This window comes from Lepisosteus platostomus, chromosome 28, assembly GCF_059453375.1.
Source record: "Lepisosteus platostomus isolate fLepPlt1 chromosome 28, fLepPlt1.hap1, whole genome shotgun sequence".
Lineage (NCBI taxonomy): Eukaryota > Metazoa > Chordata > Actinopteri > Semionotiformes > Lepisosteidae > Lepisosteus > Lepisosteus platostomus.
In genome coordinates this window covers 10,478,494-10,538,322 of record NC_142638.1, presented here as the reverse complement: position 1 = coordinate 10,538,322, position 59,829 = coordinate 10,478,494, and the positions used below count along the sequence as shown (strand labels likewise).

Here is a 59,829-nt window from a genome sequence, read left to right as displayed (position 1 = left end):
TGCTTGGAACTCTCCTTATTTCTGAAGTTCAGAGATGAGGGGGTTAATCTCTAACTGTTTGATGGTCAGGAAGAAGCTCTCTTGTGTATCAGTGTCATTCGGTCTGAGGTGCAGCTTCAGCAGCTTTGAGCTCTTTATTTCTCGCTCCTGTGTTTTTTTTATTTATAAGTCACGTTTTTCTCACGCTTGATGTAAAACCTGCTCGCTTGCACCCCACCCCGCCCGCTGCCCGAGTCCCAGGCGCACCGTCGCGCTGAGTCTCGGGCGATCAGAGCCGTGAGCAGGCGAGGCGGCCTAGTTACAGCGGGACTCTCGGGCCGTCCGAGCAGAGCGGGTTCAGAGCACAGTCCAGCTAAACTCAGGCTCGCCCATCACTGTCGCAGCGACTCTGGCGCTGGGCAGCGAGGAAGGGCCCTTCTGGGGGAATCCCTGCGCTCACGGTGCCCGCGCTCGGCCACTAGAGGGCGCTGTACTCCCCTCCACCTCCGCCGCTTGAGGGGGCGCTCGAGCTCCGTCTCCGCCCGCCGCCATCTTGGAGACCCCGAGTCTGGTAACAACAGCCGGCGAGAAGGGACGCGTCAATATGGAATTTAAATATCAGGAATAAACATCTTTTCTTCCACGCTCGCTCGTTTCCCTGTCCGTGAGCCGATATCGAAGCAGCGGGGAGCCGTGGGTGTTCCGGGACGAGTCGCCCCGTTACAGACGGAGGCCGGAGGGAGCGAGAGACCGAGCACCGAGCCCCGGGACCGGAGGAGCGGCTCACGGCGCAACATGCAAGCCCGCTGAATTACTAAAATTTCGTCGCCTTTTCTCTTTCGCACTGAAGATCTACGGCGGCGGCGGCGGAGGAGCCTGGTGTTCGCTGTACAAAAAAAGGAGTTTCCTTTTCGGATTCCTGCTCTCCCCCTTCTGCAAATCGCATCAGTAATAACCAAGAGAAGCGATAATAACGCGTTTGAAACATGTCTTCGAATTGCACCAGCGCTGCGCCGGTGAGCGCCAGCAAAACCAAAACAAAAAAGAAACATTTCATAGGCCAGAAAGTGAAATTATTCCGTGCCAGCGAGCCCATCCTCAGCGTTTTAATGTGGGGGGTCAATCACACGGTAAATCATCTCTCATTCTGCAGCCCGGGGCAGGAGGGGGCTCGTTGTGCGCCCCGCCGGGAGTGGGGCGGGGCGGCTGGGGTGTCTGTCCGTGTCCCCTCGGCCGAGTCAGTGTGGTGCCGGGCTGTGGTAATGAACACGCCTCTCCCCCGGGGGAGGGGGCGGTGTGAACCCGCAGCCGGGCCAGCCGGGGTGGGTGGGTCACTCGGGTCGGGCTGCATGTGTCTGCAGCTCGGAGGAAAGCGCTTTTCTGCATCGTTTTGTGTTGCGTCTGCAGTAGGAAACAGCAGCTCGTTCAGGACGGGGCTGACAGCAGTGCGCAGGGGCTCTGGCTGGACTGGGGATTGGGTCTGTCCAGCCGTACCTGGTTGCTTTGTTTTCGGTTTGTCCCTTTAAGGATGGTGAAACTTTTCCGAAGTTGTGTGGCTGCAGACTGCTGTTCTAAAACTTCACCAGTGAAAGGGGGTTGATTGATGAACCCCAAGGGCATCAGGGGTTCGGGGGCGGTACAGAGCCCCCTGTCAACGGGGGTGAAGGTGGGCATCAGAGGGACAGGCAGGCAGCTCTGTCTGTTCCTCGGTCTGTGGAGGTGCTGTCCGTGCTGGCCTGCCTTGCTTGAACCCGCGCCGGTGGGAGGGATTATTCTCCTGCTTTCGGCCTCCATTGCCAGAGGATTCCAGGGGAGGTGAAGGACCACAGTCCGCAGCCCAGCGGAGCTGTATTTCCGAGCGGCACCTGGCTGTGTAACGGTCAGGGATTTGCATGGAAGCGAATGGAGAAGCAGGTTTTGCATCCCTGCCCTCAGCTGCCTTCCTGCAGCCTGTATGTGACAGCAGCGCTGGCCAGTCATTATTCCAGGCAACCTAGGCCACCTTATACTGGTAGCTTCATTGGTTGTTGAGAAGACTGGTGTGAGTGTGCCCTGTGGTGGTCGGGCGTTCGGTCCACCCTGCCTTTCGCCTGTTGCCTGCTGGGATAGGCTCCCGCTCCCCAGCGACCCTGAATTGGGTGGAAGAGGTTGGAAACTGCGCGGGCGTGTTCGCTGGCGTCCAGCTGCGTGATTCCGTTGCTGTACTGAGGAGGCTCTCACTGCTGCTGCCCTGCCGTCCGTCATGCCAGCTCCGAGCTGCAGCAGTGAGACGGGAGGAGCAGGGTTTATTACAGGGCTGTTGCAGGTTCAAGGTCCAGTGCTGTCCAGGGTGAATTCTGTCAGCTGCACCTCCTGCTGACCTCCAAAGCCACTTCTTGGGTGTTAGGCATCAGTGATTTCTGCTGCAGACTAGCTTGTAGTGACAGAGCTGTGGGGTCAGAGGTCAGCGCCCCCTGCTGCTTTGCTGCTGTGTAGAGCTCCTGTGCAGACAGAACTCCGTGCGGAGTCGCTCACTGAGAGCTGCTGCCTTGGCTGCTCCTTGCCACTGGTCTGGACACAGCAGAACCCAGAGATCTCTCAGCTTCTGCTCTCGTGCCCCTCCCTCCATCTCCCCTGCTGTTTCTCTGTCCATGTCTTGCTCTGTTGGCGGATTTTTAGTATCCCAGCATGGGTGTGTCCCCAAAAAAAGGAAGGGGAAGGAAGTAGCGTAGCCCGTTGCCCGCAAAGAGAGGGCAGAGTGGCCGCACAGAGGCGGCCTGGTGTCGCCCCTCTGCTGCGTCCCCGGAGATCCGCCGGATGACAGACAGCGAATCTGCAAGGAAGGCCACATGAGGAGTTCTGTGTGACTTTGAGTCCCGATCACTGGTATGAGGGCGGAGCGGTGGCTCTGTGGGTCAGGATCTGCGCCTGTGGCTGGAAGGTTGCCGGTTCAAATCCCACAGCCAGCAGAGGAATCCTACTCCGTTGGGCCCCTGAGCAAGGCCCTTAACCCCAACTGCTCCAGGGGCGCTGTACAATGGCTGTACAATCACAATGGCTGCGCTCTGACCCCCGGCTTCTCTCCCTGTCTGTGTGTCTCATGGAGAGCAAGCTGGGGTATGCGAAAAGACAAATTCCTAATGCAAGAAGTGCAAATGCAAGAATAAAGCAACATTATTATTATTATTATTATTATTATTGGCAGAGTTTAGGTTTGCAGTTGTCGTTGGTCTTCACCTGTTCAGTTTCAGATCCCCGGCCTCAGGGGATTAGAGCTGCACACCCTGAGGTCCTGCACTGGGCCTGTCCCAGGGGCAGAGAACAGAGCAGGGCGGAGGGAAGAAAAATATTCGCTTTTTTATCTTTATGCTTTATGTTTATGTGCTTTATGAGGGCCCAACAGAGTCTACCTCAGTGATGTGGCCGGGCGGCTTGTTCAGACATCCAGCACTTTTTGTGTAAAGACCTCATTCCTGCTCTCATGTCTAAATGCGCTGTTTGTATGTGTGTGTCGGTCCTGGCTGTGAGGGAGTTCTTTAGAACTGACAAGGGTTAACTTGCAGGATTTGTGATGCTTGTCTTCTGCCATTGACCTGCACTCACTTAAACAAGAATGTAGGGGTGATTTCCAGAACTTTATCAGACAGCAGGGGCTCCTGGTCTCAGGTGTCCTGGGTCAAATCGGTGCTGCTAGAGGTTGCTTCTCCCTTTCTGCCACCAGCAGGAAGTTCTGTTGTGGGGGTTAAGTTCACCAGGAATGGAAGTTAGCAATTCGGATTCTGGTGTTGTTACTGCAGGATGCAGCAGAGCAAAGTCAAGGATATGCACAAATGTTCAGTTTGTATGTCTCTCTGCCGTGTGCATGTTTAAATTGTTTAACTGTGGAGAAATCCAGTGGGGCGGAAAAAATCATAATCATGTAAAAAAGCTGTACGTTCTGTATAAAGAGTTTCATCTGTGCTGATTTGTAGTCCTTTCCTTCCAGATCAATGAGTTGAGCAACGTGCCTGTCCCAGTCATGCTGATGCCTGATGATTTTAAAGCCTACAGCAAGATCAAAGTGGACAACCACCTATTCAACAAGTGAGTGCTGTTTAATTAGTGACCTCAGACTCCTTTTTGCAGAAATGCATTAGCGTGTGGCTCGAGTTCATTTCAGAAACTGGGTACCTTGACCTGCAGTGAATTAAGCACCTGATGTGCAGGATCATTCTTCTTGATGTAGTTTTTCTTTGTGCGATAAAGTGTATTGAAGCTCATCATCATCATCAGCCTTCAGGGCAGGCAGGCAGTGCACAGCCTCTCTGGGCTGGAGGAGAGTGAGTGTCTGACTGCAGTGCCCCCGCAGCACGGTGCTGTTTCAGCCATGGGTCCTTCCCTGTCCTGTGGCAAGTGCAGGTGCAGCACAGAGCTGTGAAACTGGGATTCCCTTTCCTTCATTGTGGGAGGGTGTGGCAGTGGTGCAGGGGTGGGCGTGGCGGAGCATGGTGGTTGTGGCAGGTGAGCATGGGTGGGCGTGGCAGAAGAACAAGGTTTCTCCTGCGGCCTCTCTGTAGAGTACAGTGGACTCAGAAAGATCCCATAGAGTTTAAACGTGAGCTGAAGCCAACTGTGTTTTCTGCCCCTCAGAGAGAACCTGCCCAGCCGGTTCAAGTTTAAGGAGTACTGTCCCATGGTGTTTCGCAACCTGAGAGAGAGGTTCGGGATCGATGACCAGGACTACCAGGTACGACTACGGCACCACCTGTGTGTGTCTGTCCGGCGTTGTGGCTGAAGCCAGGGCTCTGGATACTTGTAGACTTTGACCTAGTCGTTGCTGTCAGCTCCTCTGCTCACAAGTGTCTTTCATACCCACGTCATCTCTGTTTCTTGGTACATTTGCACCTATTAACATAAGGCTAAACAGTCTAGTGGTTCTCTATTACTCACAGAGACGAGCTCTAAAAAAAGCTCACTCGGTGCTCTTGCTAGGAGGATCTTGGTTCAAGTCCCCAGGCTGTGCCACTGACTCACCTTGCGTCCTTGTGACTGGACCTCTTGTGCTTCTTCTTGCAAGGAGATTTACAAACTCAGATCCTGTTGGTCCCCCACCCCGGTCCATGAGTTGCTTTTAGCAGATTACTAGCCTTACTTTCTGGAGGAACAGTCAGCATTGTTACTGTGCTGGGGGTGGAGGTGATCTTGGTTCCTGTGAAACTGCCGAAACCACTTCAGCAGCCCCCCCCCCATGCAGGAAGAGTTTGAATCATTTCTGCTTTTCCATGTGGTGCAGAATAGGAAATACTCTCTTGCGTGTGATTGGCTGAGCTCATAGCAAGCTGGGAAGTTTTCAGGCTTTTTAGGGCAACTGTGACAGGCAGCTGCTGCCCTTTTCTATAGGATTTATTTCTATAAGGAGGTGCTACTGCGCCTGTTTTCTGCTGACGGTTGTGTTTGTGAAGAGGAGCCCTGGGATCGAAGGGGGGCTCTGGTTTTCCTGCTGGGGTTGTGACAACAGGATGTAGGTCTCAGAGTTCTGTGCTGATCTCCCAGGTGAACAGGAAGCATTAACATGGGCCTGTCTGCGGCCTTTGTGTACTGTTACTGAGTTTGTGGCTCTAATGTCATTCCTGTTTGCCTCGAAGCTCATAGATGCCTTTTACAGGCAAGAGCTGCGGTTCTGCTACTCTCAGACATTCTCTTTTCACACCTGTCGAACTTGAAAAGCTTCCCACTCACCTCATGCAGTCCCCCTGTGAGCTGTCTGCTGTCTCTAGTTCAAACACTGAATGTGTAACACGACATGCTATATATAAAACAATAATGTATTAATTTTATTGTTATCCTACATTACTTTTTCAAAAGTACGTAGCACAGCAGTTAAAGTCCAAAGGCCCAGTTGCCGAAAAGCTCTTATTTCAGAAGACCTGCGCACCTGTGCCATGGGTGGAACCGTGAGATGGTTATATTCTGTTGACAAAGCTTTAATTTTCTGACTGAGCGGGCACGCTGCTGTTCTGCAGGATTTACCGCAGTAGTTGTTTGTATCTGTGGCAAGTGTGGATCTTGAAATGATCCCTTGAGGTCCTTTGTTGTTAGAAAATTAAGCAGATAGTGGCAGCAGTCTAGTCTACCTGTGGGATCATGGAGAAGCACAGGAAGTGTTCTTACACAGTAGTGCGGTGCAGTGCTGTGCAGTGTGGTGCTGTGGTGCTGTGCAGTGCGGTACTGCTGTGCTGTTCTGTGCAGTGCGGTGCGGTACTGCTGTGCAGTTCTGTGCAGTACTATTGTGCTGTGCTGTTCTGTGCAGTGCGGTACTGTTGTTCCTATGCTGTGTTGTGCTGCTCTGTGCAGTGCGGTGTTGTTGTGCTGTGCTGTGCTGTGCTCCTCTGTGCAGTGCGGTGCTGTTGTGCTGTGCATGAGGGTTGAGGGGTGTAGACTCTTGGTGAGCCTGGGCTCTGCCTTCACTCCGGACGCACTGGTAGCTCTGTGCTGGTGGTCAGGCAGGCAGCAAGGCTGTGCGAAGCGCCCATGAGGGATTTCCTTTCCTTGTGGTGCCTCCTGTCCGGCCACACAATTACACATACAGCTTCAGAATCAGACACAGGGTGCCACTCGGACAGGCAGAGTGGATTGTAAACAACGGGGCTGCAGTTTCTTCGGATTTATACCAGAGAATCAGTGCTGCTGGCCGAGAGCTCTGCAGGTGTCTGATCTCTACCAGCTGAGCTCTGCTCGGCAAAGGGCACCAGTGTCATTCTCATCTTCTGCGTCTGTGGAGACTGGAGTCTCCGAAAGTGCTCGCCTCTCAGTTAAAGAAGCGGTTCTGTGCTGTACTGTACTGTGCTATACTTTGCAGTACAGTCCGGTGCAGTTTTATTCTGTGCAGATCTGTGTGGTAGGGTACTGTACTGTATGGTGTGTGGTACGGTGCTGTACTGTGCTGTGTGGTGCTGAACGCCAGTCTGTCTGCCACGCGGGTCTCTACGGCTGCATGCTGCAGGCCAACCAGACTGCAGCGGCGACAATGCTCTTCCTTTTTCGAGCGTCTCTTGTTTTGTTCGTCTTTTTGTTTTGTCCCATTTTCCAACCTCTGCTTATTGAAGGCATTTCCACTTGTTTTGCGGTTTCACAGCAGGCCCTGTCCAAGCTGTGGTCCCTGCAGCTCAGCTTGTGCGGCCAGGTCAGTCCAGGTTTGGCGAAGGGCCATGGGCGGTCCGGGAGTGTATGTGTGGCTCTGCTGATGTCTCCTCTGCACCTGCGCTTTGTGCCCAATGGCACTCTCGAGGCTGTTGTGCCATCTTTACTGTACGGAGAAGCCTGTCTCCTGCTCGTCTGCATTGCGAAGTATTTATGAGGGGGGTGCCCATGGTGAATCTGCTGTTGTGTCTTGATTAACACAGCATCTTAACTGAAAAAAAACAGTTTGTGCTTTGATGTTTAACAGCCCGCGTGTGGTTGCAGGCTGATTCAGGGCCTTGCAGGACCCTGCTGGGAGGTCTGGCTTGTGTTTCTGTATAACTCGGGACTGTTGGATTCTGTTGCATGCAGAAGCCTGGTGCTCAGTGAGGACCAGCAGTCAGGCAGTGAGTCCACCTGGCTCTGTGTGTCCACCCAGTGAGAGAGCACCCCCCACCCCCAGCTGCTCAGGTCCACCCTGCAGAGCGATTTGCCAGTGAAATCAGAGTTTTCATGCTCGTGCTTTTTAACTAGAAAGCAAACAAGAACTTTGCCCTTCTTCGTCTTCCTTGACTGCGTCAACAATTAAATCACTTGAAGCAGCTTTCAACGTAAATCGAAAAACAGAAGTCTGCATCCCAGCCAGGATGGCTTGCCTGGCAGTGGTCTTTTTCCTGTTGCACGTGAGCGTGGTGCACTGCGTTGTGGTTTTGCTGTACCAGTCCTTGCTGAGCTGTGAGAATCCAGCTGTTGAGGGCGAACAGCACCATCGCGGTTGTTTCCCTGGCAACGGCGCTGTGGTGACAGATGCAGCAGGGAGCGCCGATGGTGTTCTGGATGTGAAGGCGTTTGTGCGTCAGCAGTGTCCTGCTGCACACTCTCCCCTGGAATAGCAGCCGGCGCTGTACAGGCTGTGTGTTCTCATCAGAAGTGTTCCTTGTAGAAATCTTTATTTCACTTTTTTCTTTGAAAATCTGTTTTCCTTATCTTTGCTTTCCAACCTGTGGCCCGAGCAGGAAAGTTGATTTCTTTCCCTTGAAAGACAGCAGGACGCCTGTGCTGCACTTCAGACAGGACAGGGAATCTCGTGGGGGTCCCTCTTGCAGCGCTGCTGTCCTGCAGGTTTGGGAATGGCGAAGATGCGCTACTCTCTGTCTGCTCACCCCCCTGTGTTTGCCTCTCTTGGACAGAACTCCCTCACGAGGAGCGCCCCGATAAACAGCGATTCCCAGGGGCGCTTCGGCACCCGCTTCCTCACCACCTACGACCGCCGCTTCATCATCAAGACCGTGTCCAGCGAAGACATCGCCGAGATGCACAACATCCTTAAGAAGTACCATCAGGTACAGCACGCCAGGAGGGTCACAGCACTGCTTCCTGAGGGGAAGAGAGATGGCTCAGTTTGTGAAGAAATACCTCTGTGTTTTAGGTTCAGAGCTCTTTGTGTGTGCTGCCTCAGTGCAGGCTCTCCCAGGTCCTGCTGAGAACTGCTTTCCGGGGGCCAGGGCATGAGAACGTGCAGGCAGTCAGCTCCCAGTGATGGCGCCACGGAGAGAAAGCACAGGGTCACTTGAGACCCTCAGAGGATTCTAAGTTTAGTGTTGGTTCCAAATGAAGATGGCAGCAGTACTGTTCTTGTCTGCCGCTGAAACAGCAGCTGTGTGAGCCAGCCAGGTGGCTGCGGGGGGTTTCTGAGCTGAGGTTTGGGTGGGACGCTTGGTCTGAAGCCTGCAGGTGGCGCTGTAGTGGGGCGGAGCTGGTCTCGGGTAGTCTGCTGCAGCTTCTCGCTCTTCTGTATGTCTCGGCAGAAGTACGAGTGGCTGCTCTCATGATTGTGGCCTCACTGACTGTAAAGAAATAACGGCAGTGTTTCGTTTCTCTGTGCTTCTGTCTCCGGTACCTCTCCCTCTCCACCTGCTCTTCCTGTCCTCCCCCGTGACCCCTGACCCCTCACCTCAGTTCATCGTCGAGTGCCACGGCAACACGCTGCTGCCTCAGTTCCTGGGGATGTACCGGCTGACCGTGGACGGGGTGGAGACCTACATGGTGGTGACGAGGAACGTGTTCAGCCACAGGCTCAGTGTTCACCGCAAGTATGACCTGAAGGTAACGATCAGGCAGGACAACACAGGACTGTGACTGGCCAGGAGTCAGGAGGAGAGCCATTACCTCATTAACTATTCAGTAATTAAGAGAGTCATTCTTTAAAATTATTTCTTATTCCAAAACTGCGAGGTCATATAATACCGAAGCTCAAGTCCTTGCTGAACCAACCTTGTCACTAGTGTGTGTCACGGGTGGCTTGTTTTTATTTTAGAATAGCCTGTTTTAGACACACTCCCGGCTTGGAATTTGTGGTTGTGTTTAGAGCCCCTGTGCCCCCATGGGGAGACTGAGTAGGTGCCTCTTTGCTCAAGTGTGGTACAGAAATACTGAGAAATGTGGTGAATGTATTGTATTAACATGGTAACAAGTGCAGAATGGGGCAGATAAACTACAAATTCCTAAGGGCTATTTATGGATAGTCCAGTTCAAAGAATGTCGAATTCCAGTGCAATGAAAATGTTTTTTGCTTTTAATCCTGCAGGGCTCAACGGTGTCGAGGGAAGCCAGCGATAAGGAGAAGGTGAGTTGTGCGCCATCCCCAATGTGTCTGAATTTCTTTCTTGGTGCACGTCTGTCTCATCCGCCCGTCCCTCTCCTCACAAACAGGCCAAGGACCTGCCCACCTTCAAAGATAACGACTTCCTGAACGAGGGACAGAAGCTGCACATTGGGGACGACAACAAGAAGATCTTCCTGGAGAAGCTGAAACGAGATGTGGAGGTGGGTCAAACGGAGGGCGGGGCTAAATGGTACTTGGGGCCGGGGCTAGGTCATGTTGGGTGTGGATTAGGATTAACAAAGGGGGTGTGGGGCTTGGTGTGCCTGTGGGTGGGGCTAGGTCAAGGCAAGGGTGGGGTGGGGCTAGGCTGGACGGGGGCGGGGTTTGGTGTGTTTGTGGGTGGGGCTAGGCCAAGGCAGGGGTGGGGTGGGGCTAAGGTGGACAGGTGTGGGCTTGGTGTGCTTGTGGGTGGGACTAGGGTGGACAGGGGGGGGCTTGGTGTGCTTGTGGGTGGGACTAGGGTGGACAGGGGGGGGCTTGGTGTGCTTGTGGGTGGGACTAGGGTGGACAGGGGGGGGCTTGGTGTGCTTGTGGGTGGGACTAGGGTGGACAGGGGGGGGCTTGGTGTGCTTGTGGGTGGGACTAGGGTGGACAGGGGGGGGCTTGGTGTGCTTGTGGGTGGGACTAGGGTGGACAGGGGGGGGCTTGGTGTGCTTGTGGGTGGGACTAGGGTGGACGGGGGGGGGCTTGGTGTGCTTGTGGGTGGGGCCTGGTCAGGGTAGGGCCTGGGGTTGCTGTGCTTGATTAGAGATTAACAAAGAGCAGTCGGTGGTTTTGACGTTTTGTGTAGCTCTGTGTCTCGGAATAAGACTAGGTTTTAAAATGCGTTAATTCACAGTTTTTAGCCCTTATGTCTTGAGTTATTTGAGGTAATCTGAAGGTTCTTTTCTATAAAAGAAGTTGTTTACTATAAAACTGGATTCTTCCTCTCTTCTCTTCCCCAGTTCCTAGCCACCCTGAAGATCATGGACTACAGTCTCCTGGTGGGAATCCACGACGTAGAGCGTGCGGAGCAGGAGGAGATGGAGGTGGAGGAACGAGGGGAGGAGGAGGAGTACGAGAACGATGGGATGGGGGGTGCACTGGGCACCGGCTCCTTCGGGACTCCGCCTGACAGTCCTGGAAACCCACTCAACTTCCCAGGTTTCTTCGGGCCGGGAGAGTTTGACCCATCAGTGGATGTTTACGCCATTAAGAGCCATGAGAGTAAGACCATCCTCCGCAAATCCCTGGTTTAGTATTTGATTAATTGAGCCGTGTTCATATAATTCTTAAATTCATTGTGATGTGTACGTGCACGCAAGACTACATAATTAGCAGGAGCGAAGATGTGAATCAGACTCCCATCATTCAGTCCACCCTCCAGTACTAACAGTCACAACAATGCAGAAGAGGCAGATTTGCACACTTGTTCTCCAGCAGCTCTGTGAAAGCCCTTGTTTTCAGCCCCAGTTGAGCCCTATGGTCCAGATGTTTCAGGTTCAAACCGGGGTCATGACAGAACCAGGACTTCCTGAGCACCAACACAGCTGAGCTGGCAGAGCACAGCTGGGTTCCTGATTAACAACTGTCATTTTCCCTCATTGATAAACAGTGACTGTTTCCAGTCCATAGTTTTTCACCTCTGAAGTAAGATGAGCTTTATACGTCCAGCGTCTTCTGAGCTGCAGGCCTCCTGGGCACATAGCAGCCTGCAGCTGGGAGGAGCTCTGGCCGTAGAGGAGGCCCTGTCTGTGCTCGCTGGAGCAGAGTGCCCGGGACCCCAGGCTGCCCTTCTCCTTTCTCTCAGTCCTGTGATGTTGTACTTGTATCAAGACCATTAGTGGGGTTGGTGACTCAGATTGTCAGTCCTCCATCCTGTAGAATTAGAACCTGTGCAGCTGGAATCAGGATCCGGTGTGAAGCTCTGGTGGGCAGCTCCTTACAGTCTCCCCATCTCATCCTGGTACTACCAGGGATGAAGGAGAATGTAGTGCCTTTTGTCCCAGGGGTTCCCAGGTCTCACTGTCACTGTCCCTCCCTCCCTCCACAGACTCCCAGAAGAAAGAGGTGTACTTCATGGCCATCATCGACATCCTCACGCACTATGACGCCAGGAAGAAAGCCGCCCACGCTGCCAAAACTGTCAAACACGGGGTACGTGCGCCGGGCTGTGCAGCAGTTCGTTAGCATGCGATTATCTGGGAGTGTTAACACCTCAGCTAGCTGTTCACTCCTGGTTTTCTGTTGACTGGGAAGGGGGCTGGTGGTGGAGTTGCTCCTGACTGAACCTCCATCCTGGATTTTGTCAGCTCTATTCTTCTCTGGCTGCAGAAGGAGCAGAGTCACAAGTCTCCCCTTGGTGCTCGCTTGTGCCCCCAGAGGGTCAGGGGCACTGGGGGGTCAGGAGGACAGAGGAACTGTGGGACAGAGGGTCAGGGGCAGTGGGGGGTCAGGGGGACAGAGGGACTGCGGGACCGAGAATCAGGGGTACTGGGGGGTCAGGAGGACTTGAGGGTCAGGAGGACAGAGGGACTACGGGACAGGTGGTCAGGGGCACTGGGGCACTGGGGGGTTAGGAGGACTGGAGGGTCAGGGGGACAGAGGGAAATGCAGGACAGAGAACCAGGGGTACTGGGGGTCAGGAGGACCATTGGTGGTGGTGGAGGGGAGACCCCATTACCTGTAAAGTGCTTTGAGTGGAGTGTCCAGAAAAGCACTATATAAGTGTAAGCAATTATTATTATTATTATTATTATTATTATTATGTAATAAACCTATTACTTGTTCCTTTGCAGCCTACGCATGCAGACGCAGCTACGTACCTGAACTCATATATCTGTGTTGTTTTTGTGTTCGATCCGGACAGGCCGGAGCTGAGATTTCCACAGTGAACCCTGAGCAGTACTCCAAACGATTCTTCGAGTTCATGTCCAACATTCTGTCGTAGTACCACCGACCCCCCCACCCGCCCGCTCCACAGACACGCCCCCCACCCGCCTCCCCTGTCCCCCTTGCTGGTGTCCCGCCTCCCGAAGACGCACGACATTCGGAGACCGGAGCGGCAGGAGACCGCCACGAGGAATAAAGGAAAGAGAGGATTTCGTCGCAGCGCCTGGGACCCTGAGGCAGCACGCGCATGCGTAAGCAGTGTGGCGCCATGGCGCCTCCTTCAGGGCCAGGTGAGGAGGGCAGGAGAGGCATCAGCCCTGAACTCTTGTCACCGATGCCTTGGGGTGTCTGATCACGGTCGCTTCAGCAGTAAGAGTCCGGTCTTGTTATTTTGGGGTTTTGTTGTATTTTTTTTCACATTGCTTTCTTTCATGTTCTTTTTAATGTGTTTTAACACTCGCGCCAAGAGCATGGTGTCCTTACAGCCCCTTTGACAAAGAGGAAAAAGCCCTTGTTCATCCACAGTAACAATTAAAGCCACTGGAACCCTATGAGAACTGCAGCTAGTTTAAAAAGAAAAGTAAAAAATATATAAATATATAAATAAATGTATAAAATATTAACTGAGTGAAGCATGTCTGATGTGTAAACAGTGTAACTGTCATTCTAATTCCACCTCCCAGCTGAAGGTCTAAGCACTGATCTTAGGTTCCTAAATATCCTTAAACTTGTTTCATTGTCGTTGCTCAAAACATTGAGTTGCCATATGTTTTTAAAAGCTCAGAACAGCTGCATCTTTTATCAATAAAAATAAAAGTTAACCAGAGGGGAAAAACAGCAATTTAAACAAAAGAATGAGTTTTATTACAGAGTATGAATCAATGTTTTATATATTGTTTACATTAAAATATGTAGCATTTTTTGTGTTTGTATACAGTATTGTTTTACCAGCGAATGTTAGAATGGTTACTTGAAATTTATGCATTGCATAGTAAAGGGAGTTTCTGTTTCTTTTCTGTTTTTGAGCGCAGGGCTCTTGGCTGTCCCAGCGGGAGGTCCTCGCTGTGTTACTTTGCAAAATAAAGTTTGTGGAAGAATTTTACCTCAGCAGATAGCTGATGCCCCGAGCTCTATTATTCCTTCTGCTCTGGTTTACAAGAGCACCAGAATAGAAAGGTTGTGAAGTGAAATCTGTGAGCCCAGGCGTGTCCTGGAGCGCTGTGCATCCTTGCGGAATGCACTGGGAGACAGAAATGAAGTGGGAATTCCACAGGGAGGCAGACTACACACTTGACAAAATGACAACCACAGAGCATCTGGGCAACAGAGAGTCCATAGACTTCCAGAGTCTAGGGATAAAGGGACACAGGCTGTCCCTCTACCCTGAGTCTCCTCTACCCTGAGGACAGCGCTGGTCCACAGTCTCCTCTACCCTGAGGACAGCGCTGGTCCACAGTCTCCTCTACCCTGAGGACAGCGCTGGTCCTGTCCTTTCCAGCCTGTGCAGTGATCCAGCTCTCTGCTCGTCCCTCTTCATATTCATGGGTACAATAGGATTTAACCACCTGTGAGGGTTGTGAGTTCCAAGCACACTGCTCTATTTAAGGTGCTCCTAAAGTGAGTCAGAAGGATGAGTTTTTAGCCTCCCTGCTTTCCCATGAGCATCTCTGCTGGGCCTCAGGGAGTCGTTTGGCAAGCTACACATTTCCTCTTGTTGAGTCAATGTAGATCGTGCAGTTTTGCCACCCTAGTGTTGCTAAGCGTAGTGCAGTCTTGGGACAGAAATTTTGCTCAGCATTGAGAAGGCAAATTCTTAGTAAAAATGTTTCAACGACGGCATGGGTTTTGCATGGACGGCCAGTATCATGTGGCACATTGCTGGAGGTAGGAGCTGAAGAATTTGTGGGTGGGGCTTGATTTGTAAAGACCGATACAGTCTCAATTAGGATCGAAGCTTTAAAGCACAATCGGCATTTTCCAGGAGTCTGTTACCAAAAACACTGTAAAAGTGATGTAACTTCAGGTTCATGTGCTAATTCTCTATGAGATGTCGCTCTTCTGTCACAGTGCCTCTGACCTGGAACTGCTTGCTTGACAAGTTACCCTTCTGCTCCACAGCAAGCTGTTCTTTCACACCATGCTGGCTGGTTTGTAATCCACTCTTGTTAGACGATCTTACAGGTTTACAGTCGGACAGACTTCAGGAAGCTCTTGTCACCCCCTCACACAGTTCCTGGAAGCTGGTTTTAAAGTGTTTCTATTGTCTGTAAATGAGTGTTTTTGTTTTTATTCCCTCCCCTGTCCCCAGCCCTTTCTTTACTACGGGATGTTGAAAATAAAATGAACAGTCAGAACATCTATGAACCAGGCAAGCCTTCTGTGGTTTTGTATTTCTTAGCATTTTGGGGTTTAGAAGACAATGGGGGGGGGGCTTGAGTTTGGAAACAGGTCTGTTAGCATCATTAATCACCATTAAAATGAAAGCTGCAGGAGAGGAGTCGATGCCCCTGGTTTCACGCTGCAGCTGCACTGTTGAAACTCTGGATCTGCTGTGTGTGTGCAGCCCTCAAACCCAGAGCAGAGCAACTCTCGCTGGAGCTTGCAAAACCAAAGACAACAGCTCTTCCAAGGGGCTTGTGGACAGCTGTACCAGAAATAAGCTCTCATTTCTGCAGGGCAGCACAGTGTTTAACTGTTTAACTGGGGCCCTGGGTTCAATTCTGGATAAGTGGTACAGTCTGTATGTTGCACCTATATTCAGGTGGGTTTCTTCCCACAGCCAAATGATGTACAGGTAGGTGAAGTGACGTCTGGGAAAACTGGTCCTGCTGTCAGTGTGTGTGTGGACCGTACAGCATGCATATTGTATGCTGGGATAGGCTTTGGCTGCCTGGTAACCATGAATTGAAGCAGTAAGAAAATGTGTTTCTGCAGGAGTTAGAACCCCTCTGGCTCTTAGCTGGAGATGCCAGGGAATGGTCTGCTGTCCCTGCCTTACAGGACCCTCGCTGTGCAGTGCACTGGGAGAATGTGGCCGATGTCCTGCAGCACAACCACTCAAAACCCACTGGGCCTGTGCACAAGCCTGTAAGCTCCTGTCTGGCTCAGTAGCCAATGCGTTCTGGGTTTTTCAAAAGCTGCACTGAAAGGGTAAAAACGTAGCATGAGACGAAGTAGATGTGAAAAAGAAAAAAAAAAGTGTTGCTCTGAAACAATAAGATGTGATGGCCTTCTAATGGCACAAATTCCTATATTTTAAATGCTACAATAGCCTCTAGTTACAGTACACTCACAGTGGGTTGTTGCTGACAACGTGTCTTAGTGTCAGCAGAGCACTGGAAAATGATGTTTTACAAATCACCAAGTGCCGAATTTTTACAATACAGCCCAACAGAGGTGGATGCAATGACTTAGCTCTCTGCGAATGAAAACCACTGCCGAACCTCACCAGAGAAAATAAATGTAAAACGACATGGGGAATCATCTCACAAAAAAAAACTCTGAATTGTTTAGTGAGTATTTAATCACTGACAATACAAACAAAAGGGTTTAGAAAATGCAGCAGGTATTTCGTATGGACTTGGGGTCATCCAGAGGAGAAAGTGGGTTTAATCCATGCGGGCTTTGAGTGTCCTGGTTGTGATCTTGTCCTTCTCACTAGAAACAGAAGTAAACAATGTGCATTATGGGCGGCATTAATTTACTATGGTGCACAGACACAGCTTCCCAGTTTCATCTGAAGTTCCCTAAACAATTTCTACATGCTCTAATTACCAGAATTAGATCAGCAGGAGAACCATCCTCCAGGAATCAAAACTGTCAGCATTCGAATTTCATTAATATCCTTTGTGCCCCGTCAGGATCTCCCTGGTCTGTTTTTCCTAATTGAACAGTTTTCTCCCAAGTTAACAGACACACACCTCTACAGAGAGCACAGCCTGTGTGCCATCAAGAGTGTCGCACAATGCTTGTTCAGTCTGTTTGCAAAATCACTTTCCAAAACTGATTTATAGTCTTTATCACCCATTACCAGGCTACTGGAGGACAACTAAAGGAGAATATCCTAGTTAGGGATATAAACTTGAGTGGTGATAAAAAAAAACACAGTTTTGTACTTACATGACATGAACTACGACTCCCATCCCAGACACGGCATCTCTGTCGACTGCGTTCAGCATGGCTTGTGAAATGGTCTCAAACAGGTCCTCTGGCTCCTGGTGGTCAGAGACCTCAGATTAAAAGGGAGCATCTTTCTGCTCATATTATCTCCAACTCCACAAACTACAGGAAATTCACATTCAACCAAAAAAACTGCCTGGACTCCAAGGAATGTGACAGACAAGTTAGCTTGTGGATCAGTGGAGAAGTCAGTATATAATTCATAAACAGCCAAACTCACAGCTTTTTAACAATGTATTTAAAAGCAGTAGATTTGGGGAAAAAGCTATAAAACAATGAAATGTAGCCACTAGTGGCAGGTGTATTTTGGACTGACTGGAGGAGGTGTTTTACAAAAAGACACATGGAGGCATGAGAACAGGCTACACAGCTATCCTGTAGGAGCTGACGAGACAGCTGGATGAGACTCTGAGGCCTCACAGCTGACGGAACAGCAGACACGCTCCTCCACTCTGCAGCTCTGCGAGCGCGTCTTGTCCGTTCGGAGCGTTCGGACATTGGGCTCCGGGAGGCTTTAGGAACTGACCATGTCCGGCTCCCAGAGGGACTCGCACATGCCGTACATCTGCTCCGAGCAGGTGCCGCTGACCACAAAGTCCTCCGTCACCATGGGGCAGCCAATCAGGTCCAGGGAGCAGATGAAAGGCTGGAAGGTTTTGGGATCCAAGCCAGCGATCACAGGCTCAATGTAATACGGCCCGAACCTGGAGAGAGGGGAAGAGTAGGACATACCAGGCCAGGAGAAAAACAGGAAAAGTTAAAATAAAAGGACACTCAGCTGCTCTCGCCAGAGAGACAATAATGATTTTAGTAAAACACTGCAGTGACTGTAAAGCTTTAGGGATTCCTCCAGATTAAACTGTCCTCATCAACAAGGGCCCCAGCCCTAACCCCATGTAAACAGCAAGTGAATGATGGGTGTTGGATTCAAAAATTAGTCTAAAAAAAACATCACCCCACATCTGAAAATGGGTAAATCACTTGAGCATTACTTGAACATTACCACAGACGCTGGGCTGAGCAAGTTTCCAACAGATTTACAAGACTTGCTGACAAATTAGTATAGTTTAACAATTTCAGTGACATTTGATAATTGACCCAGTAAACTTGATACAGACAGAACATTAACACTCACGTCTACATCTGTATGCTTTTTACCACAAAGGCCACATAAAGACAAAGCACCGCGTCCTACAGACTTGGAGCAAGGCAAGCAGCCAAAGGGGCTGCAATGCAGGAGACTGAAGACGAACGCCTGCATCATTCTGCAGAGTGGGAGCTGGACATCACGCTTGCCCCTGCCCTCTCTGAGGGTTACTGAGTGCCCTTGGCTGCAGTCTGTCAGGCGAAGCAGACACTGCAGAGCTCCAAGCCAGAAAGCCAGAACTATGGCCAATCTGGACCGGATATGAACCTGTAGAGACGATATGGTGGCACAGTCCAGTGGACACGCCTCTAGACAGGTGGCCCCGCACAGGGTGAAGAGGGAGAGCTGCTTCTCCCTCCCACACAGACCCTCTGCCCTAAACCCACCATGCAGAGGCACACTGAAACTGGATGCAGATCTGCAGCACCCAGCTAGCACTATGATCTTCTTGAAATTCACATCACACTGCCCACAGCTATGCTCTTATAGCCTGGTGCAAATAAAGAAAACAATCTGGCCTGTTCAGAAAAAGCCTAGCTTTGAAAGTGCTTAAGGGAAATCTTGGTGGAAGCAAAAATAAAACATTACAGCAGACTGCAGTTCAGAACGCACTACATGAGTGTATAATCAATGTACGCTTCAAGACAGCTCTGTAAGACCTCACTCTCAAGCTCAATGTTTTTATCTTCATCTTTAATCTTTATTTTGAGCACATGTCAACACTGAGACTCGAGTTCACAGCAGCCAAGTTGTGCGAAACCTGGAACGCCCATCAGTGCCCAACTCACCGTCTCTCATACAGCAGGTTGGACACCATACTCATGAAGGTCTTGGGTTTGATCTGTCTTCCCTCCTTCAGCTCGTACAGGTTGAGCCTGAATTTCAAACGCTGGGCCCTGCAGGGAGAACGGCAAGAGGTCACAGACAGATCCTGGACAGCTTGACCCCAAGTCCACCCGTATAAATACCCTCCCAGCACAGATAGTCAGGGCTGCTGTCTCAACGTCTCACAGGGTAACAAACCCCAGCACGAGATACAGGATATTAAATAATTTGAAAATTTAAAAACCCCCACTGGGCATTCAGTAAGAGGTTCATAGTGTGCAAGTATGGTCTGGACAGGTGCTCTACAAAAGGACTTAAAGAAGTGTGAATTATTTAACAGTTGGCAATAAGAAACAGTTCATTTACTTAAAAGGCTCCTCATTTCTATCACGATGTAGACGCAGAAGAGTGGCAGAGTAGCATGATAGAGACTGCTACTGCCTCACAGCTCAAGATCCTGGGTTTGATCCTGGGCTGGGGTGCCTTCTGTGGAATTTATATGTTCCACATGTTTTGAGTAACACTGTGCGTCAACACAAAAGGGCACAAAACACAGATGTCAGCTGGAAATCTCACGCTTCGTACACATAAGGCATCGAGGAGGCACTTGGCATTGATAGCATACAGCAACACACAGAGCTCAGGAATGAAGACGTGTCCAGTCCCAGCTAACATGCCCTCTGCTCGCCCTTTACTCACACTGTCTGTATGTCTGTGTCCAGCCCTGCTCGCTCTTTACTCACACTGTCTGTATGTCTGTGTCCAGCTCTGCTCGCTCTTTACTCACACTGTCTGTATGTCTGTGTCCAGCCCTGCTCGCTCTTTACTCACACTGTCTGTATGTCTGTGTCCAGCCCTGCTCGCTCTTTACTCACACTGTCCGTACGTCTGTGTCCAGCCCTGCTCGCCCTTTACTCACACTGTCCGTACGTCTGTGTCCAGCCCTGCTCGCTCTTTACTCACACTGTCTGTATGTCTGTGTCCAGCTCTGCTCGCTCTTTACTCACACTGTCCGTACGTCTGTGTCCAGCCCTGCTCGCCCTTTACTCACACTGTCCGTACGCATATGGCCAGCCCTGCTCGCTCTTTACTCACACTGTCTGTATGTCTGTGTCCAGCTCTGCTCGCTCTTTACTCACACTGTCCGTACGCATATGGCCAGCCCTGCTCGCTCTTTACTCACACTGTCCGTACGTCTGTGTCCAGCCCTGCTCGCCCTGTACTCACACTGTCCGTACGCTTGTGGCCAGCCCTGCTCGCTCTTTACTCACACTGTCTGTATGTCTGTGTCCAGCTCTGCTCGCTCTTTACTCACACTGTCTGTATGTCTGTGTCCAGTCCTGCTCGCTCTTTACTCACACTGTCCGTACGTCTGTGTCCAGCCCTGCTCGCCCTTTACGCACACAGTCTGAAAATCTGTGTCCAGCCCTGCTCGCTCTTTACTCACACTGTCTGTATGTCTGTGTCCAGCTCTGCTCGCTCTTTACTCACACTGTCCGTACGTCTGTGTCCAGCCCTGCTCGCTCTTTACTCACACTATCTGTACGTCTGTGCCCAGCCCTGCTCGCCCTTTACTCACACTGTCTGTATGTCTGTGTCCAGCCCTGCTCGCTCTTTACTCACACTGTCTGTATGTCTGTGTCCAGCTCTGCTCGCTCTTTACTCACACTGTCTGTATGTCTGTGTCCAGCCCTGCTCGCTCTTTACTCACACTGTCTGTATGTCTGTGTCCAGCCCTGCTCGCTCTTTACTCACACTGTCCGTACGTCTGTGTCCAGCCCTGCTCGCCCTTTACTCACACTGTCCGTACGTCTGTGTCCAGCCCTGCTCGCTCTTTACTCACACTGTCCGTACGTCTGTGTCCAGCCCTGCTCGCCCTTTACTCACACTGTCTGAACATCTGTGTCCAGCCCTGCTCGCCCTTTACGCACACAGTCTGAAAATCTGTGTCCAGCCCTGCTCGCTCTTTACTCACACTGTCTGTATGTCTGTGTCCAGCCCTGCTTGCTCTTTACTCACACTGTCTGTATGTCTGTGTCCAGCCCTGCTTGCTCTTTACTCACACTGTCAGTATGTCTGTGTCCAGCTCTGCTCGCTCTTTACTCACACTGTCCGTACGCATATGGCCAGCCCTGCTCGCTCTTTACTCACACTGTCCGTACGTCTGTGTCCAGCCCTGCTCGCCCTGTACTCACACTGTCCGTACGCTTGTGGCCAGCCCTGCTCGCTCTTTACTCACACTGTCTGTATGTCTGTGTCCAGCTCTGCTCGCTCTTTACTCACACTGTCTGTATGTCTGTGTCCAGTCCTGCTCGCTCTTTACTCACACTGTCCGTACGTCTGTGTCCAGCCCTGCTCGCCCTTTACGCACACAGTCTGAAAATCTGTGTCCAGCCCTGCTCGCTCTTTACTCACACTGTCTGTATGTCTGTGTCCAGCTCTGCTCGCTCTTTACTCACACTGTCCGTACGTCTGTGTCCAGCCCTGCTCGCTCTTTACTCACACTGTCCGTACGTCTGTGTCCAGCCCTGCTCGCTCTTTACTCACACTATCTGTACGTCTGTGCCCAGCCCTGCTCGCCCTTTACTCACACTGTCTGTACGTCTGTGGCCAGCCCTGCTCGCCCTTTACTCACACTGTCCGTACACATGTGGCCAGCCCTGCTCGCTCTTTACTCACACTGTCTGTACGTCTGTGTCCAGCCCTGCTCGCCCTGTACTCACACTGTCCGTACGCTTGTGGCCAGCCCTGCTCGCCCTGTACTCACACTGTCTGTACGTCTGTGTCCAGCCCTGCTCGCTCTTTACTCACAGTCTGTACGTCTGTGTCCAGCCCTGCTCGCCCTTTACTCACACTTTCGGTACGTCTGTCTCCAGCCCTGCTCGCTCTTTACTCACACTGTCTGTACGTCTGTGGACAGCCCTGCTCGCTCTTTACTCACACTGTCTGTACGTCTGTGGCCAGCCCTGCCAGGCCGATGAAGAGCCGGTCTCCCATGGGGAAGATCTTCTGGAAGTCTGTGGTGACCATCTGGGCCTGGACCCCGAAGCGCCGGTCAGCAGCGATCGCAACGCAGTCCTTCCCCCGCATGGCCATGACCGCCCCGCCGTTATAGGACATGATCGACTGCGCCGGAGACACAAGCCACAGGAGAGAGCGACTGAGAGCAGCCCTGGCCACCTTGACCCACATGCACTCACCTGGGCCACGTACTCGCCGCCCTCAGCCCGGAGGCGCGCAGTCTGCACATTTCAGCTCCACCGCCAGCTCTTTAATGCTTAACTGACACAATGAATCAATCTGCCTAAGTTACCTTTGTTTTCAAGCATACACTGTGAAACCAAAGGTAAGACCCCATCTTTTATGGATCTAAGGCAGGGAGGAAACTCACTCCGATGATCATAAGAGGTTCTGGATTTTTATATCATTTCGGATATTAGTTAATCGTTACTATTTCGTGGAAGTCGCTTCAAATTTTAAAAAAAGTCACAAATTATCAAATGAACTGTAGCCCTCCGGGTACTGATATGTTATCACTTAGGAGGGGAGAGAAGGGGCCTGTGTTAAATACCCGCGGCAGAAGAGCATCTCTACACGAAACTGAAAGTCAAGAGTCGCAGCTACAGAACCTGATGCGTCAACCATGATGCGCCTTATCTAGAAACCTTCGTATGCAGAGGTATCACATTTTTAATCTGCTATTACATTTTCAACAGTCTGAAATCTACACTGAGAGCTCAGACAGTTTTGCAAAAAAGACGGGGTACCGGGGTCCCGCACGCGCACTGAATGTGCGGTGTCACCGCGGCGACAGAGCAGACCGGCCTCACACTTCACCACCGCTGCACTTCATTCCCCGGGGTACTCACCATTTTGATTAATGTTTGGGATCGCCTTCGGTTCCACAAAATCTAGAAATATCGATACGGTTTTCCACAGGAGGTATCCTGTTAATAAACGAACAGGAAAACAAAACCCCGAAGTCACAGTTGCAGCCCCCTTAACTTAACAGACGGCTTCCTGTAGGGACTTTTTTTTGCTGATTAACGTGAATGGTGATTGGTCAGAACAGAGCCTTTTCGGGCGAATTGAGCCTTACTATTGGTGACAACAGGAACACTCCGCCCCGTAGGCGGGACTCTGTGTAGTTCGGTTGAAGAGCAGAGCCAGTGTGTGTGGAATTATGGGATATTGGAGGATTTGGGTATGTGAGGTAAAAATTGAAACTATTTCGTTTTCATGTCAGTGTAAACCTAACACCAACAGTCCTGTTTTGGCAACTGGAAAAAAAAAACATATGTTGCAGGTAGTATTATAAATTATATGTTTTATACATGTTTTTTTTAATAAAATAAAACGTAGCAGCTGCTTATATCAACCTCACAATTCTCTCCATGCATTATTTCTCTGGACAGTTGCTTGGGGTTTTGTATGAAGTAAAGATAGATTATTTAAATCATTAACACTTAAAAGGAGAAACGAAAACTGCGTCTTGGGTTAGAGCACTGTTGTCCAGACGGTCTCTTCTGATTTATTTATTTCATTGCGTGTTTTTTATTTCTTTTAAATACACATTGCATTAACAAAAAGCTTCCTCTTCGGTATTGTATTGGTAATGTGAGTAACACTCATGTGTCACAACAATTTAATTCAACATTGTGATTTTTCAAGTTCTGTGTAACAGAAAACAGACTTGTTATAAAGCGTAGCTCCATCTGTGTGTGTTGGTTCGACACAGACGCCCTCTGTGAGGCCGATCCAGTCCGGGTCGAGTCCGGAAGGTTCGGTTCTCTCCGCTCCTCGCGGGTCCCGGACCGCTGGCTTGGTGGGGCTGGTTTCCAGAGCGGCGAAGTGTTTTATTATGAGAAGGTAAGTTCGCCCTCTGTCTCCACCTGTGAGTCTCTGTGCTGGAAGACGATCAAACTTCAAAACTTCGTCGTTTTCCGATACCGGTCCGCAGAAGGATCCCGCCATGAGGTCAGCTGAGTACCGGACACCGGGCCGGTTCCCGAGTTTCGGTGCAGCCTATGGCTTCACTGTGAGGGCTGTAAACCCGCAGATCCCCCGACAAATAAAGAAACAACGACATACTCGTAAACCTATTCTATAATTAACCGAATATCGAGTCACTTTACTGCGTTTCTTTTTTATATTCTAATGGTTTTAGAAAACGTCTGGGAAACGAATTTGTGTTTAACACTGAGTAGAGCCCAGAGTCTCTCCGTTTTTAGACTCCTTTTAGCCCGTAATTAACAAAATAAACTTCATCGTGGAAAACGTGTTGGAATATACAGACGAAGTCTGTGAAGACCGTTCGAATTCATATTGCAGCTCGTTTTGATGGGATTACAAGCCTCTGGCACAGAGAGTGCGGGTCGGTACGGTGGGGTTCGGATGGGAAAACCAGTTCTGAACTGTGGTTACAAAAAATGCTACTGAGCCAAGTTATTTAAAAGATAGCAATACATAACCTTGTTTGCAATGCGAATTATTGAAAAAGAACGGTATTCAAAGCTTTTGTGGAAAGTAAAAAAAAAATGTTCCTCAGATCGAAGCCTTTTCAGGATGATTAAAGAGCCCAGTAAAAACGTTTCTGCGTTCATTTCAGTATCTATGGTTTTAAATAGTAACTTCTAGAGCCTGAGCACCATCGTTTCTCTGGAGAATAACTTACGAAAATACCTTTGTTTCTATTGGGGAACTACAATTAACGGCGTGTGTTCTGTGCATGAGCGTGGCTCGTGTGTCAGTCGTCTGTACGCGAAGGTCGGTCAGTAAATTCGCTGCGGAATCGTTTCTGTCCGTGCAGTGGTTGCTTAGTCATTGATCAAACTGGACTCGCTCTGACGTCGGACGCTCGGTCTGGGGTGAGTCAGCTAAGGTGTTTATTTTGACGTTTATGTTGTAGAGAGAGTGATGAAAACACAAACACCCCGTGACGCTTTGTTCTTGAGTAAACTTAAAACACAGGGAAAAACAGAACTTGTTTACTAAAAAAATAGTCAGGAATATCTTTCCATTTGAGTCACTGTTTTTATGACAGCGAGCGTTCTGGGGGAGAGTAGTAATTCACAGTGACATCACAGCCTTCATACAAACACGTCACTGGTGCAGGTCTGTCTCGTTGTGACTCTTAATGACAACATGATGACCGATAAGACCCTGCACTGGCCCGTCGATTTGCTGTATGGAGTGAGTCTGCTGAGTTTTTGCGAGTGACGCGGGACGTTCGGACCCGGCTAAAACGTCTGAGCAGGGCGTCGCAGTCTGAACTGTGTGCGTGGGTTGATCGCCCGCACGGCCAGAGATACCCGAGTGTGTGAATTTCAGTTTCATTTAAGGGATTTGTTTGGCATCTTTTAGAAATGTGATTACAATTTCTAAACATAACATCGTGTTTAATGCAGCCAGCCTTACAGCTAAAATATGTACTGAATTGTAGCAACACTAATTAACGGTCGTCAACTCTTAAAAAATAAATCAGCTTTACGTAAAATATTTTTCCTTTTAAAACCACTTTTCATGTGACCAGAACGGGCGGCGCTGAAGTTGATGGTTCCGGCTCTCGCGCGGCCGTGTTCCAGAACTCCTCCAGTCGGCCTCGCGCCCGTCCTGTTCGCGTGCCCGCGAGGCCGCCGCACCTTCACTCCCGGTGTCGCTGCGGGCTCCTGCTTTAACTTTCTTCTTCAGTGAGAAGCGGTTAAAAACGTCGCCTTAGTTACAAAATTACAAAATAATTACAAAACGTTTAGTTAACCGAAATTCAGTAATCATTTTTTTCTCTCAAACTCACGTATATGTAATAATAATAATAATTGCTCACACTTATATAGCTATTTTCTGGACACTCCACTCAAAGCGCTTTACAGGTAATGGGGATCCCCTCCACCACCACCAAATGTGCAGCATCCACCAATGTAAAATATACATTGCCGTATAGAACAGGCTGCGCTGGAAGTCGCGAGTTTTAAAGTTGAAAGTCTTAATGTCTGATTACGGTCACGTATATAGAGGCAGGTTATCAATATAGGCCAGATTCACATACGTCATATAACTTTTTAAGTACTGAAGCTCCACAATATTTGTTTTTCTCCCCTTTTGACGGGTTTGCCGTGCGGCGCCGGCTCTGCGCGGTCGCCACTGTCCGCCAGAGGGCGCAGCGGCCAGCTGTGCGGAAGAGGGGGGCCCGGATGGGAGCTGTCTGTTGCCATGGCGCCGAGCTCCGCACCAAGGCCTGTTCCAGCGGGATCGCTCCGTCTAAATGACATACAGTATGTTCAACCCGTCTGCCGCTTTTCCTAAAGAAAAGATTTATTGATTGAGAGCGTCCCCCCCACTTTCCCTACGTGTGTGTACAGATTGATTGAGTACTGCGACTCAGATTATACGACGAGCGTTAAAACGATTAAAACAACGAATGAAAACGTGTTTTTCGTTTTTAAGCGGTTAAACAAAAGAAAGACATTTTCACGGTTTTACGAGGCTGCAAAATGGAGATTGGTAGCAAAGAAGGTTGACAGTTAAAACAGAAATCGTTTGTGTTTACAGATAATGACGTCCCATCAGATTCGTCTTAATTTTATTGGATTGTAATTAGCCGCCCCAGCCATCATTATTATTGCGTGAACACGTTTTAAGTGAGTGATAAAACTGGCGTTCAAAAACACAAAGAGAAGGCTAGATGAGTAGGTTTTTCCACGTGGGTACATTTTTACTTAAAATTATAGCCCAAGCTGTTATTTGTTGTTATTTTACCAACGCTTTCGAAATGAAGTACGGGCCCAGTTGGGCCGTGTGCGAGCCTTCAAATTAAAACTCAGGAAATTAACTCGGCTGTGTGCAGAGGCCCCAAATGGCTTCACGACCAAAAATAAAAGCGGGATCTCTAACCGTTATCCGTGCAGCAATAAATGCTGATTTAGACATGCTTACCACCACAAAAAAATCCAGAAAATCTCCGTCTGTAAAAACAAACAGCGTTTTATAAACACGTCATGCCCAAATTAACAGGAACACATCTCTTTCAGTAACAACGCTGATCCAATTCAGGGTCACGGTGGCCCTGAGCTTCTCCCGGGCGCAACATTTAATACAATTAAATTAAGGAGGGTGGGCATCTTAGCTTCTAAAATGAGCGTAATCTCATTTACATTTAATAATTCAACATCTAACAGATATGTTTTTCGTCCATCTATATTTCTACGGAAGTATAATAGTTCGATGTCCGTCCCTTTGTTTCAGTTACATTGATGCCTAAAATTGATTTTTAAATATAATGGATAGACAGGCTTCCTCTGCGATGTGATATAATGGAATTGTTATATAATTCTGATGATTATTTCCATAATCAATGGCCCTGTCTTGCGATGTTTATAATTAACACATACAATGTGTATTTGAGAATGAGCTGCGCGCAGAAGCCTGAACAGCGCGACTGAGGAAAAGAGCCATCGAGCAGTTGTGATCAATAACGTGTGTGTGTTTGCTTGTAAATTATTTATTTTAAAATATTCAATTCTGGACCACAGCGATTACTTTCTAAATCACTGTTATTATTTGTCATCGACATAAGCTACTGTAGGCCAGCGGCATCGCAGTTCTCTCATTGACTCGGAAGTATCGGCCACCAGAGCCGGGATGAAAGTTCAACAAAATCAGAATTATCGTCGAATTTCACTAAATAAATCAGTGATCATCTTCATTCCAATAAATGATGCTTATATCATCTGTTATTGTATTGCTTATTAACATTATTATTCTTTAAATCCATTCAAATCATAAACAAGACCGGATTATCTACGGAATCTGCACTGAAAAGGAAGGCTGTCCGTGTTAAAAACTGAGCAAACGTCCAGTGAAACGAAAACAATTTTTTTAAGGAGAAAAATGAGTAATTTCTCGCAGTCACTTGCTTTAAAAAAAAAAAGCTTTGTAAATGTAGATGTCCTAAATATTTTCTTTAGTACAGCCACATCTAAAAAGAAGGAAATGTAGCTGAAAGGTTCAGTTAGAACAGAGCCTGGTGCCGGATTCATGATTAAATTGTGTTGCCGCTGTTCTGGGTTCTACAGTCGCGCGTGACACTTGTATTCCTCTTGAGTGTGAGGATTTACCTGAGATCAGGAAAGCCTTCTGCTCTTAGGAAAAGATAGATGATACTTTTCAAGTTTCCCAAGAGCTCTGGAGCGCTCTAAATTCGGGGAATCATCAGGTATGACCGCATCTTTTCCGCCTTGTTCACACTGTCTCGCCCGGTTTTGTTGTTTTGATCATCTTCTGGCTGGATCATCACGAATAGGAATGTGTTATCTGCTAACTTCTGGTGTTATATACAACTCCCCTGCTTTTCGCCGAATGAAGAACATATTTTTTTTTAACTTCCCAGCGGATGTGCTGGGAACAACAGCTGTGCTTAAACCCTACTGTTGCAACTCCTAGCTTTCTCTTGTCGTCCAGGTATGCGAGAGGTTTCGGGTGCTAATTATTCAAATCCATATATGACCGCCTACAATGTGATGCGTATGAAACGGCTGATAGCAGGGGCAATTTTTTTTATTAACCGTTTCATGTTCAGGCTTCGACGGAAACATGACACGTTTACAACAGCAACAAAGACTGCAGATACGAAATATAAACGTGAAACAAGAGTTCATGGTTTGTAAAAAAAGAAAATAACGAGTGAGTAGTGAAAACGAGAGGGATCTGGTCAAAATAAAGAGTCTCCCTTTCAGCGGCTGGGCTTCACGTTGTCTTCAGCTTCAGAAAGCCCGGACGGGTCGCGATGTTCCGCATACACCGAGCAAACGGTCTGTCCAGCGAGGTGAAGGCCAGCGCCGGATGTTTGCCGGTCGGGCTGGTCTCGGAGACGGAAGATCAAAGGACCGGGAACCACCGGGCCGGACCGGGCCGGACCGGGCGTCTCTCGACCTGCCAGCGCCGCAGACCCGGCTCTCAGCGGGCTGAGCTCCCGCTCCACGCGAGTCCGTGACAGGGGCCGCGGGTGGGCATTCGTGTTTTCTTAACAGCCCCCGAATCCCTGCCCAAGCCTCGCATGCGATCTTCACTTTGGCAGAACCGCTGGGCGATACTGGGTCTAGTTCCCCCAGCCGGACTCTGTTCGCGCTTGCCAGTAACTGCTGGACCCACCCAGTTAGTCTTTCCGAGTGTCTTATTGATTCATTTATTGAATGTATCAATTCCTTGTCTTTTTGTTTTTCGCATGCGTTCAAAAATATTAAGAAGTCGAACACGAAAAGGTCGTTTGCTCTAAGGTTATTTTCCCATGAAGCAGTTACTTTTCAGGGTTCCCACAGTCATGAAAATCCTGGAACGGTTTTGAGAAATTCATGGAATTTATTAAAATTGATCCAAAATTATCATGGCTGTATCGAGTAATTCTGTTCATAAGTTAGCAAACTTTTAAAAAGAGGCTTCGGCGTTGCCGTCGCCAACATGAAACATGGTGTCGCGTCAGACGCTCTCGCGGGAAGGGTCTCGGGAGCCGGGAGCCAGCCTCGCGCCATGCCAGTGCCCCTCCGGTTCACAGATGAAAACACGAGGTATGGCTCCAGGAAGGTGAAGACCCAGGACGCGCGAGATGTAAATTATGCAGGAAAAGAAGTCATGGAAAAGTTTTGGAATTTTGTTGGTAAAAATGAGTGGGGACCCTGACCTTTGTATTTATTTGTTTTCTGAGCCCGCGGGGTGTAACTCCACAGTAACGAATTCACGCAGAGTCTGTAAGCAGTGTTTCAGATAGAAGCCGGATCCAAAGTGTCGAAGTCTGATATAAAAGAACAGTTTCTGCTCCCTACGACATTTAATACATTTAGTCTTTTTACACTGTTGGCCCTATCGCTTTTGAATTGGACGTATTTGACGATGATTGTGTTTTGTTACGGTTTCGGGCGAGTAACCTGGGGACAGTCACATTGGGAAGGACTATTTTGGTGTAGTCAGCAACCGTTATCAGAGAAATGACGTTTAATTTCCTCAATAAATTTGGCTTTTGTCCTTGATCACAAAAAAAAGTGGGTAAGGAGGTCTGACGGTTTACTTTAAATGTCTTTTTGAGTGTTGACCTACTGAAACAAAAAAAAAGATCCCACCGTCCCTGGGTGGGCTCGAACCACCAACCTTTCGGTTAACAGCCGAACGCGCTAACCGATTGCGCCACAGAGACCGCGGTGGAGGAGCTGCGAGAAACACAGCACTTGACACACAACACCTTCCCTGTAGCACGGCAGGCGATCCTTCTTGGGAAAATACGTTTCAGCTCGCGCAAAAAGAGAAATACGACGAAACCTGTAATGCCACAGGCTCAGAAGAGAATGTGCTGTCCGTATTCCCCTGTATGTCCAATGTTTCTTTGTCAGTAACGGTCGCATGTATGTAGGAGAGACCGGAGTTTGCCTGAGACTGAGACTGCACCCGTCTGGTCGCTGCGAAACCTGATGTTGCTGGTAAATTCTGGGAAACTAAACTGAGTATTTCATTTTTTATTTGAAGATCCGATAGTCCCTCGGACGTTTCACGCGTAACAAAACAATGTTAAACTGACAGCAATTGCAACTAAACGTCACTCTCAGCAGGGGCAGTTTTGTGTACCGAGTAGTTTCTCTGGAATGTGATTTTTCTGTAGGTCGATTTGTGTCAATAGTTCTCATGAAAGCTGTGACAAAAGTTACCCGCTACTGAGAGTTTTCACCCTAGTGATTCTCAGATCATTCCTAACTTAACAGCTCTCAGAATCGGGACGATTCAGTGTTTTTATATATTAGGGGTTTTCTAGTGATTAAGATGGTGTTGTTGTTATTATTATTATTATTATTATTATTATTATTATTATTATTATTATTATTATTATTATTATTATTATTATTGCACTGCAGGCTTCCGTCCCGGAGTATTTTCTGTGGCTGTGCTCTGTTTTAGTGATTTTTCTCCTGCTTTCCTCCGTATTCCCGGATGAGTTACTGAGTCACACCGAGGAGCACACAGCTGCAACCGCAGCCCCAGTCGACCGATACCCACATGTAAGAGGCTGAATAACAGCTAAATAACTTTCCACTCGTACCCCAGCAGGCTGAGAGAATGAGATCGTTTGTAAAAATCGGTTACAGCTGCATCATCATCATATTTGGTGGCGAGCTGCCGGGGCTGAGCGGAAGACTCGGCAGGTCCGACGCGAAATCGCTGCTATTTATCTCTCCGAGAAGCACTTGACTCAAATTGCACTGCTGGCTACTTTATTCTCATTATTTGTACTGTTTGGAATCTTCTAAAACGTCTCTAATGAAAAGGTTCAGAAAACTGCCGAGTGTAGCTTCTCTCCGACCTCAGGAGCGACAAGAGGAACAAAAAACATTTTTCACTGGTTGAACACTCGCCCGAAAAAAAATGCGTCGCCGCCTTGTCAATGCCGATTTGATCGTATTTATTATTTCTGTCAATTTGGGTCATTATGCATTTTCTTTTAATGGGGAGAAGCAATACAGTAGAATTCCTTTTCCCGGTATACAGAATTCATCAGGAGAATACGAAGGACGGTGGTCAGAGAAACTTTTTGCGAGACACGACTTTTTTCTGGACCTTGGAGGCTGCTCGCGAGCTGCAGTTCGGTCGGGTCAGTCGGGTCAGTCTGGGCTTTCATTTGGGTCACCGAACTTGGTCCAACGTGAGTTTCGGAACTGAGTCGATCAGTCGATTTGCTGCAAACAAATGCTTGACTCTCTCAACCCACAAACAGAACCCCAATCACACCCGTTAGTTTGCAACAGTGCTGTAATCGTGGTTTTATCCTACAGTGAATCGCTTTGGTGCTTTCCAGTAGAAAGTGTATTTAGCTGTACCCAGAAGAGAAGGAATTAGTTCATCGTGCGGGAATGAAAATTTTGCTAAATATTAAAAAAAAAAATATGAAGCGATGCCAACCTTTAGAACTAGCGTATTATCGACACGTTTAAAAGGGTGGCACTTTTAGAATTGTTAATTGACGAGCTAAACAGATTAGTCATTGAGGAGACTTGTATGTCAGCAGTGAAGGGAGAAACTCCTGTTCTGCAGGGGCTGAGATTCTGCTCTGACTCGTCTTTCTGCTGTCCACGCCTCGCGGAACCGCTCAGCTCCATTGCTCAGTGTCACGAGCTGACAGATGAACCCACGCGTTCCACACGGGAACATTGTCCGCGAGAACAGTTTTATCATATCGGGCATTCATCAACATTAAACGCCGATTCATTACAAACGCCGTTACGTTATACATGAAAAACGTTGTCTATATGTTGGAGTTTCACGACACGAGATCTTATCCCTATTTTTGTGAAATTTAACAAAAATGTGATATTGTTTCCCCTGGTATTTATTTTGTTTCGGGAATGTACTTATTATTCATCGTTCGGCAATATGTGAATTGAAAGCAGATTTATCGCCTGACCAGACACCATCAGTACTGCGCAGGAATTCACTATCCAGGACAAAGTTATATAAAGGTGTGTGGAGAGAGACTGCAGGGCCCGGTGAAGAGGTGTTTTCGCGTTTTTCTGCTGGTAACGATACCCGCCGCATAATCCGGAAAAAACCCGCCCTGCCGCCGCTCGACACTAATTAAATATATAGTTCCTCGGAAACAGGACCTTGGTGTTAACTGGCGTGACAAAATAAAATGATTACGTACGCCTTTAATAACGATTTTTATTCCCTGCGCCCATATTTTCATTTTAAAAATCACGTCATGGCGTTTCCGAGAAGCACGAAGCCGTGGCTGAAGCCGGCGATCCGACACTTAGGACTGTACATCTCCCCTGTCACGTTATTTACAAATTGAACCATTGTTTTACTTCTACTTCGGTTGTGAGAAAAATCTATAATTTAGCACTTATTTTCACAGTCGTGAAATTGTGTATTTCACGAATTTTGACATTTTGAAGACACAATTAACACTTCAGTCCCCAGAGAGCCCTCTTGCCATAAAGCCTGGACCCATCATCCCGAACACGACTCTGTTGCTCTAGGTGTGGAGCCCGGCCGCTGGTCCCGGATGAGCAGGACCGAACCGGACCGGACCGGCCGTCCCCTCGCAAGCCCGTCGAGTCCAGTCCTGACCGTGCGCACGAGAGTATCGCTTTCCGTGAGACCGAGCTGCAGACCCGGGTTCATGCGTCCTGTTCCCACATTGTGATGAAACTCTCCGTCCGTGTGACTTGGTTTCATGTGTACTTACTTCCTATGGTTATTTGCATCCATCCCGTTTTTCTGCAGATAACAAAAACCATATTCGCGGGGCTCCGCCTAAACCTCTCCTGAGCCCCGGAGGAAGCCCCGTCTTTCGTGCGCGTGACTCGTATTTCTGTAGCACTCGACGGTCTGTCCTCGCGACGTCTTGCAGGACGCAGGTGCGCGAGCTCACTTCGCACCAGCCGCGCGTCCGGATCAGAGCCTGGAATAACCTAGGAGCCAGTGGAGGGAATGCGGGATTTGAAATTGGCGCTGCGGCAGGGAAAGGATGGGTCCGCCAGCCATTCCACTGCTCGCTAAAAAGGCAGAGGCGACACATGCAATACACTGTCCTTCGGTGCACTAGTCTGTCCTAGATTGCAGATCACCATAATGCTACCTTTTCAATAGGGGCGATCGCTGTTAGTCTGTAACAGGCAGCGCTGAGGGGTCCGTGAATGAAACAACGTGTAGCACAGGCAGAGTGGTCATCGCGAATTCCAGCGCCTTTGTTAGGATGAATTGAAGTTATGAAAGGGAGACTGGGGTTGTAGTTGGACGGTCTACTTCGAAATTAAAATGTATTACGATTAAAAAATCACCCAACGCATTCGCAAAAATAAAATAAAATCGTATTGTACTTTAGAAAACTAATATTGATTTACCTACTGTCGCGGTTGAGTCCTGTTTCTACTGTATGTTTAGTAGAAATATCGTTTTGACTGTTGCAAAATCATCAGAAATGGAAGAATGTGGTTCATAATTTTAAAATGAAAATTCGTCAAGCCTGAGACAGATGACTGATATTACTGCTGTAATATCGCTTCCCGGAGTCCACGTCTCTCTATCTCTGTGAGCGGGGTGCAGCGGGGTAGTGAACTACAAGCAATTAAGTCACTAACCGCAACACAGACACACAGAACAGGCCACTGTAGGCGCCTCATTCGCTTCGAACTTCCGCCAAGACTAAAAAAAACATTTGTAGAAGCTCCTGTCGTTTTATTTTTTTTTTCAAAGGTGTACAGTCAGAACAAAAAAAAAAAACAAACAGAAACGAGGACACCGAACCGAACGACCCCACCCCACCCTTCTGTATTACGGCGTCCGGTCCAATTCTGACACATTTGCTGTACTAGTCAGGTCGTTCCGAGACGGAGAAAACGTCCGAAATCCTGCTGTGGAAATTGTTTCGTGCCGATTGGCGTAGCGGCCTCCGGAGTGCAGCAGTGGAGAAGCCCGGAGAAACTTCGTCGTGCGCGGCTTCGCTCACAACACATCCTCGCCGAACTAAATAGGAATGGGGATTTCCGACAGAAGCCAACGCGTTAGCCCGGGCTACAGTAGAGCCTTTCTCTGCGAATTACACGACTGCAGGAGAGGTACAGCAAGTGTACTTCATATCACCTCTCTGCATACCGATTTTGTTCTCGTTTTTTTTAATAAACGTTTTGTCCATCACAACCTTACAATTACAGCTACAAATGCGGTGTTGGTTTCCGTGTAAATTGTGTAAGATATGCAATTTATATACCAGGTGAAAATGTTATGCATGCCCATTTTTGGTTTTATGATTATTAGAAGATAGTTTCTCAGTTTTGTCAGTTGTCCTATATGGAGAGTACTCCAGTCGCAGGTATTAAAATCTAATAAGCTTTTAATAAAATAATAACCTGCGTTTCTTTTGTTAACATGCATTTCTACCCGTTTCACGAATGAAAATGCAGACTCGTCTTTCAGAGAAAAAAAGCTCCGGGGTTTTGAACACGCGAGAAAGACAAAGCATGTCGTCAAAAACGTTATTTGTTTAAAAATTAAAAGTGTTTAAATTCTGGGGAATGTATAATACATATTTGCACTCTCCTCGATCGGTTACGTGAAATACCTCGGTCTCGGCCCTGTCAAGAACTTTTCAAATAGGAACGTTAAGTGGACTGCATAAAAAACAAACGTTTTTACTGGTGAGGAAAAAAACGCTCCACATTAAAGAGCGCAGCCGTAGAACTTTTAATAAACAACAGAAACAAACTGGATTTCTTTAGAGAGGCTTTTTATCGAGGGGCTTAATTCGTTTTTTCTTGGCTCTGTGCGCGGTTTTTAGCATAGCCGACGCAGCCGAGGTGAAAGAAACTGCTCATTTTCAAAGAAATGATACAGCAATTTCTTCTTGTCTAAGAGACGCTGGTGTTGCGACGGTTCCGACCCGCCATGTGCAGCCACAGAGAGTTAATGAGAGCCCGGGTTCGGCGCGGAGTCGCTGGGGCTCGGGCTCCACCGTGCAGCAGGCTCTGAGCAGGGAATGAGCCACGTGACTGCACGGGGGCAGTCCATCTTCTGGCTGTGAAAAAAAGCCATTTTGTGGCGCCTCTACTATATACAACCTAGTAAAGGCACTCTTTCTATTCCGGATATTCGTGCTGAAGAACGGGTGATTTTCTTGCAAAATCAGGTGAGCGCAATGCGACAAATAATTCACCTTTCCGACCCCCGGGAGCTGTGCGGCGAACTGCGTGCACCATTTGGGTATTTAAACGAAAATACAGAGCAGGGTCTCCTCTCTTTTCTGATATCCAATCTGATCATTCGCTTTCAAGATGGCCGCTTCGGATTCAATTTATTTTCTGCGCCGATCTTCCCTCTTTCTTTGTTTCTGTGCCCGTGCTGGCTTCTTCCGTGCACGACTCCCCGGGAGCGGACAAAATAAGTTTTGCAGTGGGTGTCCTTGAGGGTTTATCTTGGCTCGTGCTTGTGCGGAGGCAGCTAGTTGTGTGGAATTAAGCGGCTGGTCGGACTGCTACTTGGTATCCTAAGTCACAGATCGGTAACTGTCGGGCGCTCAGCCGTGCTGCAATTTTGGTTCTGCATTTTGACAGTTGTTGACCTAAATGCTCGAAATTATCGGCATTAAATTGTATAAAATCTGTAGTTTCCGTCGATATCGGCGTATGCAGTGTGTCCTCCGAAGAATTCTTTCCAGAATCTTGTGAAGTCGCTGTGTGGCGGGGAGAGAGAGAACTGCGCATTGACATTACAGAGACCTGACAAAAACACATTTAAATAGCGAGGTAATGCGTGGGTACAGTGGGGGTAAATTATAGATTTAAGCACTACACGTCCAGTAGATTGTGAGTTTAAGCTTGTTTATGACGTTCAGCCTTTGTTTTGCATTTCTGGAACTTATTTTCGGGTGTACCTGTGGAGCACCGCCGTGGAGCAGTCACCCGCTCGCTCTTCCAGAGGGTCACGAAAACAAAAAATTAAAAAAAAAAAACGAGAACGCCACCTTCGTTTGCAGAGTAGATTATACCCTGGAAATGTGTAAAATTCTTAAAGATGGAGACACGTGCGGCAGGTTTTGAGTTCAGTTAGTTGCAAAAGGAATTGTTGTGACGGAAATGCCGCGACCGCAGCCCGGACGACAGGGACACCAGAGACAAGACAATAAATGTAAATAGAGAAATACAGTGTCTCTACGACAAACTGCTGTTTTTACGTTTATTTTAGAAATTATTTTCTTAGTTGCTGTCAGGATGTTTAATTCGAAAATAGGTAAAGCAATACGGCTTCCCCGCTTGCTTTAAAGGGCTCCTAAGGGATATACAGTATATGTACTGTGCATATTTACGCTCTTCTGAATCCGTGTTTGCGGACTCGGCGCCACCAGTAAACTTATGGGCGAATGAGAAAGAAATATATTTTTTCATTCGCGTTTTCCTGCTCTACGACGTTCACTGTTTGGAAATATGACCGCGCGTGACCGTGTGAGGGAATACTGCAGCCAGGGCGGTCTTCAGAGTCAGACACGGACCTCTGGAGTTTGCTCAGAGGCAACGCAGATTTCATTTGGGGGTTTCTCGGCGTGGAATAATGATAAATTAATGAAGCATCGGCTCTATCGCAGAGCTGCTGCGCCCGTGTAACCGTAGAGCTTTCAATTGCGAAGATGTTTGTCCCTTGTGGTTTATTAATTATATCCTTCTGTCTGCGCCTCCAGCTCGGCGCGTTCTTATTTTAAGAGCCCGACTCACCCAGTTCGAGCATTTTTTTTTTTCATTTCAGTCACCGGAGATGAATTCTGTTTTAAAGAGGGGAAGAAATATTAAATTAGTTTTAGGTGATGGGCAAAAAGTTTTTTTTTTTTAGTCACCTAAAAAAACAAAGTATATACAGCCAATGTATATATTTACCAAAATGAGAACCCATGATCTAATCACCTTCAAATCTCAATTTAGAAAAGAAGATATACGTAGTGTGATACGAAAGTTGTATTTTTCTGTTCCAAGTCTCTGAAGAGACTGCCGGCGCCCCAGTCAGCCGGGGCTGGACTCTTCCAGGTCGATTACAGGAGCTGGGACTGAGGGAGAACGGAATTATTCGACGCGTTGAAAAGTGCGAGTCGGGGGTGTCTGAGAGGCAGCGGGAGGGGAAGGGCCTGGCAGCGAGGCCAGGTGCCAGAGTCGGAGAATTGCGTAACCGAGGGGCGCCTGCGGGAGCCGAAAATACGGGCTTTTTGTTTCCCGAGATGTTTCTCAAATTTCCTGACGTTCCCGATCATCAACTGTGGCCGAGCTGTTATCTTACCAATCTGTTGATTATATAAATATGTCTAAAGCTTTTAAGTCCTCTTATAAAAATGATTGCTCATAATAGGCATCTTATGGGACATTGTTGCATTAACGGCGACAGACTGTCCATCTATCTGGACGTGTGGTAGCGGGCTTTGCTCCCAGACAGCCGGCGTGCTGCTCGCTCCGCACAGATGTTGGGAGGCGGCTGTGGAGCAGCTCCGCCGAAACAAAGGCGCGTGAATTATTTCAGTTCCGCGAGGGCTGCGCTGAGGCATGTGCGCATGACACGGGAAACACACTCAAACAATTACACTCGTATAACACGCTTAACAGGAGTAACTTTTTTGAACAAATATAATTTTCCTTTTAGGCGCTAATCGTTGCCATATGCTTGCACGGGCGAGTGTGGAAACAGTATGAACAGACGCGTGTTCTCGGAAGACGTTCGTTCTATGCCTCGTTGTTTTCCTTACGCGACTGCCTTTCGTGCTGCCTCTCGCCAAGTTTTGAAACCCCTTCCCTGCGGGATGGAGTTGCGTTAGCGTGCTTCGCCCTGTAGAGGTCGCTCTCAGCGACCCCAGCGGTACAGGAGGACTGGGGGTGATTTATGGTGAACCCCTCTAGCGCTGAATGGCCCCCAGGAAGGCGGCTACGGATTTACTGCTTATCGTGTTGAGATGGTTATTAGTCGCTGCATAGTCCAGGGTTGCCGCTTCAAAACAGCTGCAGTTACGGACGACCGGCCCGTGTCCAGCAGTAGCAACGTCGCACAGTCCCAGTTACCCCCAACAAAGAGAGAAAGCGCTGACACTGACTTCATACATCGACATGCAATTCGCGACTTATAATGGTTGACAGGGGTTCGAGCTATTTGTGTACGGGCAAGAGTGGACTACAAGTCTGTGTCGGAATTCTGTCAGTGAAGGCTTTGCGATACCAGCATCAGGACCCAGCGCTCGCAAGCCGGTGCTCTGCTGTCCACCGGTAACGCCTGGACACGTCCTCACTCTGATTCCCAGTGGTTTCATTCTCCCTGATGATTCACATGTATCCTCTAAATGACAACTAATAGGTTTATTCCAGGCTGAAAAGAGAAGAAAGAAAACACAACGTTTCGGCCATGGAGCCTTCTTCGGGTGTGAAGATGATGTGGAGCTGTCAGCAGTAGAAATACCTTAGCCTAGTTTTTGAGGGAGAAACTGGTAGAAAGCATTAGTTTCTTAGAAAATTGTTGAAGAAACTTGTAGTCGAAGCCTTCTCCACACCCGAAGAAGGCTCCACGGCCGAAACGTTGTGTTTTCTTCTCTCTTCAGCATGGAATAAACCTATTACTTGTTCCTTGGCAGCCTACGCATGCTGACGCAGCTGCCCACCTGAACTACTTTAAATAACATGCTTACACACACAGACTCTGTGACCCAATCGAAAATTCGCGCATGGTTTCAAAATTCGACGTCATGACATTTCGGGGTGACTGAATTCTGAAACCCAGCCGCGTGGCCCTGCCGGGTTCTGCGCGCGCTAGCCCGGCCTCCCTGTCCCCTCTGTGTATAATTGAGGTCCTCCGTTTCTCCAGTGGTTTAATTATTATCATGAATAATTACTAGCACAATAAAAGCTATTAACTGGGAGTTTTTAGCATCGGATGCTGTAGTAGAAGCTACGGTTAATATGTGGGCCACGATGATCACTCTAAAATACAGCAGATACCAAAACGAGGAATACAAAATATATATCTTTATGAGCTGTTAAAGATAAGACTTTTTGTGGTCAGACAGGATATGCGTCTTTTGGATGAAATGTAAAGACATACGGCGTCTATGTCTGTTAAGAGAAAAACAAGAATCTTCTTTACCAGCTTAAGACGCTGCTTTTTCTTCCTGTTAGTTTGGAACAAGGCGTACAACACAATTTGACGTTACGTACAAGTAGTCAGTTAACACTCAAGTGCTCCGAGTCTTGATCTGTTGCGTCTTGCGAGCGGGCTCTGGCTACTGAGGCAACGGCAGTGCAGCAGACACGAGCGACAGCGGCGAGGACTGTACCGCGCGTGCGTCAGAGGGCTCGGCGTTATTTCTCTCTTGCGCTAAGACCGAGTACTGACGTTGGAAGGACGTGGGTGTGATAAATACGACGCCAAATATTAAACTCTTTTAAAATCATGTAAAAAAAAATCAGGGTGATTAAAACGACACGTCAAGAATTCTTGTGTTTCGTGAAGGCAGATGGCAGATTCTGAACTACGAAGATGTAAAGACGGTCATTTCTGTGATGCTCGCGCTCTGGCGAAATTGCTGGACGCGGAACAGGGACGGACTAGCGGCCGTGTCAGACTCCCTCACCCGGCCTCAGAGTGTCAGGCTATCGGATATTTATTTTCTTGGTTAGGCAGCCGGTAGCGTCCAATTCCACGGCGGGGTCGGGGTGGCCCCGCGCGGCTCCGAGGCGGGCAGTCCCGGGACGGGGTCGGGAAGCCTCGAGACGGTTTGGAAGAGGAAGTTGTTCGCTCCCTCGTTTTTATTCGTTCTTATGGGCGAAAAAAGGCGTCCTTGTGCTACAGGAACAACGTTTGCTTACTGTTTGAAATGTCTTAGTAAAAGGATAACTATTGTTTTAAAAACTTTTAAAGGATCCCGAGCTTATGTGAGTTTGTTAACATGATATTCCCGGAATATGTGGTGATAGAAATTGCCAGAATTTGAATCACACGACAAAACCATATTTTTTCATGTAGACCGGTATTTTGTCAGTTTTTATCTTTGTACCTAAGACTGTGTTAGATCTGGTGCTGCTGCATCTTTAATTTCCCTGTTTTTACTTCGGTTTTGTTTTGTGTTGCTTTTGGTGGACTGTGAACGCACTCTTCCCTCAATACTATTAAGACGTGTACGGAAGGCAGTGTCCAATTGGAAACGCCACAGGTGCACAGTAGAAGTTTAGCAGGCGAAGCCCAGTGAAGTATTTATTGCGCACCTAATTATGGATCATTCCTTTCCTGCCCGTTGCCTCTGGTGTGAAGTAAGCGCGTCGCCTGTCCAGCAAGCAGAGCTGGTGCTGCGCGCAGCTGCTCCTGACCGGCGGTGTCTCAGTCGGTAAATGTCGCGTTAATGTCGTGTAAATGTCGTTGTCGTTGTCGTTTGGTTGTTCTTTGTTATTTTTAAATGCGAGGCCGAATTCCATTCAGACAGCATTTGGTGTGTAATTGGCAAGGAGAAAATGAAAATCGGGGGGTTGACCGCTCAGACACTCACCTGAAGCCGGGAGGCGCTCCGCGTGGAGCCGGGCTGAGCTGCGTTCAGAGCTTTAAACACAACACCGCCGTAAGGAGATCATCTGGAAATAGTAAAACCATGAGGGGGGAAGACTATACTTTTATAATGCGTCTAATCTATAACTATTTTAGCTTTGAAATCCTCGTACTCTTTGACATTTGACATCCTAATCCCCCAGTCTAGTGACGGGGACACTGTACTGTAAACAGGCACTGTCCTTCGGATGAGACGTAAAACCGAGGTCCTGACTCTCTGTGGTCATTAAAAATCCCTTGGCGTTTCTCGAAAAGAGTAGGGGTGTAACCCTGGCATCCTCGCCAAATTTCCCATTGGCCCTTACCAATCATGGCCTCCTAATAATCCCCATCTATGAATTGGCTACATTACTCTGCTCTCCTCCCCACTGAGAGCTGGTGTGTGGGGACCGGACTTGCGCATCATCCAGGTGGGGCTGCACACTGGGGGTGATGGAGGGGATCCCCATTACCTGTACAGCGCTTTGAATAGGATGTCCAGGAAAGTGCTCTATAAGTGTATGCAATTATTATTATTAATTATTTGATCACCACGCTGTAGACTGTAGCACTGTCCTCAATGGAGCCACAACGAAATTAATAAACAGCCCAACACTAGCAATAGCGTGGCATTTTTGAAGAAAATACTACAAAGGAGAAACGCGCGGCCATTATCGGTGAATTCGGCATTCCCACGCAGGTCTGTAGAAAATTCCCATTCCTGCTTTAACCCCTTCGGCGCCGGGAATTAATGGCACTTTCAGTCCACTGGCACCCGGCCAAGTTTCCCCGTGTCTCCATGGAAACGAGCCTGTGCTGGTGTGTTTACCATGGAGACTGTGCCCGGCAGCGCCTTGATCACTGTTACTACAGTATTAATAAGAGCCACCAGTGGGGAATCCGGAAGTTGGGATCTAATTACCTGCGGTTCCGTGCGGTAAGGTTATTGTTGTCTTTTATTTACTTTAACGTGGGTATAGACTCGTGTGGGCGGTGCCAAATCTAGCCAGTTCGCGCTACCAGTTCTGGGTCTGTCTGTGAGAGATTCACTCGGCACAGCATTAATGATGGCTAATTCAGAACCTTCTAATGCACGAGATTAGCTGGTCGTGCACAACTGATGAGCGATGTGGCGGGTTCGGGCAGAGGAGCTCCTAACCCCACGAACCGCGGCTCCGGCCCGCCGTCAGAGCGCCTCTCCGGACACCTGCTGTCGCCTCAACGCGAGCGGTGACCGATTCTTAGTTAGAATTAGTTTTAAATCTGGGTTAATAATCAGATTGATGTTTTTATTGTTATGTTTTACGATGCGTTCAGGGTCTTTGTCCTGTACTAGCTGGTAAAGAGGATATTATACAGCAGAGCTGTGGCGCGGAAAGAGGTTTTCTCTGTGATCCTGCTGCCGGTCATTGACGAGAAACCGGAGATGGGTGCGTGAAGACGCACAACTCTAGAGACTTGTCTATAAATATTATAATCCCTCGCCTTGTCTGAAGATTACTTAATTCAATTACTGAACAAATCACCGCTCGGAATTTCAGATTTATAGACCACGCAGACTATGGAAGCGCAACCTCCGTTATTCTATCGCTTTATTAAACCCTGCGTGCCGTATCCACAGCGGTGGGACGTGTTGTTCACCGGCAGGACACACACAGAGGCTCTCCCCGCCGCCGAGATACTCTCACACGGGCTGGAGTCTCCTCTCAGCAGAATGCGTTTTGAGCTCCATTTGTGCAACTTGATCTGATTTGTCACGGCTCATCGCGCCTCTTGGCGCGCACGAGCAGTACCGCGAGCGGCTTAGCCTGCGGAGGTAATAAGGCGTTAAGCTCGGGGATAAATTCATTTGCGATCGGAGCAATTACACTGTACTCGACGGAATCCGCGCCACAAAACAAGATACAAATTACTGTTCAGTTTGCTGCTGCTGCTACTCTATACCTGATCCTCAACAGTTGGGCAATAGAGGAACAATCGCACCGCCTCCTGTGCAGAGATCGGTCTTCTTTATTAATTATTAATATCTGTTAAAAGTCTTTTAAATAATTCAAGCTTAACAAAACCTGAACAACAAATCCTTGCTGTTTCGTGTTTTAATTTTCGGTTTGTTTTGTTTGATCTTGGTGGCGCTGTTGGCTGGTGGTCAGGATGCATCTGTTACAGGTGGGGCACTGTGGGAGCTCCGACCCAGGCCAGTGAAAGGGGTTGGAGGGCATCCTGGACTCCAGTCCCTGCAATGCTCTGCAGGAAGGTCATGTTGTTTCATGCTGAAGAAGGCTGCAGGTCCTGCTGAAGAGCCTGAGGGAGTCAGCAGGTGTAGGCCACAGGGCTCCGTGTGCCCGCTGTGCCAGCTATGCCAGAGCCCCTGAGAGAGAAGATTCTTACCACCTGGTTTATTAAGGAATGCAGTTTTCACACGCAACCTGTTTCCCCTGCAACTAAAAAAAAAGTCGATTAAAATAATGTCCCCATTCCTAGTCCCAGGCTGGAGTTGAGTATGCGTGAGTGGGTTTTCTGGAACTTGCTCAATTTTCAGAAGATGAAGACTACTTAACTCGGGACAGTTTTATGCTTTTCCTCCTTTTTGACCTGGAAAACCTGCTTAGCTCCTTTTGCATTCAGTTAGCATTGCGCTGCCCGAGCCCCTGAGCGCTGGGATTCTGCTGGGCTTCGGGGTGGGGGCCCGCCGAGACAAACCCTCTGGGTGCTGTGGGGTCGTTGCAGTTTTCTCCCCACTGTGGGAATAAAGCACCCCCCCCCACCCCCCGCCAGCTCACAGTAGTCACAGATTTCCCAGGAGATCTGAACAGTGGCGAGTCGTCAGGCTGCAAAAGCTTGCTTCCATTCTGCACAGGCTGTGTTTTCAGTGCTGCACATGCTGTGCTGTCAGTAAACACCAGCAGTTGCCTTTCATCAAGCATATGACACTTTTTATTTTTCTGTGGTGCTGGCATTGTCGTGCTGTAATTGCGCTGTCCTGCTGGCAGGCTGCAAACAGAGCTGCAAGACCCCTTTTGAAACAGGCAGGGGAGGGGAGAGGGGTTACAGTTGTCTGCAGGCCTGAGTTTAGATACCTGTGGTGTCTGGCTGACTCTGACCAACGCCAAGCTGACGCCAGACCAGGTCTCTGCGGGCTCTCAGGGTGGCTGACCAGCATGGTCAGGACGTTAGTGGACTGAGAGCCGTCCCAGCCTTCACTTAGAAATGAGTTTCTACCTACACATCCCCTTCTGGGTGTGTTATGCAAAATGCAAGGCAAGGTACTGGCTGCGCTCTTTTCTCTGGCTTCGGTTTGACCTGTTACTTGAATTATAATCCCTCTGAGATATTGGTTTTATTGCTTTTAAGAGGGAGTTTAATCCTTTGCCATATGTCATATGTCATATGTGAAGAGGTGAGTTGAAACAGGTTGTAGACCTGTTGTTTAGGAGAGTCCCAGTCCTTTGGACTTTCAAACGGGGCCCAGAGATCTTGTTAATCTCAGATAATTAGGCCACTTGTTGTTTGTAAGTACAAGCAAGGTTTGTGATGAAACATTTGTAGCTTTCCTGGACCTGGGTTAGAGCCCTTATGAAAGAGATGAGAGCCCTGTTTTATTTTGTCTTGCAGATCCTCCAAGCTGGATAAGATGCACAGAACCACCCGGATCAAAATCACAGAGCTGAACCCTCACCTCATGTGTGCCCTCTGCGGCGGCTACTTCATTGATGCCACAACCATCGTGGAGTGTCTGCATTCCTGTATGTGTCCTGAGTCCTTCTGCTGCACACTCGTACAGGCATGATCCTGTCTCACACACACACACTCCCATCACAGTGTGATCCTGTCTCACACACACACATTCCCATCACAGTGTGATCCTGTCTCTCACACACACACTCACACTCACACACACACACACACACACACACACACACACACACACACACACACACACACACACACACACACACACACCCCACAGGTCTGATCCTGTCACACACACACTGTCGAACCACTATTCATGTTGTCACCAGTCATGCTGGAGATTCTCCTAAAACATTATTGAACATCTAATGATCAGGGCCACAGGTTATTTCCAATTCTTTAGAAAGTGCATGTCCCTCCTGAAAGTATTTAATTATAAATGGGATACTGGCTAAACCTGAATTTCTAGCAGCTTTTCCAGAGTCCCCCATCTGTGAAATTCTTATCATATAGTATTGACAAACCTTTCATGTATTTCATTTAATCATCGCTCCACTGGCCTGTATGACAACACCTTGAAGCCCTAACTCTCCTGGGAGGAAGCGATGGTAGAGAGGATTTCTTGCAGTAATTAATTTTGTGCAGGTGTTCAGAATTAACTGCATAGGTGTGGTCTTTCCTGTGTTGGCAGGGGGGATCTGTTACCTGTCAAGAGAATCACATTAGGAAAAAAAAATCCTTTTTTTGGTGCTTTCTTGGCTCAGAAATTGACCCTCTCTCTGTCTGTCCACAGTCTGCAAAACGTGCATTGTGGGATACCTGGAGACCAACAAGTACTGCCCCATGTGTGATGTACAGGTGCACAAAACCAGGCCCCTCCTGAGCATCAGGTAAGCGCACCTGCTGTGCAGTCGAGCAGGTGCAGGTCTGTCTGCAGGCACCCAGGAGAAAGGCTGTCTGTGCTGTAGGATCTTGAAATCTTCCCAGGATTTTGACTCAGCATACATCTTATCCATCCCATGGCACATTTCTCTTCCTGCTAGCTCCCTAATTACTTAATTGATAATTAGCAGGAGCAGCGTGACACTGGAGGTGGTGACTGTTAAAGAGTGCAGTGTAGTGGATAAGGAGGGCCACACATTTGTGTCAAGGTTTTGTACTGATCTAGTGAGAGAGAGGTTCTCAGCAGTGATAATCCATGAGCACTGTCTATTAAATAGAGAACGAGAGAGGAGCAGCTCAGTTCTGTAGTGCTCTGGGAATGACTTGAGAGGAGACAGACCCTGCTCCTGTCTTCTCAGATTTACATATCTCCGTTATCCAAGTCATCTTTTATTGTTAAAACTTTTCACTAACCTGTATATTCACATCCTGGGTGTGCTCTGCGTGTTAAATATATTTTAATTTGTTTTCCCATTTCTCTCTGAAGGTCCGATAAAACCCTGCAGGATATTGTATACAAGCTGGTCCCTGGACTCTTCAAAGGTGAGGTGGTCACTGCCCAACTCTGTCCCTCAGATGCCCGCTGTGATTAAGAGAATTAAAAACTCGCTGATCTCCTGGCTCCGTCACTCATCCCTTGTATGCATGACATCACACTCTCTTTGACATTAAATTCCTTGAAGCCAAATAGTGACACAACAGAAATCTTACTGGTGGGCTGCAAATGCCAGTGATGGTGGGTGGCTTCCTCATTCACGCGTCAGCAATAGTGAGGAATCGAGAGTCACAATTTGATCCTCTCCTATCTTTTGAGTCCCATGTGAAACAAATGGTTTCTCCTTAATTCTCCTTAGAAATATTGCCCATATAAGGCAATTTCTATCCATTTCTGGGTGCTTGATTCATGCATTTATAACATCATTCCCTCACTCTCTTTTCGGTAAGCTGCAATATGTCCAAAACAATGTGTCCAAAACATATGAAGTCACATTTTCAATATAACTAGCTTCAAACAATTTGGCTCCCTCAAACATCCTCCATGTCTACACTTGCTTGTGCTGCTACTTTCCTGCCCTCTGACCCTTCTTACCATAAGAATACAAACAGGCAAAAGCCCCCTGAGCTCTGCAGAATCTGAGACTTTGCAGTAACAAATTATTGCGTGATGGTGAGGTGCCTGTGGCAGTTCTGGATCACCTGCAGCGTGTAAAGAAAGTCTGCACCAGACCGAAGCCAGCAAAACTGGTCCTGTTAAACCTGTGACCACAGGCGGATTTCTCAGATTTGTGCTTTGTGTTCAAGCGCAGCTCCCCTGTGTCTGCGGTATGAGAGCAGGCGTGTTGCGCTGTTGCGTGTGCGGGGCAGCCGTGTTCCCTGTGTGACTCCGTGTCTGTCTCGCTCTGCTCACAGATGAGATGAAGAGGAGGCGGGACTTCTATGCAGCAAACCCAACAGCAGACAGTAGGTGTCGCTCTTCCTCCTTCTCTTTGTTAGTATAGGACAGAATATGCATAGAGAACATAAGAATATAAGGACTGATATAAATGAAAGAATGCCTCTCAGGTCCTTTTACTGATTTGGTTGTTTGTAGTTTTTTGATCCCAGAAACTCATCCAGCTATTTTCGCTGAAGATCACGGGGAGTGAGTGTAAGCACCACAGCTGGATAGTCACAGACAGCCTCGTGGCTCTCCATCTGAAGAAGAACCTCCAGTTCTCGGTTTTAAATGTATTTACTCTGAGCTTCCACTTGGGCACCTGGGTACGTGTGTCAGGGGAGAGACTGACGTAGCCCAGCGGGTCGATCTTGAGCGTCGCCAAGAGCAGGTTGTGATTGAACATCTGGATCTCAGTGGGACGGGACTCTGCTGGTGAGCTCCTCTGTCAAGACGGCTAGAGAGTCCTGCAGCCCAAAGATCAAGGATACAATGAGATCTGAGATCTGTTTCCAGCGTCACTGGGAGCGCCCCAGCTGTTTCTAGAATACTGTACCCAAGAGCACCTTGGGCAGAGATTATACTCTCCTCCCCTGTGATGTTTTCTGACCTGTGGTCTCCCTGTGTCATGTCAGCGGCCAACGGCTCCAATGAAGACCGGGGGGAGGTGCAGGAGGAGGAGAAGAGGATCATTGCGGATGACGAGATCATCAGCCTGTCGATCGAGTTCCACGAGGGCACCAGGTGAGAGGGCAGGGGTCCCGCCGTGCTGGCCCCTGGGCACCAGCTCTTTCCGGAGCCCCACAGGAGAGTGACCGACTCGGGTAGCCTCATCCCAGCCTTTTGTAGAGGTGATAGAGTTGATAATATACCGAGTGCAGCTCTCAGCTGTCACAGGTAATTGTGTCATCTCTGCACTTCTCTCGTTTGCAGAAACGAAAAGAAACTCCATGAGTCCAGAGAGTCAGACAAAGAAAAGGTGAGTGAATGTATCCTGATTGACCAAGAGTATTTTTCTTCATTGTTGTATGTGAAAACATTCAACTATTAATATGTAAAGCATTGCTTCTCTATCCAAATGTAAAGATCTTACTGATAATGTGAATTATTGTGCTTTTGAGTGAGGTATTACACCTGAACTGTTCCAGTAAATACTGAAATGAATTAATGGGTGCAAATGTAATCTTGTGGCTGAAAAAAAAATATCAGCCAAACATATAAATATGTATCATAGGTGAACTGCTACCAGGTACCAGGAAAAAGCATTTTAATATCACATTGCAACATTCATATTTTTTGGAACATCTCTGTTTGCATCTGTGTCTGCAGACAGCTCTGACCTCTGTGCTGTTTCCTCTGTAAAGTTAACCTTGTGTGTTTCTTTCCCATCAGGGTAACAACAAGCGCTTCTTGCGCTGTCCAGCAGCCATGACAGTCATGCACTTGGCCAAGTTCCTGCGCAGCAAGATGGACATTCCCAGCAACTACCGGGTACGTCTCGTTAGCAGGCTGGGGCCGGCCCAGCGCATTTTCACATAGAGCACTGCAGTGGGCCAATAACAATGCCCACCTGCCTGCTAGACCACTGTGACATGCAGGTACAGTGAGCTCATGTATGTGATAGTGTGAGAGTCCATTCCCAGTCCAATGATGTTAGTAATTACATTGCAGTTAATGGGTAAAGACTTGTGGTTTCACACTTGTATCTGTACTGAATTCAGCACTGTGTCAGCTGTACCATTGTTATAACATGTAAACATGCAAAACAAATCCTAGTTTGGCTCTGACCCAGTCAGTGCCCTGTGCAGCAGCATGTCAGTAACAGTTCAAATAGGTAGCTGTGTCAGCATGCATAGGCTGCAAAGAAAAAGGGTTTATTCAAAGCTTAAAGAAAAGAGACGCAATGTTTCAGCTGTGAAAGAAGGCTCCACAGCCGAAACATTGTCTCTTTTCTTTTCAGCATTGAATAAACCTTTACTTGCTCCACGTCAGTAACAGTGCTAACCGTGATAACCACTGGTAACTAGCCAACTGTCTGCGCTGCTGTGTGATTGAAGTCTCCTGTTCATAGAACTTGTCTTGTTTCTGTTGCAGATTGAGGTGCTGTATGAAGACGAGCCCTTAAAAGACTATTACACACTCATGGACATTGCCTACATTTACACATGGAGACGGGTGAGTTCTGTTCTCTTCTAAGCCTAATTTCCTTGTAGAACAATAATGAACAAGCCACAAGCAGAAAGCACAGCTGGGTCTCCTAGTAGGGTAGTATGTATCATCACACTTATTAGTAGCCTATTTCAAATGTGCATTTTTAACTGTATTGTTTATTATTGTGTGTGCGCTCTGGTTTGCAACCTAAGTCATCCTGCATGAGAACCTGCTAAATGAATAAAAATGCCCTTGCACAACATGCAGCCCTGGCGCTGGGCCCGTTTGCACTGGAGAGTACACACTCTAGCACAAGTGGTGTTGTGTCTGTAATATTAATACAGCTTTCCTCTGGGAATGATCACCTCCATTCCTCTTGAAGGGCTGGGTTTAGAGGACATGTAGCTTTTAAGTTCAAACCACACGTGCAGCAGACCTGGAGAATCAATCAGGGCTCAGGTCCAAGGTGCTCCTCCTGTTCCCAAGTGAAGGAGATTCTAGCTCCTGCTGCCAAGGGAGCCCTTCAAGTATGCTGTTCCAGACAAGCTTCTTTTTCAGCTGTTCAGTTTCCTACTAGAAGGAAGTACGAAAACATCTGTAATATTGTGTGTGCTGTAATATTGTTAGAATATCATCAGACCAGTGGAGGCCCTGTTATTGTCCCCAGTACAGCAGAGAGCATGATTGCATCAATGAAAGCAAAAGGTCTGCAAAGCCAATTAGACATGACAATTATTAGACATTGCAGAAGCATGTGGTCCCAGTATGGGAAACAGATAACCCTGAAGGCCTGGGCAGTGTCCGTCTGCTGCAGTGCTGTGGACTGAGGTGGCTGTGGTCAGCGTGGGGTGGAATCTGACCTGTGCCTCTGTTGATCAGAGCACACTGCAGGTTCGTCCAGCTGCGGTGCTCCTCTTGGACTCAGGAGGTGTCGGGAACAAACCAGTCAGCCAGAAGGTAATGGATTCCCTGGGGTCGTCTGAGGAAAGACTGGCCCGGGGCTGGTGTGGGGGTCTCCACTCGTGCGCAGGCTGGCTGGAGTTCTGACGTGCTTGTGCCTCTTGTCCCTTGCAGAACGGCCCCCTTCCCCTGCAGTACCGGGTGCAGCCCACCTGCAAGCGCCTCAAGCTCGCCCAGCCCCCTGCGGCCAACTCGGACGGCATGAACACCAGCGCCAACTCGGAGAGCGAGTCTGCCAGCGACAAGGCCAGCAGCCCGGCCACGCTGCCCTCCTCCTCCTCGCCGCTGCCCAGCCCCGCGCCCCCCAGCCCCAGCCCCCGGCCCGCCCAGCCCACGCCCCCGCCACTGCTCAACGGGGCCCTGAACTGCCGCCAGCTGTCCCCCCCCGCCGGCCGCGGACGCAAACTGACTGTCAATGGGGGCTCGGGCGCCGGCGGGGGGGGCAGCGGCGTCGGCCCAGCAGTAGCCACAGCCACAGCCTCCCCCCTCGGCTGAACGGACCGATTCCCCCCCGCCCGCTGCCCCCTAGAGGCTGGGAGCTGAAGGACTCTGCTGGGCTCAGCCCAGGCAGCCTCGACCTGGCCGTCCTCCTTGTTCTGCTCCCACGGACTGCTGCAGATGGGGTCCTGCGCTGCGTCTCTTGGACTTTTGACCTTTATCTGGGGGGAGGGAAGGGTGTGACTCCAGAGGGGGGTGGAAGGTGGGGGGAGGCCGTACTTCAAGAAGAGTGAGTGAGAGGTTCTTGTAATTGCAAATAATTCTCCAGTCCTACCTGTGTCCATGTCGATCTGCATATATACAGTGCATTCTATGTATATGTCTGTATATATAGGAGTGCATGAGTGTATATATTCACTCTTTAACCAGAGCATGTGTGTATATATATATAATTATACATATGTATATACAGTATATGCATAGATATTGCCTTCTCATTAGTGAGTAGAGAAAGATTTTGAGTTAACCTGAATTTCCTGTTTGTTTTCCATCAGAACAGCTGTTGTTATTCTGTTCTTGTCCTTGAGTGTTGCTCAGGCTCGTGGCTCGCTGGTGGGAGGGGGTTGAGGGCGAGAGACAGACAAGTCCCAGAGCAGCCCGGGCGCTGGGGTTTGAGTGTGCTGGACAGGTCTGCAGCCCCGCGGATGTGTGGAGGAAGTAACCGCGCGGCCGGTAGAAGCAGAGCCGAACCCACCTGGACTCCAGTCGCTGCCTCTGGCCGAAGCCAAACTCTCCCCTCACCTCAGGATCGCTCCACTGGGAAAGCAGAGCCACAGAGCGCTGCCCCCTGCTGCTTCCGAGAGCTAATGAATGGGGGCGGACAGTGATTGACAGTGAGCTCCAGCTTTCGGGTGGTGCAGCCTCTCCTCTGGATCTCCAATGTGCTGTGTGGTTATGGACGTGTGGCCAGCTGACAGTCCTGATCGAGACCAAAGATGGTGTCATGTCCGGGCAGTACAGAACAACTCCTCGACAGTTCCTCAGATTCTTTTTTTGTATTGTGTGTGTATATATATTTTAAGGATTTTTTAAAATACATTTCAAAACCTTTCTAAATCTTGATTGCGAACACCAGAGGGAGAATATCAGCTGTTCACTCTCCTCTCCACATTATTTCAGCACAGGCCAACAGGGGGCGCTAGAAATCACAGGTGGCTCAGTTGTCAACCCTCAAGTCCGGAGAGCCAACTCGCCTTTCGGCACTGGACAGGACCCTTTTGGTTTGTCTCAGTGTTATTCAGCTGTAAATAGAAAAATATCAGCTCTATCGCCCCTTTCTTCAGCTCCTCCAGGCTGAGTAAGAGGTTCTGTTCCTGCTCGCCACTTGAGCCTGGTTTCCTCTTCCTGCTGCATGGAGACATGACTGATCAGTTCCCTCCATGTGTGAAGGGTTTATGAAATAAACCTCCAACTTCCGTTTGTTCTGAAAACAGTTTTTGAAGTTACCTAGGATGCTTGAAGGGGAAAAAAAAAGAACTGGATTTTATTTTTTAAATCCCAAATTTATTTTGAGCGATCTGTCACCAAGTGATGCTTATAAACAACCCCTACAGACTGAAGAGATTCACCACCAGCCTGTGTTCCCATCGGCGCTGTGCTTGCACACCCCTACAGATCTCTCCTGCTTCCGCATTGCAGAGACCAGCAGCGTTTGTGTTTGTTAACAGAAGCTCTGGGCATAATAGCACCTGTAGCTGGTCTGACAGTGGGCTGTCAGCGCAGACTGGCCCCCTTTCCCTCAGCCGTGTGTGGGGTGCAGTTCAGAGGTACACATCCTGCAGCAGGGAGCTCTGTGCTCAGAACACTGTATGCTCTGTGCAGGGAGCTCTATGCTGGGAACCCTGGTATCGTGAGCTCTGTGCTTGGATCCCTGTCTACACTGTGCTGGCAGCTCTGTGCCAGGAGCCCTGTGCACATAGCTACACAGTTTTGCGCTTCACCGTGTCTCTGGGCTTTTCATTTCAACTGTGTCCTGAAATATATAATTGAAATGATTATTGGCTTAGCTGAACAGTTAAATCCTCCATAGAGCTGAAAGGCCCAAATGTGCAAGGCCAGAGGTGTGATCTCCTGAGGGGAGTCTCAGCTCATTTGAGCTAGTTGTTGCTTTCCTTCTGTCTGTATCTCACGTTCAGGGCACCTGGACTCCTACAGGAGTGTAAGGGCATCATGGCGAATTACACAAGTGAAAACGTAGGTCTGATTTAGCCATGCAGAGTCACCTGGGACGAATGTGCTAAAAACCCTGTGGCTCTGTCTCTCTGGCTGCAGGTTAATGCCCATTCACAACACCACCCAGAACCTGAGCTGGGAGGGCTGAGGATCAGTGTGTCCTCTGAGCGTCGCACTTATTTCGCAAACTACAGGACTGAGGGGAAGAAGGAAATGGACTTTTAAAAATCTATAATGACAAAACTGTACAAACTAAATGGTACAACCAAAATATATTGCATCTTGTACAATGTTACATTTCATGTAATATATTACAGTTAGCCTAAATGGTTATTGTAAAAAAGGAAAAAGAAGTCAGACTATCCTGGTTTGTAAATGTAATAAAAGATTTTTTGTGAGGGAGTATGAAATAATTTTTTGTACCTAAATAAAAGAATACATCTTTGTGGCATAACGTTGTTAGTGCTTCCTTAACTGACACTGAGCCTCCACAGTGTCGGTCACCCCAGGCATGCGAGAGCCCTCCTGAGCCCCCACTCTGCTAGACAGCCTCACCAGCAGCTGCTGGGGACATTAGTCTACTGCCAGTACAGCATTGTACAGTCTGTACCCCTGACCCTGCTGGCGGGCCAGTCGGTGTGTCTGCGGTCTGACCCCGGTTCTGACTGGTGACAGGCCAGTCGGGGTGTACCCCTGACCGGAGTTCTGACACACCTGCTAAGCCGTACTGAGAGACTGGGAGAGCTTTACTGACAGGAGAACGGAGAAGGGCAGAGCCCAGTCTGGGAGGAGGGAGGCTGTGACAGCACCAGGGACAGTCTGACTGGGAGAACCCGGAGTCTCTGTAGGCCCTCAGGATCTTCTGGCTTTGTGTTCGTTACATTAAATGTACCAGAATCTCAAGACATGGCAGGTGGGGAATTTTAGTGTTGTGAAAAGTAATGCAATGACTGCCATATCACATGTATTGAACACTTTCATTGCAGAGAATAACTTTACAGCAGACCTGAAACATCTCTACAGTCGGCCAAGAACAGTCTGTTTTTTTACAGTGACAATCTTAACATTCTTTAAAAACTGAATTCAGTATTGAGACACGTGTCTGCCACCCCTGTTAGCGCAGCAGACGGCTGATTTAAGCTGTGTAGGAGAGATTCCAGCACAGGGCAGCCTGCACAGCTGTACCCGGAGCCTGAGGCTTGTTGACCCCTCAGCGGCAGGACGCCCGATTCCCGGGGCTGGACGTCCTCTCCGCCTCACAGCAGCTCGGGGGAGGGGGTCTCGGCCTGCTGCACGAAGTCCAGCTTGTGAGTCCCGTCGCAGAAGGGGGGGCGGGCTGTCTGCTTGCAGCCACACAGCCAGGCGGTGGCGTCCTGCTCCACGGTGAAGCGAAGGGGCGACAGGCCAGGCGCCAGCTGCTTGTGAGTCCCGTCGCAGAAGGGCTGCAGCAGAGACCAGGCAGGAGGGGGTGTTAACGGGGCCACATGGTTCACAGGAAACGAGACGTTAAACACCCTGACTACAGGAGCGCGTGACAGCCTGAAGGCCAGAAACTGAGGACATGCAGAGGCGAACGTTCAAGGTGTACATCATTTAACTTCTGCAAGGCTGCTCTGCTCGAAGGGCCTGTGATTCTCAGCCAGAGTGCAGCAGATGAGCTAAGCTGTGCTGTGAACAGCTGAGCTGGAGCTGCACCACAGTCAGTGCCTCCACACTCAGCGATGAAGGTGCTGTGTTTAACCTCAGTGGAGCTTTGGAAACCTCCAGTGTCACTGATCCAGCAGACTTGAGCCCAAAGCTGGTGAAGTGGGCTGTGGGCTGTGTGGAGCCTCACCTGGTTCTTGCTGTGGCCACAGGAGCACCAGGAGTATCGTTTCCCTGCCTTCAGCTCCACCTTGTAGGGCTGTTTGGCTGCAATGACCGGCGCAGGGCTGCTGGACAGCGGCTGCACCTGCACAGAGAGACATTTTCCCCGAGTTGCACTTTTCCATCTAATCACATTTGCCTTGGAACGGAGGCTGTTTCTTGCTCTTAAAACAGAGCCCATCAGAGAAGTTTCCCGCAAAGCGACCGAAGTCAGTGAGCCACCTGCTGCAGGCGACTCTCGGCGGACCGCGGCGGAAGCTCGGCTAGAGGGCGCTCGTGTCCCAGCCGCCGGGGGTCTCGCGGACAGGACCCTCTCCTGTAGAGGTCAGACCCGTGCGTGAATTACTCGAAAACCGTTTGCAATCTTGAAAGCTTGTTTGATTATCAATATTTCACAAGTATTCTGATTGGAAAGAAAACACGCATTAACCTACATTTCACCACCAAAGACATATATCTTCGCTAATCAGATTCTGTTTCTCACCTCAAAGCATTCCGCCTTTAAAACCGGTGATTAACGGTCACCCGCGGGGAATGTCTCTCGGAAGGGCCTCTCTGTGATCCCAGTAATTTATAGTAATTAGAGGCCCGCTAATGAAATATGCCCTGCGGGCAGAGAATCTGTAAGCTACAGCCGGCGAGCGTGTGAGAGTGTCGGGATGTTACAACAACTATGCGCAAGAGCGCGAGATGAGAAGCACGCGGGTGTGTTTGATTAAGGACGTTTGTCTTGTTTTTTTTTTTCCCTCGAGATCAGTCCATCAGCGCTCATCAGCTCAGCTGTTTAGCCTCCCGCTGCCTTTTCTACCTGTCACGGGACGTCTACATGAGCAAACTGACCGTCTCCGGCCTCCTGCAAGAGACAGGATGTCGGAATAATAATCAATTAATAATAAACCAGGGCTGAGGAATCAGCCACACGTTTCCATGATCAAGTGCGACGTCAACAGCCCATGACAGGACAAGGGGAGATCTCTCTTATCTCTGTGCACGCAAGACTTCATGTGTCGCCTGTCCAAACCCCAGACTTTGTCGCGTATGAACTCGACAGCAGGCGTCCCATCTTTTGCATTTAGCTCGGGTAAAAACAGCAACATCGGCAGCCGCGTCAGTTCTGGTGCAGCCTCCTGTCCGCGTGCAGACGGGCGAAGTCCAACGACTTTCCCTCGCGATCCGTCTCGAGGGCAGGGGCGGACCGCCACACACGAGCCCCCTTAACTTGTCTGCTGCTCGTCTTAAAACGAACGAGACGTCTTCGGATCGTGATGCGGGATAAACACGAGTACGGTGCTTGTATTTACGACACAGATGATTCCCCGTTTTTACCATTTTCAACAGGATGGCATTTTCTGCAATACCTCAGCAGGAGACGCGGGGGAGCTCTTAGCCAGCAACTTGCTCTACGTAAAGAACACATTTTAGACGTGTTCCTCTGTACTCCTGCAAACATGTCATATTCGTCGGCATTTAACGGCCCTCTCTGTTTAGACACCGCTGTAATTGCACCCTGAAAACAGACCAGCTTAAAATCTAAGAAGCTGATCAAGTGGCAGCTCGGTGTTCGCCGGTACTGCCCGTGTGCTGCGGAGCTCGGCAGCTCCGACAGCCTTGACTCACCCGGAGCCTGCAGCCGTGCCCCACGAAGGCCGCCGGACTCGCATTGCTCAGCGCCAGCCTGTAGACGCTCATCTCCGCCGCAGCTGCAGGTCAGGGCAGAGCCGCAGGACTGGGCGGCACTGGCGGGGCCGTGCGGGGCACACAGACTGCTGACAGAAGGTTCCGCTTGTCTGAAGATGCGTTCCCTGATGGGCTCCGCTCTAACTGACCAAAAACAGATTTTTCCTTTGTGAAAAAATCTCGAGTAGCTTAAGTAAGACGTACACCGAATTTCTAAACGAATGCGAACTACATTATCGGCGTGCTGGAAGTCCGTGACGGAGGGTGCAGTGTTCTGTCTGCTAAGGTTAACCTCTGCTTTCTTCCAGCTCCAGATCCGGGCTTGCTGCTGGTACGGTGTAACGTCGTGGTAGAAAATGTCCAGGTCAGAGCGGGGTGTGACGCCCTCCTGATCTCCTGTCTTGATTTCAGAGGGGTTCTGGGTGGGCCTGTCACCGCGAATCACTGCTCGCTGTCTATGCAGAAAGGGACCAGTGTCAAGGAGCAGGGCCTCCTCGGAGCTCCCCAGCAGACAGAGACGAGGGCTTTAGTAAGGTCAGAGAAGGTCGTGCAGACTGTTGAGCTCCCAGCCTGTTTCCTGCTGCAGTGAAGGTGATTTCAGTTGTGTCTCCCGCGGGAGCTCATCAGCAAGGGCAAGGGGATGCTCTCCGCTGGACCCTCTGACTGGAGTATAGAGCTGATCCGGGATCTCTGCACCCCAAAAAAACTAACAAGCCAGGTGCCAAAAGTCTACAAGGAGAAAAAAACCGGCTGTATATCGCCCTCCTGTGGCGCACGTAGGCATTACATACACAACCTCAGAAAAGTGGGTAAATGATACAGTAAACTATTTAGGCTACATATTTCTAATAGCACAAACGAGTACGTATCTAATCATTAAGAAGAATAAAATACAATGATTTGTTGTCACCATCGATGGGTTTAGTTTTTTTTTTACTTTTTTGTAAAGAATAAAAAATGTATTACTTTTTTAATGTAGTATTAACGAGAAATGTATAAACTGGGAAACTCGGGGATATTATAAACCTACCTGTTCTTGGTAAATGGTGAGGTCGCCAGTATATCCGACTGAATGGAATCCCACTTAACCCCGTTGCTAGGCACCGCGGAACAAGCTTCGCGGCGTCGCTATGGATACGGCAGGATTCCACGTGAAGCTGAGAGCCTCGTGCTTGTCTGCGTTAATTGCCAAACAAAGTGCAGGAATGTGTTCAGCTGACGTCATAAATACAGCACCGCTGGGCTAGAAATACGCGTTTCTGTATGAAAAGTTAGGGAATAAATTATTAAAACTTAAACCGTTATACAAATCAAATCAAAACACTCCACACAAGTTCAAAAGAAATGGCTATAAAACTCCTGAGTCAGGCGTGTGGGCTGGATCCTCCTGATCTTGTAAAGGCGGCTGTTGTAGTCGACCTAAACCACCGCGTCTACTGTGACTATTGTGAGTTAGCCCACACATCTCTCCCCGCTGGCTCTTCTCAAAGAATCGTTTTAAGTGTTTTAAACTCAAGTCCTCCCCCTTGTCACGTCCGTGAAATTCCGTGTTGTGTCAACTGTTTTTCGCTCTATTTAAACATTTCAATCTGAGCTCTCGTTTCAAACGTTATGGTGGACTATTTCAGGTTACAATGCAATAGTTCAACACTTAAATAGACGAATTGGGTTTTGTCGTTCTCTCGACAGCTCGACAGGGGGCGGCAGCGGGTCACATCGCGGACCCTGTGTGTTGGTTTCTCTTGTCACGCAGATCAGACGGACATACCTCTGAACGAGCACCTTGGACGTTTACTTATTCTAAACACAGCGATTACTCTGAAAATCAAATCCTAACTAATCCGTGGATCTCGTCCAGCCGTTTTTTGAAAACACCCGTGTACCAGCTTTGACAGCACAGCGGGCCAGATAGTTCCCGGCGCCTACACCCCTTTGTGTAAAGTGCTGCCTGTTCTTCCCCCCGAGTCTGTGATCCCTGGCTCGTCTTTCCCTCTTCTTTCTGAAGTATACTTGGTTGACTCTGTTAAGGGTTGAGGATAATTAAATCGAGCCGACCGGTTTTATTTTGTCATCCCTGAGCTTGATTCGTGAGGACAGCAGACACTAGAGAGGAGGTACAGCGGTCCTTGCTCATATCTCTGTGCCACACCAGGTAGTTAATCGCTCCAATCTGAGAATTCATCCCTAATGTTTTTTATTCATGAACTAATTATCAATTCAAATGTGGCTTTGAAAGCCCAGTACCGGAAATTCGATTCTCTTTCATGACAACCTTTATAAAACCCTTTCCCCAAAAATCTCAGTATACCGTATGTTCCGTTTGTAGCCATCCCTGCTTGTAATTACGATACTAATGGTAGCAAAAACGAGTCATGAAAAATTCGGAAACATCTGTTTTAGCTGTTTTTTTTATGAAAGGGTTTTTAATTCTGATCATAACTTTTGGGTTAAAATTTGGGATCTGTATTTTACCTCTACTGCACCTGCGATAGACATTCGGAACAATGTTCGGAAAAAGTGGTTGAATGACGCGATTTAATCCCAGATGAAAGAAATAATAGTCTGAGAAACATATTGTAAAGAAATCCAGAAATTGTTACTACTGTTCGTATGACATAATTCTGAGAGTTAGACCTGTGAGAAAAATTCAATCGCTTTTTTGAAACTAGGATTGACATACAACGTCATTTCAACAAAACAAAAATACAATTGCGCTTTGTGACTTCAGCAGAGTTTGAGCTATTGTAATCGATTTGAATATTTTTAACGTGTTGGTAACCGTATTTAAGATGTAGTAATGCCCGTCGCTTGATGACGCTTTATCGCCTTCAAAAGTGGTTAGAAAAAGTAACAGACATGACGTAACAACATTCTGCAACAGCATCGTTGCTCTCCTACTCCAAAGAAGCTGCGAGGAATGTTTTTCTCGACGAATTCTGGATTTATCTCCGAATCCAGAGTAGTTTGAAATGCGTCTCTGCAGAATCAAGTTTCCGGGTGATCCAGACCTCTCTTTGGACGGAACCTTAACCGAGCCGCGAAATGGTCACTTTTTAGCTCAAATCCCGCTCAGGGCGTGACTCTCACGCGCGTATTTAGGCGCGTGTTGCTCGCTGAGACTGTAGCGGGCCTGCAGGAGGGATCGGCACACTATAAGAATACAAGGGAAATTCACTGGAGAAACACGGGCTTTAATAGATACCTACCTTAGGCAGACTTTAGACGCGGCTATTCAAGACCGACGTCTTAAAGACACGAACGACGAGGTAATTATCTGGACTTTTATTTATTCTATAAACACAGCGATTTGTGCAAGGAAAATAAACTGTCGAGACTTTTTTTTTGGCGCAGGGGGGAAGTCGATTAATAGCAGACCCATAAGTGGCTTTCAAAACAATTTCATAATCAGCAACATATGTCTATCTCGGTAATCTGCGATTTCTTGCTCTTATCGAGTTACCCCGGAACGTGCTTTCTCTGCGCCCACTCGTCCTGGGCCGTTACTGGCGGCACCTCCCCCAGGCGCGGAGGACGGCAACGACTGCCGGCTCCTGTCCAGAAGTGACCGGA

The 59,829-nt window shown here is 48.6% G+C and overlaps 4 protein-coding genes and 1 non-coding gene across 9 annotated transcripts; 2 read left to right on the top strand and 3 right to left on the bottom strand.

Annotated features, from left to right (window-relative positions):
- The first annotated feature begins 457 nt into the window (after positions 1-457).
- On the top strand, positions 458-15,020 carry LOC148638875 (phosphatidylinositol 5-phosphate 4-kinase type-2 beta). 2 transcript variants are annotated; one of them, XM_088622970.1, is made up of 11 exons: positions 458-1,109; positions 3,944-4,041; positions 4,588-4,684; positions 7,073-7,120; positions 8,307-8,459; positions 9,076-9,222; positions 9,704-9,742; positions 9,829-9,942; positions 10,726-10,987; positions 11,814-11,917; positions 12,630-15,020. In XM_088622970.1, exons 1-11 carry the CDS (start codon positions 966-968, stop codon positions 12,708-12,710), a joined length of 1,287 nt encoding a protein of 428 aa, XP_088479096.1. In that variant the 5' UTR covers positions 458-965; the 3' UTR covers positions 12,711-15,020. The 2 variants fall into 2 exon arrangements, with proteins under 2 accessions (XP_088479096.1, XP_088479097.1); XM_088622971.1 differs by lacking the exon at positions 7,073-7,120 and having other exon boundaries at positions 468-1,109.
- Positions 15,021-16,157: 1,137 nt separating this feature from the next.
- psmb3 (proteasome 20S subunit beta 3) lies at positions 16,158-22,850 on the bottom strand. The gene is made up of 6 exons (XM_088622973.1): positions 22,673-22,850; positions 21,745-21,929; positions 18,767-18,874; positions 17,358-17,535; positions 16,772-16,866; positions 16,158-16,309 (listed from the first exon to the last, which is right to left on the bottom strand). The coding sequence occupies exons 1-6, from the start codon at positions 22,673-22,675 to the stop codon at positions 16,261-16,263; spliced, it is 618 nt and encodes a 205-aa protein (XP_088479099.1). The 5' UTR covers positions 22,676-22,850; the 3' UTR covers positions 16,158-16,260.
- A 131-nt stretch (positions 22,851-22,981) lies between these two features.
- On the top strand, positions 22,982-53,170 carry LOC148638872 (polycomb complex protein BMI-1-like). 4 transcript variants are annotated; one of them, XM_088622965.1, is made up of 12 exons: positions 22,982-23,109; positions 23,542-23,672; positions 44,481-44,611; positions 45,352-45,448; positions 45,988-46,043; positions 46,911-46,961; positions 47,571-47,679; positions 47,869-47,914; positions 48,328-48,426; positions 49,030-49,110; positions 49,966-50,043; positions 50,161-53,170. In XM_088622965.1, exons 1-12 carry the CDS (start codon positions 22,987-22,989, stop codon positions 50,539-50,541), a joined length of 1,383 nt encoding a protein of 460 aa, XP_088479091.1. In that variant the 5' UTR covers positions 22,982-22,986; the 3' UTR covers positions 50,542-53,170. The 4 variants fall into 4 exon arrangements, with proteins under 4 accessions (XP_088479091.1, XP_088479092.1, XP_088479095.1 ...); XM_088622966.1 differs by lacking the exon at positions 49,966-50,043 and having other exon boundaries at positions 22,984-23,109; XM_088622969.1 differs by lacking the exons at positions 22,982-23,109; positions 23,542-23,672 and adding an exon at positions 25,955-26,074.
- trnan-guu (transfer RNA asparagine (anticodon GUU)) lies at positions 29,912-29,985 on the bottom strand. The gene has a single exon. It is a non-coding gene; the product is annotated as a tRNA-Asn (tRNA).
- A 504-nt stretch (positions 53,171-53,674) lies between the features above and the next one.
- On the bottom strand, positions 53,675-57,406 carry LOC148638871 (CDGSH iron-sulfur domain-containing protein 3, mitochondrial-like). Its single transcript, XM_088622974.1, has 4 exons — positions 57,290-57,406; positions 56,200-56,988; positions 54,551-54,667; positions 53,675-54,158 (listed from the first exon to the last, which is right to left on the bottom strand). The coding sequence occupies exons 2-4, from the start codon at positions 56,269-56,271 to the stop codon at positions 53,973-53,975; spliced, it is 375 nt and encodes a 124-aa protein (XP_088479100.1). The 5' UTR covers positions 56,272-56,988; positions 57,290-57,406; the 3' UTR covers positions 53,675-53,972.
- Positions 57,407-59,829: the final 2,423 nt, after the last annotated feature.

Bases quoted from the DNA above. Each gene is read 5' to 3' on its own strand.
- LOC148638871 (XM_088622974.1), bottom strand. From the start codon at position 56,271: ATGAGCGTCTACAGGCTGGCGCTGAGCAATGCGAGTCCGGCGGCCTTC. The intron at 54,668-56,199 runs GTGAGTCAAGGC...CTCTCTGTGCAG, and splicing joins GGCACGGCTGCAGGCTCCGG to GTGCAGCCGCTGTCCAGCAG. The intron at 54,159-54,550 runs GTGAGGCTCCAC...TCTCTGCTGCAG, and splicing joins GTGGCCACAGCAAGAACCAG to CCCTTCTGCGACGGGACTCA.
- psmb3 (XM_088622973.1), bottom strand. The intron at 16,867-17,357 runs GTCAGTTCCTAA...TCTGACCACCAG, and splicing joins CCCTCTGGGAGCCGGACATG to GAGCCAGAGGACCTGTTTGA. The intron at 16,310-16,771 runs GTAAGTACAAAA...TTCTGTTTCTAG, and splicing joins GGAGTCGTAGTTCATGTCAT to TGAGAAGGACAAGATCACAA.
- LOC148638872 (XM_088622965.1), top strand. From the start codon at position 22,987: ATGGGATATTGGAGGATTTGGGTATGTGAGGTAAAAATTGAAACTATT. The intron at 44,612-45,351 runs GTATGTGTCCTG...GTCTGTCCACAG, and splicing joins CGTGGAGTGTCTGCATTCCT to TCTGCAAAACGTGCATTGTG. The intron at 48,427-49,029 runs GTACGTCTCGTT...TTTCTGTTGCAG, and splicing joins ACATTCCCAGCAACTACCGG to ATTGAGGTGCTGTATGAAGA.
- LOC148638875 (XM_088622970.1), top strand. From the start codon at position 966: ATGTCTTCGAATTGCACCAGCGCTGCGCCGGTGAGCGCCAGCAAAACC. The intron at 4,042-4,587 runs GTGAGTGCTGTT...TCTGCCCCTCAG, and splicing joins GACAACCACCTATTCAACAA to AGAGAACCTGCCCAGCCGGT. The intron at 9,743-9,828 runs GTGAGTTGTGCG...CCTCACAAACAG, and splicing joins AAGCCAGCGATAAGGAGAAG to GCCAAGGACCTGCCCACCTT.